General features: G+C 45.1%; 2 protein-coding genes across 6 annotated transcripts in view; one reads left to right on the forward strand and one right to left on the reverse strand.

The window, feature by feature from the left end:
* The first annotated feature begins 18997 nt into the window (after nucleotides 1-18997).
* On the forward strand, nucleotides 18998-49080 carry Kiaa0895 (KIAA0895 ortholog). Of its 4 annotated transcripts, none has more exons than XM_005397759.2 (7): nucleotides 18998-19274; nucleotides 28314-29008; nucleotides 38555-38698; nucleotides 39222-39354; nucleotides 40348-40653; nucleotides 43907-44004; nucleotides 46504-49080. In XM_005397759.2, the coding sequence occupies exons 1-7, from the start codon at nucleotides 19250-19252 to the stop codon at nucleotides 46660-46662; spliced, it is 1560 nt and encodes a 519-aa protein (XP_005397816.1). In that variant the 5' UTR covers nucleotides 18998-19249; the 3' UTR covers nucleotides 46663-49080. The 4 variants fall into 4 exon arrangements, with proteins under 4 accessions (XP_005397816.1, XP_013376696.1, XP_013376697.1 ...); XM_013521242.1 differs by having other exon boundaries at nucleotides 28713-29008; XM_005397762.2 differs by lacking the exon at nucleotides 18998-19274 and having other exon boundaries at nucleotides 28511-28626; nucleotides 28713-29008.
* Nucleotides 49081-56749: 7669 nt separating this feature from the next.
* Eepd1 (endonuclease/exonuclease/phosphatase family domain containing 1) overlaps nucleotides 56750-71278 on the reverse strand; it is a 102656-nt gene continuing 88127 nt past the window's right edge. Inside the window, exons 5-8 of one of the 2 annotated variants that reach the window (XM_013521285.1) lie at nucleotides 71021-71155; nucleotides 68275-68413; nucleotides 60127-60321; nucleotides 56750-57077 (exon numbers count right to left, since the gene is read on the reverse strand). In XM_013521285.1, the coding sequence (XP_013376739.1) occupies nucleotides 57013-57077; nucleotides 60127-60321; nucleotides 68275-68413; nucleotides 71021-71155 (534 nt within the window). In that variant the 3' untranslated portion in view covers nucleotides 56750-57012. Of the gene's footprint in view, nucleotides 57078-58194; nucleotides 58827-60126; nucleotides 60322-68274; nucleotides 68414-71020; nucleotides 71156-71278 lie in introns of those variants that run through there. The other variant, XM_005397768.2, reaches the window with a different exon arrangement.

The raw sequence follows: 71278 nt of genomic DNA on the forward strand, positions 1-71278 counted from the left end.
CTTCCGAATCATTTTCCATCTTGCTCCTTAGAGTTACTTTCTTCCTTAAATTTACCATGACCAGACATTATTTTAGTTGTGTATTTATGTTTATGATCTCCTCTTCTACTAAAGTATAAGCGAAGGCTGGGGCTCATCTTTGTGGTGGTACCCCAGGACCTTGACACAGGAATGCAATAGATACACGTTGAATGAATGAATGTAAAAATAATTATTATTCCTAATTTAGAGATGGGAAAATTAAGATGCGCACAACCATACACAGACATACACATAAAAAGTTAAGTAATTGGCCTAAGACATAAAACTAGATAAAAAATACTAAAGTTATTTTTTTAAAAGGCTATAACATTATATTAATTAACAAAACCAAGAGTCTTGAAACAGAGATAACTAGCCCTAGAAACCCGGTATTTCCTCCATGGAAAACAAAGGAAATAAGTGTGCCCTTTGTAGATGAAATTAATGGGCACATCAGAAAACAAAAGTTTGTTAGCACTGACTTCAGTAAGGACTCTAAGAAGTGCTGCGTCCAGTGTTGGCTAAGCTTTTAGAGACCGAGTGCCCAAACTGCAACCTGAAACTCAGTTATTTATTGCCAAATGCCAGCGCTGCAATTAAAACTGAATAACTGAGGTTTTAGTTTAGAAAAAGCAACTCATGCGTTAAAAGAAAAACGCAGTAACAGAGCATTCAAGGATACAAACAGACTGCTGAGGCTTGTGTGCCATAGATTTACCACCACTGCTATATATTTACGTTCACACACATTCGTTCTCATTTACTTGACAAAGTAATGTGATATCATAAATATTTATGTTTTTACAGGAAGAGAGAAGGCCAAGATCTAACCAGAAAGCAGTGGCCAGAAGAATTAGACGCAAGTGCTATACCTCAGGTTATCTGGCTGAAAGGCCACTTCTATACACTTATTATAATGGGAAATAAGAACTATCAAAAGTTGTTATTCACGTTACTGAAAAGGGCTATTTCATTTATTATGATTTATGTAGTTAATGGCTTTTAATGTCACATAATGTATGTCTTTCCAATTTAATCAGTGAAGTATTTCAGATTTTAAAGGAGCTGAAAAACATTTTATATTCTGAATATGTTGTTTTTGAAAAGCAGTGAACACTCAGGAGGCTGAGGCAGGAGGATCATTGTGAGTTCAAGACCAGCCTGGGCTACAAAGTGAGCTCAAGACCAGTCTGAACTGCATAGTGAGACCCTGTCTCAAAAAGACACACACACATACACACACACACACACACACACAAAAAAAAAAAAAAACATTGCAGCTATAGGCACATATCTTTTATTCAGTAGAATATTCCAAAATTGCAGATCAGTTTAATCCTCTTTTACATTTATCAGCAGTTGATGAGAATATCAAGCAAACTCATATTTAAAAGACCACAGTAAAAAAAAAGACCACAATACATCCTCTCATAAAGAATGATTCTTTCATGTACTTATCACACTATAACATCTGAGTTGATTACTTTTCCATACCTAAATTTCTGAAAGCTGTTTTCCAGGCAGGCACCATACTGCTGAGCTATATCCCCAGGCCTGAAAGCTGTTTTCATAAAATTTCATTTTTTGGTGATCCTATATTAAAGTACCTCTTAATATTGCACAGTAGCAGTTATCCAGTATTTCTTTTTGTCTTTTTGAGACAGGGTCTCACCATGCAGTTCAGGCTGGCCTTGAGCTCACTTTGTAGCCCAGGCTGGCCTCAAACCCGCAACAATTCTCCTGCCTCAGCCTCCCAGAGTGCTGGGACTGCAAGCGTGTGCCACCACACTTGGCTCTTATCCAGTATTTCTTAAATATCCAAGTCTTTTTAGTGAACATCAAAGACAGGACCAGGGATATAGCTCAGTGGCACAAGTGCCTGACTGGCAAGTGCAAGGTCCTGAGTTTTGATTCCCAGTACCAAAAAAAAAACAAAGATAAAATATTCTCCTTAAATTTGATACAAGAAAATGGACCAAGTTCATTTTATTTCATTAACATCTGTCATGAGCTTTGTTATTGTTATTGTTGTCTTATACTGAGGATTTAACTCTGAGGTACATCCCCAGCCCTTTTTAATTTTCATTTTTGTTTTATTTTGTTTTTTTTTTTTTTTTGGTACCAGGGATTTAACTTTCATATTTGAGGTAAGGTCATGCCAAGTTGCCTAGGCTGAGCTCAAATTTATTCTTCTCCTGCCTCAGCCTCCCTCATACTGGGATTATAAGTGTGCACCCCCTCATCTGGCTGAACCTTATGATTTTCTAGCACTTCAAAACTTTCTCCTCCCATACTACGCCCATGGTTCATCTCTTCTCCCATTAACCCTTCTAAATGTTGGCATTCACTTTCAAGCTCATCTTCCTGCTCCTCACGGGTGGGTACCATTCTTATTGTCTCCATCCATTTTATGCTTGAACAGAGTACTTGAGATTGGGCAACGTATAAAGAATGTATAGGTTTTATTTTTTACCATTCTAGAGGCTGAGAAGTCCAAAACCGAGGTACCACGTCTGGTGAGGGCTTCTCACTATGATTCCATATGCTGCCTCAAAGCCTTGTAAATGTGTGTCTTGGTTACTTTTTTCTCATTGCTGAGACAAAATACCCAAGGCCCAAAATGAAGGAAGGAAAGGTTTATTTAGCTCACAGTTTGTGGAGGTTTCGGTCCATACTCAGCTGGCTCCAAGGCGGAGTGGCACATGGCCGGGAGCAACAGTTCAGAGCGGCAGAAAACAGCAAAGCAACAAGAGCAGAAGGGAGGAGTGGCAGAGGAGAGCAAGCCTCTTTCTCTCCCTTACAAATAAAGAGGCTACCCCCACCCAAGGGGTGTGTAGCTCTCACATAATCTCCATGCCCTCCTCTTCCACAGGCTCAGGATGTATACAAAGTAAGCACCCTGGCTCCCTGCTGAGTCACTTAGCCAAACCTCTAGGCTCCCCAAGTTGACACAATGTATCAACCATAACAATGTGACACTAATACCCGTGTACAGCTGATCCCTTGTAACCCCACCCCTCCCTTTAGGCCCCACCTCCCAGTACTGTTGCACTGCGGATCATATTTCCCATGGGTGCTTCTGGAGGACACATGTAAACCACAGTGCGTGACTTCCTCAGCCCCATCCATACCTGGTACTTACAAGACACCCGAGTGCTGTTCGCTTGTGAGTTCTCAGGAACCACAGTCTCCCACACCCAGATCCCACCATTCCTCAAAGTCTTCCCACTGTACAGACTTCTGCCTCCTACCCACCCACCCTATCTGACTCCCACGCGAACCCAATGCTCCATCTTCAAGACTGCGCACCCTGAACCCGGCCTCCTGACTCTTATCTCAAGTCCTTGCCTGCTAACTCCAACCAAACCTCCAAGTCCTTCCTTCCCTCCACCCCTAATCTTTCGTCCACTTACTTTCCCAACTCTTGGTCACAGTAAAAATATGATAGCTCAGGCATGGTTGTCAGGCTGAAGTACCAAACCTCACGTCCCACCCTACTCTTTTCTATGAGGTCACATGTGAAATAGCTCAACTTACTGAATTCTGAAAAGGAAGCCAAGAGGAAATGGAGTTTAGAAATGTAAGAGCAATGAGAGAAGCTGCAGATCACCTAATCCAGCCATTTAAAATAGTAAGTGAAGAAACAAGACGAAGTCCAGACCAAGCATTCTGGAGCCCTTCGTAGGAGTGCTTGTCAGCTTTCCATTCCTGTAATACATACCTGAGGTAAATCAGGTTATAAAGAGAAAAGGTTTATGTTGGCTCAGGATTTTCAGGGTGTCAGTCCATGATTGGTTGGCCCTATTGTTTTTGGACTATGGTGACACATCTCGGTAGGAGTGTGTAGTGGAACAACACTGTTTTCCTAGGCCAAGAAGCAAAAAAGAATGAGGCAGGCACCAAGGCCCCACTTCCCCCTCAAGGGACTCCTCCAAAGAACAGAAGACCTCCCACTAGGCCCACCTGAGAGGTTCCACCACCTCCGGGAGCACCACAGGCTGAGGTCAAGCCTGTAACACACAGAGCTGGGGTGCACTTGTCCATCACACTGAGTCCTTTGCCCTGACACAGCCTGGCCTCCTGTCAGCCTCGTTCACTTCTTCCCACCAGCCCTCTGAAGAAGGCATTTCACTTTTTTTTTTTTGGTACCGGGAATTGAATTCAGGACCTTGTGCTTGCCAGGTAGGCACTTGTGCCACTGAGCTATATCCCCAGCAAGAAGGCATTTCAATACCATCCACTTGGCTGTTGTTCTCCATGCCAGTCTCCAACCTTTCTTTTTCTGTTGCCCAGCTTATTAAACAGTGCCAGAAAAAGACAAAATCGAGCCAATTCCATTTGAAATGCATCCCAACTCCCTGGACCTTTAATACTGATCAGAACCCTTTCCTCCTCAATCTGAATGCTTATCACACTTCCCATCCCACCCCTGTACTCTCTGCCAGGGACCCTATTCCCACTCTGCTGAGCGCCCAGTGCCGAGGAAAGTGCTCAGAGAGCAGAACTCATCTGCTACCTGTTCCTGGAACAAACCCTGCTCTCTGCCACCTCTGTCCCTTGCTTACCCCATCCCACGACCAGAATGCCCTGCCCAACACTTTGAACATCTGAACGTGAGTCCTGCTCAGTGTCAGTCTTGCAGCATTTCCTCTCTGGTCCATAGTGATGTCATTGTCCACCTTACAACTCACTTTGCACCATGTTATTTTGACATGACTTCCCACCTACAGAAGAGTTGCAAGAGGTCCATACACACCCTCACAGAGAAAAGGAAAAGTGAACCAAAGATTCCTGGATTCTAGGAATCACCCAGATTCCTGATATATTAACATTTTACTCTGTTGACCCCTCCTTCTGCCCTTTCATTTATGTGTATATATTTACATATCTGTGCATTTATACACATGTATATTTACATATACTCATACATACGCTGAAGTATTTAGGGGTAAATACTTCAGCTACTCTTAAAACAGTTCAGGAAATATATATATATAATCACACATCATTTAATGATGGGGACATGTTATGAAAAATGCACCATAATTCAATTTCATCACTGTGTAAATATCACAAAGTGTACTTAATGAACTGATATAGCTATGACATCATTAGGCAACATAATCTTATGGGACCACCATTGTATATCCAGTCAATTGTTGTAAGGACCATGACTACGTTCACAGATAGTTATATCATCCTGTATATTATTCTCTATATATGTGTGGATGGGTGGATAGAGGTAAATAGGTAGGTAGACAGACAAACAGACACAGTAGATAGACAAATATAATGAACTTTTCCAGCCTTTCTTTCTCCATCCCACAACTAAGTGTAGTGTCTGAAAACTCTACATTCCTTTTTTTTTTTTTTTTCTTGAAACGGAGTCTCGCGATGTAGTTCATCTTTGAACTGGCCTGGAACGCATGGCAATCTTCCTGCCTCAGCCTTCCAAGTGCTGGGCTTACAGACGAGTACCACCACACCTGTTTTTTTGTAAAAACTCTACATTCTATCTTTAGTACACTTGTCTGCCTACACACACCCGCTTGGTGATGCCGTTGGCTTCAAAATACCAGCTATATATTAATGGCTCTTGAATGTATTTCTCTTGTCTCATCTCTTCCCTGAGCTCTGAGCTCTTATATTCAATTGTCTGTTTGAAACCATGACTTGGATATCAGTAAGCATATTTGAAATAACATACCAAAATAAATTTCCCCACTAAAGCTGTTCTTCTTGAGTCTTCTCTATCTACCTATCTTGAGTCTTCTCAACTACCTATCCCATTGCTTAATTGAAATCCTAGAAGTCATGTTTATATCTTCTCTCCTGCTACTCACATACCCGCCTGATGGTCAGTTCTGCTTCCCAAGCCCTGGGTCTTCCACTTCTCTCCATCTCTGCATCTTCCATTGCACCCAAAGCTGTCATCACTCTCTCACTCAGTCCACCGGAAGAGACTCATGTGTCTCCCTGCTTGTACCCTCACCTTCCAATCCATTCATTGTTCTAGAGAAGACAGTGCAATCTTTGAAAACCATAAATCAGAGCAGGCGAGGTAGCTCACTGGCACATATGAGGTCCTGGGTTCAATTCAGCACTGCAGACACACCAACTCCATAAATTGTATGCCACTCCCATTCAAAATCCTCCCAGGGCTTCTGATTGTACTTAGAATAAGATCCAAACTCCTTTCCTAACCTCTTCCTATTTCTCAGAATTTTTTTTCTACCACTTTTCCAGCTTACTGAACTTCAACCATACTGACTGTATCAGTCTGTTTTCTGTTACTATAATAAGACATCTGAAGCAGGCTACTTTAACAAGAAAAGAGGTTTCCTTTTGTTTTGTTGGTTCCTTGAGACAGGGTCTTGCTATGCAGTTCAGACTGGCATTGAACTCATTATGTAGCCCAGAATGGCCTCAAACTCATGGTGATCCTCTTGCCTCAACCTCCCTGGTGCTGGCATTACAGGCAAGCGCCACTACACCCAGCTGAAAAGAGGTTTCTTTAGCTAACAGCTCAGAATGTTTGAGGGCACAGTGCTTACATCAGCCTCACTTTCCTGAGGTCCTCATGGTGGGTGGCTCTGCAGTGGCAGGAGCATATGTGGGAGGGGGATCACACCCCCAGGCAGGGAGCCAAAGAGGCTGGGTAACCACGAAGCTTCTTCTTTTTTAACAACCCTTTCTCTGGAACTGACTCAGAAGCCCCATGGGAACTGCCTGGAACTGCTACACAGGCACCAAGGACTCCACTGGGCCTGCCTCTCAGAAGCCCCATATCACTCCCAGCACTGCCACACCAAGGACCAAGCCTGCGATGCATGAACTCTTGGGGATCACAAGCCATATCCAAAGATGGCCCTGACCTTCATGTGTCTCCAGGATTACCCCAAGGTTCACTCTGGTGTCTCTGTGTTTCCCTTTGCCTAGAGTACTCATTCCTCAGAATTTCCTCCCTTTAAATCTCAGTCCAAAGTCTCTTCCTGACCTCTGTCACTCCAACTCACTATTTAGTATACAGTGACCCCTCACCTATCATGGGAGTTACATTCCAGAGACGACAGGGGAGAATTCACAAAATAGCGGTGTTATATTTATTTTATTATTTATATGCTTTTAAAGCTTTATAAACCCTTCCCACACTCCTATAAACTTTTCCTGCTCTCTTATTAACCTTTCCCACACTCTTATAAACACTTCATATACTTTAAACACTTACTACACTCTTAAACCTATGTAATTTTAACAACATGTAAAATTCTATATGAGTACTAGATGTGAAGTGGACAAGGAGAGATGCTGAATGTATGGGCACAGTGTGGGAGAGCAAACAGACCTATGCTATGGTCACTGAACTAATCAGCACCCAGGATACAGAACACAGTGCTGTGGTTGGTTGCCTTCCGTTCCATCAGCCAATAGTGTGCTGTGTACAATCTCACGTTGGCCAGCTTGCGCAAGTGGTAGTGTCATACTGCATTTCCATTGTGTACAGTACGGTATTCATCTGCTGAGCAAATACATACTGTATTTTATTTCAATGTAATATTCTTTTAATGTGTTTGAATTAACATTTTTATATTTTTATATTGTTTTAAATTTTTAGGCAAAAATAATTAAAATCATAAATATTATATAAATACTTACATACTGCAAAATCTCACGATATAATGAAAACTCCACCATACAGAATTAGATATATTTTTTTAAAAAACCCACAATACAGTGAAGCCACAATAAGTGAACCGCGATATAGCAAGGGACAACTGTATTTCACGGCACTTGCTAGTATTATATCATTTGTTAATTTGTTGTTTACTTATCCTGCTACAACATGAGCTCCACACAAAGTAGGACTCTGATTTATTCACCATAGTATACCTCTTGTATGTACTTAAGGACGATATATGTACAGTAGCTCATTTTTACATAATGGGTGTACACACTTCCAGTAAGCTCTTTGCAGGAATGTAGTGTGTCTTTTTGATCATCTTTTTGCCTTGTAGATAATAGGAACTTAATATCTTGATATCTTTCAAATAGCTTTGAATGGAGTAAATGAATATATGTCTTGGTTTGTTCAAAAACTATAATCGAGGGCAATTTTTTGGCTGGTTAAAAAATATCCGTCCTCCCTCTACTCATTCACAGTGAAACATCCTATCAAAAAAAAAATCACAGAGCAGACATAGTGGTGTACACTTGTAATCCCAGCACTCGAGGCTGAGGCAGGAGGATCACTTTGAGTTTGAGGGCAGCCTGGACTACACAGTGAGTTCAAGGCCAGTCTGAATTACACAGCAAGACCCTGTCTCAAAAAAAAAAAAGAAAAGAAAAAAGAAAAATTACAGTGTTTCCAAGGATCTTTGTGCTGTGCTACCTTTTTTCACTGCAGTAAAGAGGCAGAGGTGGTTTCACAAAGCATTCTTTCATTTGACTTTTGCGTGGCACTTTTCATTCTCCTGAATATACACACACTGAAAACATTCTATTTTCTTCATATAGACATCCTCAAAGCAAATTTCACTGAAAAAAATAATATATAAAGAAGTCAAGGAAAAAAATCAATCCTACCAACTATCCCCTGTATTCTTTTTTTTTTCTCTTTTCTTGTATGAGTCTAGGAAAATTACTTACAGTTCCCCCTGAGGTTTCTGTTAATGCTTGTTAGAATCTGAATGGCTGCAACCAAAGTTGCCCTGTCTTTTCATAATGGCAGGCTGCACATCCAATCTCCTCAATTCATATTTTTTCAACAACAGGAAGGTTATAATTTGCTTCCAATAAGACAAGAAGGAAAGTAAAAAATGTTTACTGGAAGCTTCTCCCCTCTTGCTTCTCCCTTCATTTAAACTCTCATCTGAAATTTAAAAGTAAATAATTATCGCTGGGCGTGGTGGTGCACGCCTGTAATCCCAGCACTCAGGAGGCTGAGGCAGGAGGATCCTTGAGAGTTGAGAACACCCTGAGCTACAAAGTGAGCTCAAGTCCAGCTAACTGTATAGCGAGACCCTGCTTCAAAAAGACCAAAACAAAAAAAAAGTAAATAAATATCATTTCAATGTTTTAATTCATTTTTAGTTACTAAAAAAACCCTTTCCTAAACCGGGTGTGGTGGCGCACACCTGTAATCCCAGCACTCGGGAGGCTGAGGCAGGAGGATCACTGTGAGTTTGAGGCCAGCCTAGGCTACAAAGTGAGCTCAAGCCAGCCTGAACTGCATAGCGAGACCCTGTCTCAAAAAAGACTAAATAAATAAATAAATAAAATTTTAAAAAACCCTTTCTTTAACAAATTAAAGACTTTTGCTCTGTTTCAAGCTTAATATGTACTTATTCTGCTGTCAACAAAATTCATTGCTGTTGTAGAATGTGCTCTGGGAAGCCCATGTGTTCCTGCAGTAGCAATACAATCATGCACCCTGTCTTCCTCTCCTCCTTCTTTCCCGGCCTTTACTACCCTCCATCCCCAAGCACAATAAATGATCAAATCTCTTCTGAATCTTTAAAATGGGTAAGTAAAAGAAAATAATGCTCTAATATTGCACAGATAGTTTAACCAACCTTTAAATTTTTGATTGATTGATTGATTTTGCATTGCTAATGATTGAGCCTAGAGCCTCATACATGCTAGGCAAGTGTTCTAACACTGAACTAAAGCCCCCAGCCCTAATCACCTTTTTATACCAAAGCTCCATCAACTAATTCACAAATAGTAAATAAACTAAACTTTTACCAGCACTACCATCTATTCCGCTACACAGAATGTAAAAGGACACACGGATTCATATGAATACCTAATTAAACAAAAAGTTACTGACAACATAAGAAAAATAAACTCTTTCCTCATAAGACAAATCCCACTAAACCCCCCCCCACACACACACATACATTCTGTATTTCTCTCAGGCATGAATTTCCCTATGGTTTTTAAATCTAGAATTAGCTGCAAATTATCATTACAGATATTCAGAAATGAAAATGATCCACAATATAATGCTGTTAGGGTACAAAAATATAATGACCATAAAGAGAAAGTGGGTTTATTTCAGTGGGAAAACTAAGACAGCATTATTGGTTATTGCTTGAAAATTTGAGTAAGACACTTAAGGGTAAGAGGTACCTTCACATTAAACATAAATTATTAAAGGCAGTTTTAATAAATTCTTTAGTTCTCCTTTGATGCATGCTAAAAGTCCAAGGGACTACAAGTCTTACAAGTTACTTTTCTCATTGCTGAGACGAAATACCCAACACCCAAAGTTCAAGGAAGAAAGGTTTTGTTCCATTAAAAAACAAAAACCTGATTGTGGGGAACTGCTCAGACTGAGTCAAAGCTTGGGGCACATAGGGACACTTCTAGACAGCACTGAGGACACGACCCCACGGTCAGCACAGGTGCACATGGGAGCCTAATGATATAACCATGACCTAGCAGCAGACAACTATGCATGCATCAAATCATATTTTGTAGAGGTTTCAGTCCATAATCGGCTGGCTCCAAGGCAGGGAAGTGTGGCACATATGCACCGCAAAGGAGAAACAGTTCATGGTGGGCAGAAGGTAGCAAAGCCACCAAGGGACCTCAACAGCATCTTTCTGCCCCTTATATTTTATCCAGGCTACTCACGGTGGGTAACGCTCACAACTTTAATCCTAATGTCCTTGAACATAGCATTGCACCATGATCAATTCTAGCATCACACACTCTAGTTCTAGCCACCTCTGAAAAAGCCTCACCTATAATCTCATGAGATTTCAGGGGAACGGCTAGACACAAGCCATGCAACACTATCCATCACAACATAGAGCCTGCCTGTCAGTTTTAATAAATTTTTGATTTTTTTAATCAGTGTTTTGAAAATGGAAGTGTGACTGATAACCAAATCAATCCTTTTGTCTGAATATTAATGGTTCGTGGGGAAACTGGTGTAAAAGAAAGTTTTTGAGAAAGATGGAACTGTTCGTTGTTCTCGTGGTATGTAAAAAACAATACTGCCTCAATCCCAGCCAACAGGACAGCTGCAGATGCAGAGTCCCACGGAAATGCTAAGGGGGTGGAGAGCAAGGCAGTAATTACGGCAGATGCTCCAGCTTGATGAACATGAGTAATTACAGGGCTGGGAATATCAAAGAAGCTGGTAACAGCACTAGTTTTCTAAGACATTAGAGAAACTCTTTGTGCTGAGGAATTTTTAGCTCGCATGCTTCAATGGTACATGCAGAGTATATTTTAAAACATTTTGATTGCATTGCAATGCATCCTTATATGATACATGTCACTAAAGATATTTAGAAATCAAAATTATCCTCAAGAAAATATTGCAAAGAAAGTCACTACATCCTTGTAAAGGGAGCAATCCAAGGGGAAGAGAGAACAATCATATATGCAACAAATGCTAGTGCACCCAACAATATAAAACAAATATTAAAGGACATGAAAAATCAAGTAAACACTAGTACAATTCTCTTGAGGGATCTCAATACTCCACTATCACAAACAGACCAAGTAGACAAAAAATCAACAATGAAATATTAGAACTGAACCTAACCTTTGAACAAATGGACTTAGTAGATGTCAACAGAGTATTCCACCCCACAACATAAGAATACACATTCTTTTCAGCTGCACACGGATGTTCTCCAAAATAGATTTAGCTCATAGAACATGCTTAAGTAAATGCAAAAGAATTGGAATTATCCCATACACATTATCAGATCATAGTGCAATAAAATTAGAAATCAATGGCAAAAGAAACCTCGAAAACTTCGTAGGGCTGGGAATATAGCTCAGCGGCACAAGTGCCTGCCTGGTAAGCACAAGGTCCTAAGTTGGATTCCCAGTCCAAAAAAAAAAAAAAAAAAAGACTACTCATGCTGGGTGTGGTGGTGCATGCCTATAATACAAGCACTTGAGAGGCTGAGGCAGGAGGATTGTTGCAAGTTCAAGACCAGCCTGGGCTACAAAGTAAGCTCAAGGATAGCCTGAACTGCATATCGAGACCCTGTTTCAAAAAGACAAAAAAAAAAAAACTTTAGCCAGGCGTGGCAGCACATGCCTATAATCCTAGCACTGGAAGGCTGAGGCAGGAGGATCGTTGCGAGTTTGAGATCAGCCTGGGCTACAAAGTGAGCTCAAGGCCAGCCTGAACTACAGAGTGAGACCCTGTCTCAAAAAAGACAAACAACAACAAAACCTTCATAAACACTTGGAAATTAAATAACACCCTCCTGAACAACCAATGGGTCACAATGGAATTAAAGAAATTAAACAGTTTCTACAATTCAACCATAATGCCAATACAATACCCTGGAAATTATGGGACACAATGAAAGCAGTCCTATGAGGGAAATTTATAGCAGTGAATTCCCATATCAAAAAAACAGAGTGAGCACAAATAAACAACTTAATGTTGAACCTCAAGCTTCTAGAAAAAGAAGAGCAAGTCAAGTCCAAAGCTCTTATGCGGGAGGAAATTATAAAGACCAGACCAGAAGTTAATGCAATGGAGACTAAGAAAACAATACAAAGAATCAATGAATCAAAGAGTTAGTTCTTTGAATGAGTAAATAAAATTGACAAACCATAGCCAAAAAAAGGGTAAAGAAAATCTTATCAAAAGAAAAAAAAAAAAAAAAAAGGAAAGAAAGACTCAAATCAGTGCAATTAGGAATGACAAGGATAAAAGTACAACAGATCCTGCAGAAACCGAGAAGATCATCAGTACCTATTTTAAGAACTTGTATCTAATATGATGGAAAATGCAGGAGATTCCTAGGTACATATGAATAACCAAAGCTGAATCAAGAATATATAAAAATCCTAAATAAACCAATATCAATCAATGAAATTGAAAATGTAACTAAAAACCTACCAATACATAAACATCCAGGCCCTGATGGATTCACTGCTGAATTCTACAAGAAATTTAGAGAAGACCTAATGGCAGTACTTCTCAAATCCTGTAATGAAATTGAAAGGAAAGCAATACTCCCAAATTCATTCCTGGAAGCAAGCATTTCCCTGATACCAAAACCAGAAAAGCACCCAACAACAAAAGGAACTACAGGCCAGTTTCCCTAATGAACACAGTTGCAAAGATCCTCAATAATATACTGGCAAACAGAATGCAGCAAATCATCAAGAAGATTGCACATTATAACCAAGTAGGATTCATCCCAGGGATGCAGGGATGGTTCAACATAAGCAAATCAATACATGTAATACATCATGTTAACAGAACCAAGGTGAAACATTGTATGGTCATCTCAATAGATGCAGAAAAGGCTTTTCACAAAGTCCAACACCCATTCATGATTTAAAAAAACTACAGAAAATTGGAATAGATGGTCTTTATCTCAATCTGATAAAAGCCAACGATGACAAACCAACAGCCAACATCATACTAAATGGACAAAAACTGAAAACTTTCACTCTAAAATCAAGAACAAGACAAGGATGTCCATTGTCACCACTCCTATTCGATATAGTTCTGGAAACATTAGCCAGGGCAATTAGACACAAGAGAGAAATAAAAGCAAAAAGGATAGGAAAGGAAAAAGTTAAATTATCACTGTTTGCAGATGACATGATACTCTACATAAAAGACCTCAAAAACTCCACCAAAAGATTTCCAGATTTAATAACCAAATTCAGTAGCATAACAGGATACAAAGTCAACATTTAAAAATCAAGAGCCTTCCTGTACAGGAATAACAAACTCACTGAAAGAGAAACTAGGGATATAACACCTTTCATAATAGCATCTAAAACAATGAAATACCTAGGAATCAATCTAATGAAGGAAATAAAAGACCTCTACTTTGAAAACTACAGTACTCTGAAAAAGGAGATTGAAGAGGATATCAGAAAATGGAAAGATATTGCTCTTGGATAGGAGAGCCAATATAGTGAAAATGGCCATACTTCCAAAATTTTTATACAGATTTAATGCAATCTCAATCAAAATTCCAATAGCATATCACATAGAATTAGGGAAGACAATCCTAATATTCATTTAGAATGACCTAGAATAGCAAAAACAGTTCTGGGCAACAAACACAAGGCAGGGGGTATCACATCCTAGACTTGAAATTATACTACAAAGCTAATGTGATAAAAACAGCATGGTATTGGCATACAAACAGACCTATAGATCGATAGAGCAGATTAGAAAATGCAGAAACAACTAAAGACATACTTAGCCACCTTATGTTTGACAAAAGTGCCAAAGATATTCATTTGGAAAAAAGATAGCCTGTCTAACAAATGGTGCTGGAAAAACTGGGTTTGCACATGCCAAAAATTAAAATTAAACCCATATCTTTCACCATGCACTAAACTAAAATTGAAATGGATCAAAGATCTACATATTAAAACAGAAACATTAAATCTGTTGGAAAATCTGAACATCACAGTGATACACTGTTATAAAATAACTTAAAAAATAAATACTGGTGGGATAAAGAAAGTAATACATATCTTTGTTACTTCAGAATATAATAAAAATAGGACCTGGGATGTAGCTCAAGGATAGAGGATTTACCAAGCATGTCTATGATCATGGGTTCAATCCCAGTGTGATTAAGCATGCTTTTGTAAAAGCATCCAGCGTAAACCTTACATAGGCACTGACCATATATGACTTGATAACAACTTTTAGGGGACTTTCTTTTTTGAGAACTAGTTAAACTTCAGTGGCTTTATGCTTTTTTTTGCTCTTTTTCTTCTAGACAAGGTCTCAGTATGTAGCCCAGGCTGGCCTCAAACTTGTGCAACTCTCCTGCCTCAGCCTCCTGAGGGGTGGGATTACAGACATGTGCCCCCATGCCCAGTTTAAACTACAAATTTGAGGGTAGTAGTTGCATCTATAGGAAGCTGAGAAAACAAGTTTCAGAATTTTAGATATAAAAGAAATAACAGTGTTGTTCATTTATAGCTTTTTGCCTTAGGTTAAATGTTCCAAGAATAATGGCTTATATAAATGCAAAGGATGCATTTTTCATTGCCATAGCAAGTTCTCTATCCCAAAACAGATTTGTTCTTCATCTAAAGGTCCATTTGGCATCATTCTTTTTTCCTGGAGTCACTGAAAATTTATACTGTCTATTTTCCACATATTCATTAACTCACAAATATTTACTGAGTGCCTGCTATATGCCTGGCACTATTCTCAATGCTGCAAACCCAGCAGTGAAGAACCAAAACTATTGCACTTACACACAAGGTCCTGATTTCAGCCCCCACCCAATATACACATAAACAGAAATCTTTGTAGTAAATTTCTTCTAGGAACAATATAGACAATAATCAAGATATGGGCTGGGGATTTAGCTTAGAGGCACAGCGCCTGCCTGGCAAGCGCAAGGTCATGAGTTTGATTCCTGATACCAGAAGAAAGACAAAACAAAACAAAAATAATCGAGATACATCAGCAAGATCCAGGTATGATGTCACAGGCCCATAATCCCAGCACTGTAGGAGGCTGAGGCAGGAGGATCACAAGTTCCAAATAACCTGGGCAATTTGAATGATTTAGTAAGCGTAAGGCTTGGTTTGGACATGACTCTCCCAGTACCAGACCTGTCTGTCAGCAGAGGCATTGTTCTCAGCTCAGCACTGGGATGCCCTTGGCAAACACAGGATGTTCTAGAGGAGATAAGATGGAACACAGACCCTTGCAAGTACCTGGACATCTGAAAGATACCTGAACATTCACACCCGACACCCCAAGGACTTTGCACACTGACGCACAAAACATCCAGAAAACTTTGACCACTGATGTTTACTAAGATCTTCCTGCTTTGTGTCCTGTGCCTTTTTTCAAGCTTTATAAAAAAGCCCACTCTCTTTGCTCCCTACAGACGGCCTTTTGACCCTCTGTCTGCCTGCACCTAGGCACAATAATTCCATGCCATATTCCACCTATACACAAGACCAGTGGTCTCAGCTGGTCTCTGCCTACTGCCATTCCTTACAGTGACACCCTCTCTCAAAATAAATTTTTTTTTTTTTTTTGGTTTTTCTCCGGTACCGGGAACCGAACTCACGACCTTGCGCTTGCCAGGCAGGCGCTTTTGCCGCTGAGCTAAATCCCCAGCCCCCTCAAAATAAATTTTTAAAAATTTATAAGGCCGGGGGTTTAACTCAATGTGAAGGCCCTGGGTTCATTCTCTAGCACATCAGCAAACAAACAAATAAAAATTAAAAATCAAATCAGTATAATATACAATAAGTGCTAACAATCATAAAGCACAGAAAGGGGATATGAAATTGAGAAAAGAATGAAATTTTAAGACCAGGGATATAGCTCAGTAGCACAGTGTCTGCCTGGCAAACATGAGGTCCTGAGTTTGATTTCTGGTACCAAAAAAAAAAAAAAAGAATGACATTTTAAGCAGAATGGCCACTCTATTTTTATTTTGTTCCCAGTTTTTTTTTTTTGTTTTTGTTTTTGTTTTGTTTTGCAGTACCAGGGATTAAACTCAGGACCTTGCACTGGCTAGGCAGGCGCTTATGCCACTGAGCTATATCCCCAGCCCAGACCGCTCTATTTTTAAATGGAGGGGAATTCTAAATCTCTCTCTCTCTTTTTTTTTTTTGGTCTTTTTGAGACAGAGTCTCACTATGCAGTTCAGGCTGGTCTAGAACTCACTCTGTAGCACAGGCTGCTCTTGAACTCACAACGATCCTCCTGCCTCAACCTCCCAAGTGCTGGAATTACAGGCGTGCCCCACCACGCCTGGTGGGAATTTTAAAGAGAGTGACATTTGCATTAAGTCCTGAAGGAAATGCAAAGCTAGTACTGTGGGTATCTGAAAAAGAACCTCCCAGGCAGGAAGAATCCCAAACTGCAAAGGCCTTGAGGTGAAACAGTGCCTGTCATATTTGAGAAACGTCAAGGAGGCCAATGTGTCCCTGGCGGGTGGAGAGGAGTACTGGAGTTGTGATCAAAGAAAGGACTGGAGGCTAGGTCATAAAGGACTCGGAGGCTTTTAAGGGTTTTAAGGCCAGGACTGATGTGATCCGACTTTTTAACCAGATCCTCGCCACTGGGTTTGGAGAATAGACTTACAGGATAGGGATGGGAATAGGGAGGTCATTTAGGATGTCCTCCCTGTAATCCAGCCAAGAGAAGGGAGTGGTTTGAGCCAAAGTGGTACCACTCAACTGGGTTCTGGATGGATCTACTTTGAGACAGTACTCAGAGCTCTTTTTTTTTCTGACAATGTGAGATTACCCACTATTTGTGATAGTTTAATTTCCATTCTCTCAGCTGGGCATGGTGACACATGCTTGTGATCCCTGAACTCAGGAGGCCGAAGTAGAAGGAACACCACAAGTTCAAGGCCAACCTGAACTAGATAGGGAGACCCTGTCTCAAAAAAAATTTTTTCCCCCATTATTTTCTAAGTGATGAAAAAGAGGGGCCGGGGATATAGCCAGCGGCAACAAGCACCTGCCTGGCAAGCGCAAGATCGCAAGTTCCATTCCCGGTACCAAAAATAAATAAATAAATAAAGCAGAAAAAAAAAAAAAAGAAAGAGAAAGAAAAGGAAACAATTTCTTACAAGTTCAATGTATCCTACTCCATTTTTTTTTTTTCTTTTTTGAGACAGGATCTCCCTATGCAGTTCAAGCTGGCCTTGAACTCACTTTGTAGCCCAGGCTGGCCTCCAACGGCCAAGGATCCTCCTGCCTCCGCCTCCCGAGTGCTGGGATTACAGGCGTGCACCACCATGCCCGGCATCAATGCATCCTACTCCAGACACTGAACTTTCTTTTGTTCTGGAGGTTGAAAACACACCCAAGGCAAAGAGAAAAAGTGGCTCTCAGAAGAGACAGTGCCAGCCCTGTCTTGTGAGCTCCTCTGTGACTGTATGCTTTGGCAGGCTTATTTCATTTCCCTAGATGTCCTCAAGTTCAGGCTCAGAACCTTGCTCGCATTGACCTTAAAACGTGTTTATTGTTGGGTATATTCTCTACATTTTCCACAGCCACTGTAAAAGATTCAATTTTCACTTTCCTTAAAGTGAAAATGAATGCAGTAGGCACCCATTGTTTATTTTCCATGGTTTGAGTTTTCTGTAGTAACTGCAATCTGAAAATATGAAGCAGAAATTTTGGGAAATATACAGTTGATAAATTTTGAATTGCATGGCCTCTGAGTAACAGGATGAAATCTTGAGGTATAACACTGTGTCCTGCCCTAGACACGAAACACCCCTTTGTACAGCATATCCACGCTGTACATAATCGCAGCTCTGGTTTTCTGAGCAAATATCTTGATATCACAACATTATGTTCAAGTAGCCCTTATTTCAGTCACGGAAGGCCCCAAAGGGCAAGAATAGCAATGTTGGCAATATTATAAAACAGTAAATTGTTGTAATTACTGTCTCCAATTATTAGTTTTTGCTGCCAATCTCTTACTGGGCTTAATTTGTAAGTTAAGACATATCCGTGTATGTGCAGGAAAAAACAGTACCATGGTTCAGGCAGCCCCCGTGGATAAGAAAGGTGCTGCAATCACTGAGAAGTAACATTTAGCCCCTCTCAACTGCGCAATCCCACGTTAACACCTATATTTCAGTATAGAGAACAGTATGCTGGCGTGCCGTTTACTAGTGAATGCTTTTACACTAGTGAATGCCTTACAGCTTAATCTCAAATTGCAGTTTTCCGGCACCATGAAAGTTAACTGAACGGCAGAGGAAACTGGGTTTGCAATGCACAGCCACGGCTGAGTACCACAGGGTCAGTACGTCGTGCAGCCCGCGAGCCGCCAGCAAACATTTTTGGGGGGAATCCCTCACACCGCGAGAACCAGGCTGGTCCACGCTGTGTACGCCGGGAGTTGTAGTTCCCGTCTCTTCCCGCGAGCCGGGCTTCGGACGCACGAGCGCCCCCAGCGGCGCGCAGGCTCGGTGATGCGTTGCGTGCGTGACGGGGGGGGGGGGAGACGTTCCCTAGCAACGAGGGCAGCGGCGACGTCACGCCGGCGGGTGCTGAGTTCGGCCGCTGCGGTGGAGCAAGCGAGTTGCATCTTCCAGCGCCTGCGGGTGGAGGGAGTGCCGCTCACAGCCCAGTCTCCGCACTTCTCCGTCTGCCTCTGTCGGGGAGAGCAGCTCCGCCCCCCGCCACCGAGGTTTGGGCAGGGGGCTGTCCCGCTGGCCCTCGAACCGACAGAGCCCACCTCCCCCCTGGCCCTGGCAGGACCATGCTGGAGTCCATCCGCGTGACGGGTGAGTGCGGGGAGGGCAGGCCGAGGTGGCTGGGGTGACGGAGGTGGCCGGGTGACCGGAGGTGACGGGGGTAGCCAGGGTCCCGGCAGGATGCGGTCCGTGCCCGGAAAGCGCGGGACGCCACGCGGGGACGGGAGAACCGGCCCCCTTCTGTCACTTAGGGTCCGCGAGCTCCGCAGCGGGGTCTGGGGAGCGGACGTCCCGCAGGGTGTTAGCGCCTGTTCCGAAGCACAGGCGTGTGGCTGGCCGTTATAATTTTCCAGAATATTCAGACAAAAGCAGAGCTAAGCAGAAGAACGCCCCTCTCCACTCGAGTGTCTGCACCGCGTGCATGCGTGTGTGCGCTCTTAATCTCAAACACGGAGGACGTTTTAAGTGGATACCAAGAAGCATAAGGCTGGTTAGACCCCAGCTCTGAAAGCCTGCTTGTCTTTTATTACTTTTATGTAATTATGCATAGACATTAAAAAGTAGACATTAAAAATTCTTACATACTAGTAAAATAATCGACTAAAATGTTTTCCCATCATCCGATTCCTAACTAGAACGTTTGAGCAGGACAGGTTTCATGATGAAGAACAAGTTAAAGGGAGATACTTCATCCCCAAAGGAGTGTAAAATAAGGCTAGACTTTTTAACTTGAAGGCATCACAGTACCTAATAAACCATGCTTTCTACATTGAAAAGTGAAATTTTTCCTCAGTGAAAATGTTTATAATCTTAAAAATACACCGTTATTTGATATTCAGTGTTATAAAATATAGCGCTGATTCTGTGCAGTTGTGATGTTGATGTGATTTATCTCATTTCGATGTTGACAGGAAGCAGAGACAGTTCTAGGAGCTAAGATCTGAAGCAACTGACTTGCCATTAGATTTTTTCTTAAAAAATAGGCTTTGATGTAGATGCCACTCTTTGATCTTAAAACAGAACAAAAGTTAGTTTAAAAATGCCTTTCTTCTTTATGTCATGGGGCACTATTAACATTGGACAAGATAATTTGTCATAGATCTTTGTTGGATAATTCGACTTCCCCCCTCTCACCAGGTTGATGACTAAAAATTCTTCAGGTATTGCTAAGTGACCCATAAGGGATAAAATTGCCCTCTGTATTTCCACTAAGTGCTACTACCTTGTAGTAAAATGTAGTGACGTTCTATCACAATGCAAGTTATTGCCATGTTACTGTCCCCGCGCAAAAAAAAAAAATCAGTTGCCCAAAGTATAACAGTCATTGTGGAGAGAATACAATTAAAATAACCTTCATATTAGAGTGTAAGTATTCTCACAACTAGTCTGTAAGACAAAATAGATTTCCTGGTATTTCAGTACATATAATTGGAAGTTTGAAGAGAGATATAATACTTTATGAAATAGTATATACCCCCTCCTATTGACTCAATCCCTTTCTCATAATTTAATGGCAGTATACTTATCAATCATACTCAGCGTTGTATGCCCTGAGTTAGATAATTTGGCAGTGAATTTCTATAGTATAATAAAATTTAAATTGCCATTTTTTTTGAGATCGCGTCTCACTGGGTATTAAATTGCCATTTGAGACGGTTCTAGCCTCAAATTTATAGTCCCTTTACAGGCACACTTGTAATTCCAACTGTCTGGAAGGCTTATGGCAGGAAGGTCACAAGTTTAAGGAGAGTCTGGGCAGTTTAGCAAGACCCTGTCTCAAAAATTTAAAAAAAAAAGTTAAAAAGATGTGGGAATGTGACTCAGTGGTAGGCAGCTGTTGGCCTAGCATGTTCAAGGCCCTGGGTTCAATGCCCAGCACTGGAAAAATAAACAGAAAGAAACCTGAGTAGGTTATGTTTAAATAGTCTGCCTGTTTCCTTTATATAGTATTTACGTAGTTAAAATAATACTAGAGCCTTGTCCCCAGCATTTCACTGAAATACCAGGAAACTCAGTTTGGTCAACCTGACACCTTACGGTACTGTTTTAGCTGAAAACAAACCGTCCTCTTCTCTTGCTATTCACTGGTATTTTGGACACTCAGTTCTGGTTAGCAGACATACTGGATGGATGGTGGTTAAGAGTGCTGCTTGAAAGTGTGCCTTTTCTCAGCTTTTAAATAGCTATTAAAAGCGAACAAACTAGTTTTTTTATTTCAGGACTGAAGCAATGACTTAAGTGCTTTTGAAATCACTTCCTGTATAATTTTACCTATTTTCACTTAGTCATGATCTAATGTGATCTAAAACCTCCTGGTGGGACTGCTGATTAGAGGCGTACTGATTTTTTTTAAGTTTTTTTGAGAAAGGATCTCATTATGTAGCCCAGGCTGGCCTCGAACTCGTGGCAGTCCTCCTGTCTTCCCCTCCCAAGTGGTGGGATGACAGGCATGTGCTACCACAACAGGCTAGAGGAGTAATGAAATAAAGATGTATGTGCTATATATGCTTCAGTGGAATCAAATCAGAAAAGGTTTCCTTGCCCTCTTAGAGTCTTTTAAGAAAGTTCATTATATCAAAGCCACTAAAATGTTGATGGTGCACTGTAGAATTGATGACTTCATTAACATTAAAAACACCTTGGAAATACAAATTTAATGATTCTACTTACTCATTTACATTGTTCCTTAGATGTATCTATAGGAGCTAAATATAAGTCAATGGATAGTAATAATGATAGTAATAATAATAGTGATAGTAATAATGACAGTTACAAAGACTGCTTATTTGGGGTCAGCATTGTTTTCAGCATTACTTCCAAAATCTTCACATAACCCCAGGAGGTACGTTCAAGCCTAGCCCGGGAAGTTTAATGATTTAGTAAGATCCTGTCTCAAAAAAAAAGAAAATCTGCATGGAGATTCCTCAAGAAACTAAAACTAGAAATTCCAATCAACCCAGCTGTACACCTTCTAGGTATCTTCCCAGAAGACTTACAGACATCATTTTATAGTGATACATGCATACTCATGTTTATAGCAGCACAGCTAAAATATAGAAGCGGCCCATACGTTCATCAGCAGATGAATGGATAAAGAAAATGTATTTGTACACAACGAAATCCAACCTTGCCATAAAAAAGAATAAATTTGAGTCATTTGTGAGAAAATAGATGCCCCTTGAGAACATACTGCTAAGTGAAATAAAGCAGACACAGAAAGTTAAATATTGAGTGGTTTCTCTTATCTGAGAAACCCAAAATGTAAATAATTTAAAGAGCTAAATAAAAAGAGATGGTAGGAACAGGAGGGGTAGGCTTTGTGGAGATGGGAAGTGGGTCTGGGGAAGTGGGGAGAGGGTAGAGTTGGGGAAAGGGTAAGTAAAAAGGATGGTGATAAGATACGTATGTGTATATGTACCAGCTCCCCAAGGTTAATATAACTATATGTATCACAGCCATACACCAAGAAGAAAAGGGTTTTTGTTGTTTTGTTTTGTTTTGTTTTGTTTTTTTTGTCTTTTTGAGACAGGGTCTCACTATGCAGTTCAGGCTGGCTTTGAGCTCACTTTGTAGCCCAGGCTGATCTTGAACTCCCAAAGATCCTCCTGCCTCAGCCTCCAGAGTGCTGGCATTACAGGCCTGCGCCCCCACGCCCAGCAAGAAAAGTTTTTTACCTTTAAAATAATTTTTAAACAAGGACTGGGGATGGAGCTTAGGCCCCTAGGTTCAGTTCCCACTGTGTGCAGGGGACAAAACAAAACAAAAAACCCTTCCCTTCAGCCTTACTAATTGTTTCATTTTCTCATACCCTCCTGGGATGATTTTTTTCCCTCAGTCTCTGGGAAACCAAATTCTGGATCCCCTCTCTCAAGTCCTCTGACCCCTCAGATGCCTCTCTGGCCAGCTTCTTGCAAGCAGGGCAGAGCAGGCCAAAGTAGACAGCTGACGCTGCTGAGAAACAGTTTGTGACTCTGCCGCGGGGAGGCCCGCCCAGAACACATGAGAGTGCAGCGTGACAGTCCCTTCTCGGGAGAGAGGGCCGTGTCAGGAGGTCTGAGCAGAAGACAGCAGACACTTCCTGACCAAGTGCTGTTAGAGCGGCCTGGGCGGAGAGGCTGCATTTGGGGAGAAGGCGGAGTGTGTGGGATGGAGGGGGCCGAGCTGGAGGGGAGCGGTTCAGGGGCAGCGTTGTGAGCGATGAGGAGTCGGCCGTGAGTGACCTCCCAGGCCATGGTCGGGGGTTCCGTCTTCCCCCCAGTGGAAAGCCTTGGGAAAGTTAGTTTCTCCCCGATTCTCTGGGACTTGAGATGGGGCACAGTGCTGGGTCTGATCACATCCGTCACCGTGAAGCATTTCCAGAACACCCTGTGTGTTTCTAACCAGAGACCACACGCAGCCGCTTCTGAGCCCAGAGCAGCTCGCACCTTCTAAGACTGTTGCGCATAGGGTAGCACTGAAGTGTTCGCAGCTGGCCTGGGAGACTTCTAAGATCAAGTACACTCAAGTCACAGGCTCCTGAATGGCATTAGCCGTGCCCCTCTCTTTTCCGTCGCTGTTGAGGAACTGCACCAGGTGCTGTTGAATTAGAGGTGTGAGCGCTAATAGATTACCTGACAACGGAGACAAATTGTACAAGAGCTGTTCTTAAAAATACTGGGTTTTTAAACGTGCAATATTTGAATTGTAGTGCTGAAGATGTAGCTCAGTAGTAGAGCTCTGGCTTGGCATGTGCAAAGCCCTAGGTTTGATCCACAACACGGGGAAAAAGAAATTAAAGAGTCATTTATATATAGGGAAGTGTTCAAGTTTCAGCTTTATGAATAACCATTGCCCAGAACAAAACACAGCTTTTAGCGCTCAGTATGCACCGTGGTACTACCAGTTTATGACTCCTCATCGGTGACTGCTTTTTTCACTTCTGCTACCATAAATGAGTTTTGTTATTCCTGAACTCCACCTCAATAGGAATATGTGAATGGAATATATAATCCTTTGATCAGCGTGCTTTCCTGAACGTTGTGGGAGCAATCTCAGTATTTTTCATTGCAGTGTAGTATTCTATTGTGTTACTATACCACAACTTATTCACCCTTTCTGCTCTTACTATTTTTTTTTTTTTGGCGGGTGGTTTCCGGTACTGGGAATCAAACTCACCACCTTGCACTTGCCAGGCAGGTGCTGTGCCACTGAGCTAAATCCCCAGCCACCCTTTCTACTCTTGACTGACATTTTAAGTGCTCAAGTATTATCAGGATAATACTTGATAAAGTGTTATCTCCTCCAGGTATTATTTTGTTTTGGATTGTTTTTTCTTCTGTGTATAAACAAGCAACTGATTTTTTTGCGGGGGGGGGGGGATCTTTTTGAAACAGGGCCTCACTATGCAGTTCAGGCTGGCCTTGAGCTCACTTTGTAGCCCAGGCTGGTCTCGAACTCACGACAGTCCTCCTGCCTCAGCCTCCTGAGTGCTGGGATAACAGGCCTACGCCACCACGCCCGGCTCTACCAAGCAACTGATTGTTTGGTGGTGTAAATTTACCCCAGATTCTCAGGTTTCATAAGTATTAGTGAACCTTATGTTATTGTAGGCTGGGCAGGTAGCTCAGTGGTAGAGCCTATTTGTTTATTGGGTTTTTTTGAGACAGGGTCTTTCTGTGTAGTTTAGATGGGCCTTGAGCTCACTCTGTAGCTCACCCTGGCCTTAAACTAGAACTCACAGCGCCTGCCTGCCTCAGCTTCCTGAGTTCTCGGGTTATAGGAGTGTGGGTACTATACCTGATGGTACAGAACCTATTCCCCAGGGCCAAAAGACATTACCGAACCTTGGTCATTTCATAGGTCGTGATGCATTGAGCAGTATTTTTCCACAAGGCTTTGTTTCTGGTGACCTGCCATTCAGCCAGGGACCTGGCAGTCACGTGAAGCCTCACCCATCCCCAGGTGTGAGAGCCTAGGCTGAGTGCGCAGTGTTCCCTTCTCCCCATTGTTTGCGCTGCGGAGTGAATGGCAGAGGCACGAAGGATTAGGCTGATGTTACACAGAGGTCACTGACTGGGCTGCCGGGGACGCCAGGCTCCTGCTCTCCTTTCCGCCTGTTCTAGAAGCCTGTGAAGCTTCCATTGTACTCACCCGCTTGTGAGGAGACTGAGTACTAATTTTTATTTAGTAAAACGAGCTCCCCTTTTTTTCCTCAGCATCGGTAACCAGGTTGGGGTGAGCAAATTGATTTTAATGAATGGTTTGCTGATGGCTAAAGTGTTAAATTACATGGTGTTAACCTTTCATGTGAGAGATTATGATTTTTAATTGCCTTACAACTTCAGGAGAGATACTTCCTCCAAAGAAAAAAAATTTTCAAGGAGGAGGAGTTAGGGAACGGGGTGTTCTTTAATAAATTATGTAGACAACTGGAAATCTCATTAGCCTTGTATTATGTTCTTATGTATGAAAGGTCATTTAAAAAAAATAAACAGTAGTACTTAAAAGTATGAAAACAATACTTTATACAACCGAAGTATGATTAAAACTGAGAAGTTAGTTTCTGTCCATCTCGTCTGAGCTCACGAAGGACCACATGCCCCACCTTCCTGAGCTTCACAGAAGAGCGGGCATTTGGCAGGCTTGGTGCTGGAAACTGCGCAGCAGCAGATGGCCTCGAGGAGGCTGCTGAGCCTCTCGGTAGATGGTCGGCCGGACAGCCACGGGGAGAACGCTTCTGTCACATGCCCGCTGCCTCCCTCTCTCCTGGGGGGGCTACAGTAGGGGGCTTGGCCTTTTTAAAAATAATATCCTGAAGTATATAGATTGTTTGTCCTGGGTCAAAATTATGATTTTGGAAGTCACTGACGCTTTATAACAAAACAAAAGAACACAGTGAGATCAGCTCTATGGTCATAAAGTTAAGTGTTGAGAATCAAAGAAACCATTTTTGTATTGACTTTTTTTTTTTAAATTACAACAGATGTGTCATAAGCCAGCAAAGTCAGAATTCTTCAGAGTGATTTTATTTATTGGTTTTAATTTGGTGCAACTTCTCCATTTTCTTAAAAGAAGCTCAAAATGAGAAAGAACCTGGTTACCTCCCTTTACCTTTCTGGGCGCTCTGGTCCTTACCCTACTTCTCTAGGCTTAAGATACTGCAGTGTTCTTATCTCGTCCCCTTGCTCTTTCCCAATTAGTGTCCATTTCAGCGTTGCCCTCATTATCATCTCCTTTCCTAAATGTGTCCTTTCAGGAAAACTGGCGTTGTTGTTGGGCATTGGGGCTGCAGCCTGTGTCGTGGTGTCCCTGAGCTTGCTTGCCTTGCCAGTCTTTGCTGTCAGTTGGCAACGCTGACACCTGAAACTCCTGCGAAACCGGGACCTACCAGCCTGTGGTGAAAATTGTATCTGTCCTGTCATTTTTGGCTGATTGAATCTTTAACATACTTTGAATGGCTTCTGGGTACCACCCACCTTTAGCATGACACTGCAGGCTAACTCCTGCCTCTAAACTTGTACATACAAACCTATAGACACCGAATTCAAACTTCATATACTGTCCTAGAAAATGTAAGTGAACAAATTCTTTTTTTTTTTTTTTGGTTTTTCTCCGGTACCGGGAACCGAACTCACAACTTTGCGCTTGCCAGGCAGGCGCTTTGCCTCTGAGCTAAATCCCCAGCCCCTAATGAACAAATTCTTTAAAGTACTGGATTGTTGGAGTTCTTTTGGCTACTTGTGACCTAGTCTTCTTTCTTCATCCTAAACTCTGTGACTTCTGGGATTTAAAAACTATTGACTTGTTGGGGTGAGTCTTTATGCGCAAGACTCCTGTGAAGGATCTTTTGTGTCATCCCTGCCCTCTGCCCACGGTTGCCAGTAACCCTCTCCTAATGTGACAACCTGAACATCTCGATGTTGCCAAATGTCTCCAAGGGCTGAATCACCCTCAGCTCAGAACCAGGGGCTCAGGGTTTTTGTTGTGTTTCCACTTCTGCAGAGCTATTCTCATAGGAATACAGAATGGCTCCAGAACTGTAGACCCGGTTTTACCCAGAATGGTTGGAGATTGGTGTGTTTAGGTCACTGATCAATTACTGTATTCAGTCAACATTTATTGACAAGACTGTTGAGCTAGAGTCTAGTTCACACAGCTAGATTTAAACTGGATTTCAATTAGAAGTGAGTCTGAAAGCCCTTTGAGCCTCACCAGAAAGCCCCTCAGCAGGTGCTCTTCAGTGGCTCCCTATAGATGACTGTTGGTGTCTTGTTTTTTTCACCTTGAATCATATGCTAAGTGGTATTATTCATGAAAACATCATGTCCTTGCCTTGGTTTTGGAGTCAGATTAGAAGCTGGTTGTAGGCAGGAATGGTGTATTTATATAGATGTTTATTAGAGCTGTGTACAAATTAGTACATTCTATATATTTGTGAATAAAAGAATACAAATCACAAAAAGCAGTGTGTGAACATCAGTGCATGGGTGCGCCTTACTTGTTTAAAGTGCTTTTGAGCCCTACAGACTATGCTGCCCTCACCTTAACTTGCTACTTAATATATATATGCCATGGTAATAGTAATTATAATTTGCTTTTCAGTCTTGCCAAGAAAAAACTTTAAATTATAGTTTAGAGCTAATAGAATCAGCCAGTTATTGATACTGAAGGACATTAGAACACGCTTGAACACACACATGTCAACTGTTTAATCTTGAAAGTGACTTTTGAGGTAAGCAGGCTGCCTTTCTTCATAGTCTCAAATTTCAAAATCATACTATTAAAGTACCTTGGATTTTACTTGCCTATTATAACACTACTAAGAATGTATTTTTTCTGAAATTAACATTCTTTAGCAGTGTTTTCAGATTATTTAGTGTCATACCTCACATCTGTATTAGACTTTGATCATGTACATGGTTGGAAGCTCAGGATCTTTACAGAGAATTTAACATACACACAGTGGGGAAGAGGTGACAATGCCTAGCGTTAGCCAAGCAATACACCCATTCCTATTTAAATATCTTTTCTAAAGATTATTGCCAATTTATAAAGTTTACAAGGCTTCAGAATATTTTTCGTATAAAAGCAGTTTGCTTCACCTGGTATCTTTGTTATTTCTTTTGTTTTGATTTTGTTTATTTAACGCAGAAAAGCTTCACTGGCCTGAGCAAGAACTTGCTAAGAAGTCTGTTCTAAATGCAGAAGACTCACTGATCCTTGACAGCAAGAGAAGCCTTTCGCATTTGCCCTCTGGAGTACTAAAGGACATTTTCACAACGGGAACCAGTAGTTACAATGTCCTGCTGCAGAGCAAGGAGGAAAGAAAGCACCATGCACAAAAACAGCCTTGCTCCACCCACTCCAAACGATGTAGAAAGCCCAGCAAATGCCCTAGCTCTTCTCGTAGCAGAGACGCTCGCAGGACGAAAGCCCCAGTGCCTGTGGCAAGCACTGGTACTTGGTATTGCCTGGAGAGGCGGCCCGCTGTTTTTGTCACGAGCTCAGTGTCAAGTCCTGTAAAGTTTACCGGTGATATCTCTGTTACAGGGAACGGCATAGTCCTGCCACCCAAACCCAAAAGCAAGATCAAGTGGCGCCATTTCTCCGCTCTGCCAAAGCCCAAGCAGCAGCCTCAGCTGTCTAGAAGCTTTGAAAAGGCGGATGACTTTTCTGGGAAGAGATTTTGCATATTGACTGCTATAAAGCCTACCAACTTAGAGAAAGAAAAACTGAGATTCTTCAAATCGGACTATACCTACAACCCCCAATTTGAATATGCCAACCCGGCCCTGCCGAGTGTGTTAGCCAAGCACAGCAATGCGTCTGACCGATTTCTGAAGCAGGTAAAATGCCAGTAGTGACATTCCATTTTTATGTAGCTAAAACAATTTTCTACCATTTGAAGCACAAAAAACCTTTTTTTAAAAAATTGTCCTGTAATTTGTCCTGTAATTTATACGTTGTAATTCACTCCTACCCAGCTCGGGTAGCTATGTAACAAGAAGTCTCCAGATGAGTGATCTTGTCTATATGTGAACAACTTTGCTCTCATGAGAATCTATAATCTGTTGCATAACTCTGTGTGACAGGAAGTAGCCCTATTTGGAAGCGAGCTTCATAATCAGGTTTTAAGCTTTCATTCAGGAGTTACGAACTCTTGGCCTGTGATAAGCCCACAGATGGTTGTTGGGAGGCTTACACTATGTGTTTGTTTCCAAGTCAGTTTTTTAATGTGTAGGTGGAGCATGCAATCTCCGGTTCTCTCAAGCTGGCTCATCCCCAACTTACCAGTCTGTAGCAGTTTGAGGAGCCAGACTTGATTCTTGGCCATGAACTTGTTAATGCTTTGCTAAAATGGTTAACCATCATCTAGTATTTAAGTGCTCCTTTAAAGAAGAAAATGGGCTTGGGCTGTAACCTGCGGTAGAGTACTTGCCTAGCGTGAGCAAGGCCGTGGGTTCAAGCCCTAGCACCATAATAACCAAAGATATCTTTGGTACTAACAAATAATCACATGAATAAAAATATTTTCTAAATTGTTCAATTCACATTTAGCACATAGTGTTAGGGTTACAAGCCAAAACCTTATAAAAGTATTTGAGGAGAAATTGGCTAATGTTTGTCTTCAGGACATAGTGTTGTGATATTTGCAGTGATATCTGCACTTAGTTAAATTAATTTTGGGCAGGTGTTTGAAATACATGATCCTCAACTTGGCTTTGTCAGTGATCAGAACATCTGCTTATAAGACAGGTAAGCAAAATTACATGGTTTTATTCTTCAAGTGATATCTGTCCTCTTCAAGTGATACCTGTCCTCATTTTTGCTGATGATATAGTATAGTTCTTTCGTTGTATGGCCAGATGTATTGGCTCTTATGGCCAGAATTATTTGCTATTCGGTTTGGCGTTTTTTTTTGTTTGTTCGTTTTTGATTTTTGAGACAAGGTCTCACTGTGTAGTTCAGGCTGGCCTTAAACTTGCTGCACAGCCCAGGTTGGCCTTGAAGTCACAGAGATCCTCCTGCCTTAGCCTCCTGAGTTACTGGGATTACAGGTGTGTGCCATCATCTCCGGCTTGGCTTCCTTCTTTTTTTTGATAGAAAAAAATTTCACTGGAAATATAATACCTTCACTAGTAGAGTGTTATGACCTAAAAGTTCCCTAAGGCTCTTACAATTGTACGGTACTAGACGGCAAATAGTGTTTTATTTTTGCAGACTTTACATCGCCAAAACAATGAAGGGGAAGAAAAAGCAAGGCTTCTTTAAATAAATTGCACCTCTCCTTAGATAACATGATTTTCTCTTTTGGCAAATCATGAACCTTTCATACATATCCTGAAGTTAAAAGGTTTTTAGTATGTTCCATAGTAGCTTTGTGTCCTAGGTTGGAGAAGTGGGATCATTTCTTAACCTAATAGCTAGAGAGGTTTTTTCCAGATCAGATGGAAACATGCCCATCAGATTGTTTGTCCTTAGAAGGGAGAATGACCTTGATGCCTCATTGCAAGGCTTTGTTGATTTGACTTTGAAAGCTCACTGACCCGGCTGACCCGCACATTCTCAGGTTATCTTAGCAGGGTCTTTCCTATTTCCTTTGTCAGTGGTGAAAGAACAGTCTGCAGTGCTCAGCCATCTGAAAACATCTCAGCTTTCCTTTCCCTCCTGCCCTGCCCTGCCCTGCCCTGCCCTGCCCTGCCCTGCCCCCTGCCCCCTGCCCTACCCCGCCCCACCCCTGTCTCTGCAGAATGCAGAGGGGAGACCCCAGGCCGGAAGAAGTGGACTGCACATAATGGAGCCTTGTCATTCATTGAAGGCAGACTCAGTGTCTAGACCTATTTATTTCCTGGCTTTTCTCTATCTAGAAATACTTGGGTTTGTCTCTTTTTATTGCGATTTGACCCTAGTCTGCAGTTCATATTAAAGAAAACTGGATTCCTGGCCAAAATATCTGTGCTGCCTCCAGTCTCCCTTGCTATCCAGTCTCTCCCTTGCTATCCACTCTGCTGTCAGTGACTTTCTAAGGTGCATATCTGATCCTGTCACTTTTCTTTCTGAGGGTCTGCAGGGGTCCTTGTCATTCCAGCTAAAGTCCAGCATCCTCAGCATGGCCTTCAGGGCCTTTCACAAAGGCGGCTCTGTGCTCCCATGGTGCCTTGTGTTACATTTACCCTGCGACCATTTTTAAGTTTCTTGTTTCTTCATCACTAGATTGGCCTCCTTGGTATTAGTGCATTTTATTTATTTCAACTACTGCACAATTTCTAGCACAGTTCCCGGCCTTGAGTGACTCTTCCCAAGCTGCATTTCACTTTCTTTGGTTTTTCTGTGCTTTTGACAATATTACCCCCATTTGCCTGGGATACCCTCTATCTCCTCTAATCCCCTACTTCTTTTTTAGATGGTCCTTTATCTTTTTTAGATGGTCTTACAATAGTTCATAACTCCCTCAGAATATTACTATGTTATGTCTATGTCTGTGTCTGCCAGTCTAATAGCAGGACAGAGGCTTAACAATATGGAAAAGTAAATGACTGGTAGAAGGTAACCATGAAGGGGAACGAGTGAGGAGCCAGGTCAGTGACTGGTCCTTTTTGCTGCTGTGCTAGAAATATGTTGAACTACTTCATAAACTGCAGATCTGTGATTGACGGTCAGATTTCTCAATTTATGGCCTACAGTTAAGTTCAGGCTGCGTGCATCTTTTGTTTGGCTGATGTGGTGTTTTCTGAACACCAAGTGGAAAGGTGCTGCTCCGTCGTCCCTCCCAGGTACATTAGATCTGGTAGCTCCGCACCGTGGTTACTGCCCCCAGCTGAAGGTGTGGAGTCTGTGCCACTGCGACTGCGTGCTATAGGTTGGTGGCTGCAGTACTTCACATGCAGGCTATGATCTGGTGTCACACTGCAAATCTTTATAAACCTGATGTGCTACCAAGGAGCAGTAGCCCCCACTGAAAGCCTCCTTGAGTATTTGGAATTTTGATCTTGGTTCTAAGACTCTTATGGTGCCAGAATAGCAGGTCCCTGTTAACTGCAGTAACCATTCTCCAGCTGTTCTCAGGAACACTAAAAAAGGGGGGCCGTGGGATGAGAAAACACGGGGTGTTATGTGCATGCCCGAGATTCACCGCACAGCAGCATCATAAAGGCGGGCCCAGAGTCTTGACTTTATTTAATCTAGTATTTTCCAAATTGACTTGTTCATGAAAACTGTGAAAAATTATATAACATACCCACTTTCATCCAAGGAACAGTTTGTAAAACACTGGCTTAAAGAAAAGGACTATTTCATCTTCTGGAGGGGGTTCAGATTCTAGAATTCGCTGAAAAGCAAAGGAGTGAGGTATTGAGATTTTATGTTAATTTGCAAGGCAGAAAAAAATTACCTTGAATAAAAAGTTATAGGACAAGACAGTCAATTTAAAATCTAAAAACTAAGCAGGGCGTGGTGGCACATGCCTGTAATCCCAGCACCCTGGAGGCTGATGCAGGAGGATTGCCCTGAGTTCAGGGCCAGCCTTGGCTACATAGTGAGCTCAAGTCCAGCCTGAACTACATAGTAAGACCCTGTCTCAAAAAAACAAAAATTAAAAAGTGAAATCCCACATCTAAAACTTAAAAAAAAAAAAAGGATTAAGACTAGCCTGGGCAACTTAGTGAGACTCTTCCCAAAATTTAAAATTAAATACAAAGGGCTAGACAGAGCACCCCAGGTTCAGTCCTCAGTAACACACACACACACACACACACACACACACACAGTTAAAACTTAGCATTCTCCTGCCAAATTTACATACTGTACAGACCTATAGGAAATCGATTATAGAGCACATTCTCAGTACCCCTGTCCACCCTCATCTCATCCGTGCTGTGAGGTAAGCAAGACATGGATGGTCATCTCCACTTTACTGGGAAATACGCTACACCTAAGAAAATTAAAGTGGCGTCCCCACCATGATGCCTTCGGCACTTGCTGGCACCCTGATGTAAAACCAGGGCCTCTGGTATCTCATCTTCTGCAGCACCACGCCTGTGTCCCTGTCCACATGGAGAAATGGTTTTTCATTGAGGGAAAAATGGATTTGGCAAGGGAGATCGTTGTTAGCATGTGGCTGTTCTCATGATGGATGGCTCGTGATCGATGGTTGGATTTCCAAATGGCTAAATACTAAACAAATCCAGCAAGTAAACCAAAAGCAGATCACTTAGCAAAATAGTGAGACTTTTCAGAAAGTGTGTTATATCACCCAAAAAAATGCTAAAAAGCTCTTTGTAGAGAAATTTTTTATTTTATGGATTAATGGTTTAAATGTTGTGTGTTGCTTGCTTATTCTTCCTTTTTTGCAATAGTTTTTGTTGTTTTGTTTTGTTTGAGTCAGTGTCTCGCTTCATGTAGTGCAGGCTGGCCTTGAACTCACTGTGGTAGCCTAGGCTGGCTTCAAACTCACAGTGATCCTCCTGCCTCAGCCTCTTGGGTCCTGGGATTACAGGCCACCACTATACCCAGCTCTACTGAGATGTCACTCACATGATGTATACTTTAGCCATTTAAAGTGTAAAATTGAAGAGCTGGGTGTGGTGGTGCATGCCTGTAATCCCAACACTCGGGAGGCTGAGACAGGAGGATCCTTGCGAGTTCGAGGCCAGCCTGGGCTACAAAGTGAGCTCAAGGTCAGCCTGAATTGCATAGGGAGGCCCTGTCTCAAAAAGACCAAAAAAAAAAAAAAAAAAAAAAAGTGTAAAATTGAGTGGTTTTTACTATATTTCATTATGCAACCATCACTGCAAATTCCAGAAATTTCATCACCCCCAAAATAAATCTAGTACCCTTAGCAATCATTCCTCATTTTCACCAACCTCCCTGCCCTGGGCAAGCACAGTTTGCTTTCTGTGTATGGATTGACTTTGTTCTGGGTACTTGTTATGAATGGGATCGTGGAATATTTAGTCTTAGTGGTCCTTTGTGACTGGTGTCTTTCATTTATCATAACGTTTGTAAAGATTCGTCCAGGTTGTACACTTATCAGTACTTTTATTGCTAAATAGTATTCCGTATATGGATTCCATACATGGATTTTATGTATGTTTATTCATTGGCTGATAGATACTTGGTTGTTTCTATTTTGGGGCTATAATGAATCATACTGTGAAACTTGTGTACAAGTTTTTATGTGGACTTTGTTTGCAGTTACCTTGGGTCTACATCTAGTGGTGGATTTGCTGGCACACATGGCATCCTTGTTTTAACCTTTTCAGGAACTGCTAGACCGTTTCCCAAAGTGACCGCACCACTTTATGTCTCCCCAGCAGTATGATGATTCCAGGTTTCTCTACAACCTCATCAACTCTGGTTTTGTTTTTTTAGTCATCGTGGTGGAGGAGAGGTGGGATCTCATTGGGTTGTGTGCATCTCCTGGTGGCTAATGATATGGAGCCTCTTTTTTCATGTGCTTTTTGGCCATTGTGTCTCTTCTTTGGAGAACTGTCTGTTCAGAGACTTCCCCTATTTTTAATTGGGTTATTTGTGTTTTTATCGTGGAGTTGCAAGATTTCTTCATTCATTCTAGGTACAAGTCCCGTATCAGATGTGAGATCTGCAAATGCTTTCTTCTATTCTGTGAGCTGTGTGTTAGTCGGCTTCTGTTGCTGTGAGGAATAACCCAAGATAACTGAAGAGAGGCTCCTTGTTGCCTTCAGCACATTCTGGATCCCACCCTTAGTTTATTGATGGTATCCTTGAGAGTACAAAAGGCTTTAACCTTGGTAAAGTCCATCTTTTGTTGTTTGTGTTTTTGGTGCTGGGTCTGAGATGAGCCCTGGGCCTTTCCCAAGGTTGTGAGAGTGTGTAAATCTGCCTCTCTAAGAGTGCCTGTCTTGGTTACTTTTCTCTAGTTGTTGAAACAAAATACCCAGCACCTAAATTAAAGAGGGAAGGGTTTGGGGCTGGGGATTTAGCTCAGCGGCAAAGCGCCTGCCTGGCAAGCGCAAGGTCGTGAGTTCGGTTTCCGGTACCGTAGAAAAACCAAAAAACAAACAAACAAACAAACAAAAAGACGGAAGTGTGTATGTAGCTCACAGTTTTTGGAGGTTTCAGACCATACTCAGCGGGCTCCCAGGCAGAGTGGCCCAGGGCAGGGGCAACAGTTCATAGCAGAAAACAGGAAGAACAAAATGTGTGGGGAGGGGAGCCGAGCCTCTTTTCTTCCCTTATATTGTAAACAGGTTACCCCCACCCAGGGGGCAGGTGTCGCACTCACATCATCTCCCTGCCCTCCTCCTGCACAGGCTCAGGATGAATACAAAGTAAGGACTCTGGCCCCCTGCTGAGTCACACAGTTAACCTTCTAAACTTCTCAGATTAACACAGTGAACAACGTCCTAGAGCAGGAAGGGGCTGTCCTTTTCACTCCAGGATGTAGAACTGCTGAGTTACTTGGCTGCTGAGTTACTTGGCCGCGTCTCTAGACTCAAGTTGACACAACGTATCTGATAAACTATAGCAGTGCTGTAGGGTTAGCACCTTCCTGACTCTTGAGTGCCTCTTCCCAAATTGCATTTCACTTGCTTTGGCTTCCATGTGCTGTTGATGATATGATATTACTCCTTTTTGCCTGGAGTGCCCTCTATCTCCTCTAAACTTCAACTTTTTCTAGAATCTTACCACAGTTTACTTCTAGCTCCATTAAAGTATTACTACGTTATGTCTGTTTACATGTCATCTGCCAACCTGATGGTAGGAGGAGGACTTAGTTTCTAAAATATAGAACAGTAACGGTGACTGGTAGAAGGTGACCATGAAGCTGAATGAATGAGCAGCTAGATAAATGAATGGTCCTCTTTTCTGGTGTGCAAGAAATTTAGTAAAGCCTTTATCCATCCCTTTTCTTCACTGCATATTCTTTAGCATCATACACTACGTTGTGCAGTGTGCTTTTTCTGATTGGCACAAATGATGGTATAATGACGTAAAGTTCGACCTGAAATTTATTGCCTTTAAGAGTGTTACTGATGTGTAGCTGTGCAAAAACTTCATTCTCTTAAGTAGTGCAAACATTGATTCTTGGAGCCCTCACCCTTTTTCGAAATAGCACAAATGTATGCATCCTACAAAGAATTTAAAAATGTATGAAGACTGCAAATAACACATCAGTGCAGCCCATCACCCCCTTCCCAGATGTAAACATCTGCCTTGGGGTATCCTTCTCAGTCTTGAAAGTACCTTTTAAAGTTACTTTTTCAAAATTGGGATCATAGTAAAAGAGAAGAAAACAGTCAGTGAGATGATGACAGGGAGAGCACCTCAGAGAAGAAAAATAAATGGTGACATGCTTAATTTTAGTGTCGAGAATTACAGTGATGTCCTGCGCACTGTCACTTCCATCATGGTTCTGTGGCACTCACGAGGAAGTGAGGGAAGTAATGTGCAGGTATGTGGCATTTTGATAGGAAAATTACATTCTCTCCCTGCAGAAAATCTCCATTAATTTTATCCTTTCCTGACTTACTCTTTTTTTTTTCTTTTTTTGAGACAGGGTCTTGCTATGGAGTTCAGAGGCCCTGAGCTCACTTTGTAGTTGAGGCTGGTCTCGAACTCGCAACAATCCTCTTGCCTTAGCCTCCCGAGTGCTGGGATTACAGGCGTGCGCCACCACACCCAGCTCACCTGACTTACTCTTTCATCCATCATAACAAACAATACCTCTGATTTTTCTTAGTTCTCTAGACTGTTGCATATCTGCCACATTAAATAGTAACCACATAACTACATTTTCCTACTGTGTAAGCATATGCTGAGAAAAGATAATTTTCTCTGGAATTACTTTGCATAGAAAAAGCCTGGAAGCAGAAATTACAGTGAAAAAATTTTAACCTTTTTCAGATCTGTCAGTCCAGTCCAGAAGCTGTCCCTCTACTTTCTTCTGCGATGCTTAAGGCCACATTACCCACATTCTTTTCACAGTTCGATAAGTAGATGACTAGTGACCTTTAGTCTGTGTGTGTGTGTGTGTGTGTGTGTGTGTGTGTGTCTGTGTGTGTGTATGTGAGAGAGAGAGAGAGAGAGAGAGAGAGAGAGAGAGAGAGAGAGACATACCTCTGCTATTCTGCTAAAATGGGCTTTTAATTATTGCTTTTCATTATCCCCACTGTCTTAGGAATGAATCAGACTCAAGGGCATTCACACCTCATTTACCATTCTCTGGGGTCCTCCTCACATTTCCCTGTGTGTGACTCAGCCAGGGATTGAGTGAGCAAGAAGATTCTGACCGTATAGCATGAGGACAGAATGGGGCCAAAATCCTGCATTTGGGACCAGCTCCCACCCTGCTGGCGCTGCCGGCCCACACTGACTAGCAAGGCTTTTAGTAATAGTTTGGAAACAGAAATCATAAAATTAAAGTCACTGCTTGTTCTGCTAACTTTATGACACATGCCTACCTTATTAGTAATGTACATTTTTCTTTCTTTTCTTTTTTGTTAAGTAATGTACATTTTTCTAATGAGAATATATGTTGAATGATCATGACTCCCAATTGTGAGTTTTCCTGTAATTTTGACGGCAGGCTTGTTATTTACAGTGATAGTATCTGTAAAAAAAAAATAGTAATGTACCACTGATGGGATAGGAGGTGCAGCTTCATTTTATGTCCATGCGCTATGCTTGACAAAGGTGGACGAAATATTCTCAGCAAAACCTGGAAGTGGAGCCTCCTTCACAAGTGAGGGGTGCGGAGGCCGAGTGGCCAGTGTGGAGATCAGCTGGGGGGTAAGGAGCCAGGGCGTAAGGTCAGGGGGCCCGCCCTAGAGCTTGTGCCTTCACCTCCCCCAAGTCAGATAACATGTATGGGAGTTGCCCAGGTGTTTTGCAATTCATATGAGATATACTTGAATGTTCCAATTTCTGTTCCAAAAGACCTTTGGAGGGCAGTTTTCTTCCTCCTTTTGTTTCTCTTTCTTGGGGCTTTTCCATGTTTATGATGACTCGTCGTTTGTTACCAGTCGCCTTTGGTCTTCTGCTCCTCCCGTGCGTGTGTGGAGAGCAGAGTTTCAACCTTTGTATTCCTTTCTTGTGAAAATGTATAAAGAATGAGAAGTAGTTCTCCGGTCTGAAAGAAAGGTAAGTGTTCTCATGGGTCCTGAGACTGTGTTGTCTGCCAGAGATTAGCCCAGGAAAACAATGGTTTTAGAGATGGTCACAGAAGACTAATTGATTGTTTTATATGTTCTTAAATTTTTGAAGATTTTTTAAAAACCCAGCTGCTAACTAGTGTTCCTCACTCGCTGGGTACTTTGGTAATCAGTGAGACTGGAACAAGTCAGAGCTGGCTTGCCACTCATCTCAGAGTCCTGTGAAGCCCTCTACTGTCTCCCTCTCTCCTGCTTTTGCAGTCCGTCCGTATCATGGAACTGACTCTACAGAAGTACGGCAGCTACGAGAAATTCGAGCAGGCCACGGGCGGCAGCCTGCTGTCAAGGCCGCGCATCTGGAGCCACGTGCGGAAGTACATGACGAAGGAGGGCTGCCTGGGAGAGGTGCGGGCGTTGCGCCGCGTGCCCGAGCCCCCTTGCCTCGAATGGTTGTGTTGTTCCCTTCTGCTTCTGTCCTCTTGTACCAGCCATCCGTGTACAAACATGGGGTTACGTGGAGTCCGGTCTGAACCTTGCTGAGGAGGAGTGTTGCCTGGTGGCCGCTCCTGTTAGCGGCCCCATTGTTAGTGGTCAGTCTCAGGGACTTGCCACCGGCCACCAGCAGGACTCTGCCCCTGCGCGTTCTTTTGCCCCTGTAGCCAGGGACTACTTGAGAGACCCTGACAGTTCAGTTTTAGGTTTTCCGAATCTCCTCTGCCCAGCGTCTTCCTTCTCATCAGCAAAGGTTCTTGAGTCCAGAGACAGATAAAGGTGGCCGGCTGCACTCTCCCATGGCCCTGGTCTCTGGCAGAGTCAGGGTAGCCGTAGATAAAAGGCAGTGTTCACCCCTGGGCGCGTGGTTTTCTGTGACAGCATTTCCCCACCTTTCCTTTGTTTTCTACACACGTACTTTCCTCTCACCCCTTAGATTGTGGTGCATCTCACCGAAGACCTGCTGTCCCGAGCCTCGATGACGGTGGTCAACGGGTGTCCCACTCTGACTATCAACGTGGCCACTGCGCGCGAGCACTGGCTGGAGGGGATGCTGCGGCATGAGATAGGTGGGCATCTCCAGCCCCTGGCCACTTGGAATGGCAGGAGTTAGCCCAGGGTGGTGCTCTTAGCAGGAAGCATGTGGTTGGTAAGCAGTATTAGGACTAAAGATAATATACTTGGCCAGGTGTAGTTGTACACGCCTGTAATCCCAGTACTTGGGAAGCTGAGGCAGGAGGATTGCTGTGAGTTGAAGGCCAGCCTGTACTACATAGTAAAACCTTGTCTCAAAAAGATGAAAGAAAAACAGAGGGAAGGAGGAAGAGAAGGAAGGAAGGAAGGAAAGAAAGGAAAAAGAGGCAGGGAGGGAGAGAGGGAAGGAAGGAAAGAAAGGAGAGGAAAGAGAGAGAGAGAGAAAGAAAATGTTACTTATTTCAGATTCAATTTGTCAGGACACCATCCATCCATAGCTGTATTGAGCTTGGAAAGTCATTTCACTCCTCTGGATTTCAGCTCCCCCACCTTCAGCTGAGGGGGTTGAAATAAGTGTCTCTAAGATTCTTTTCAAACATCAAGGCCAAGTCTCCTCTCAAACAATACGGTTATAAAGGCCCTCTGGGCTTTCTGAAAGGACTGCACTCCGTTAGCCCCAGAGGCTTTAGGGCAAGTCATTTTCTACTTTGGATTTGTAGGCCAACATCAATTTAGAATTGTTGGTGGAATCTTTTCTATATTAGTTTTCTATTCGTATAACAAAAAACTGGAGTAATCAACTTCAAAGGAGAAAAGGTTGGTTTTGGCTCACATTTTGGGAGGGTTCAGTCCAGGATAGGTTGGCACACTATAACAGAAGTAAGCTCAAGGCCAAAAAGCCAAAGAGAGTAGAAGAGAAAGAGGCTGGGATCCCATTATCCCCTTGGAGGGCACATCCCAGTAACCTGGAGACCTCCTCTAGGCTTCACCTTAGTTTCCTCCACCTCCCAGGGGCACTGAGCTGGGGACCAAACCCTTCTGCCTTGGGGTGGAGCAGTTCTCACCCACATCCCTCCTCTTCTCTGCAGGCACACATTACTTGCGAGGTATCAACAACCTGCAGCAGCCGTGGAACAGTTGGACCGGCCGCAGAAAACACGAGCTAAAGCCCAACAACCCCACAGAGGAGGGCCTGGCGAGCATCCACAGCGTTCTGTTCAGAAAGGACCCCTTCCTATGGAGGGCCGCCCTCCTCTACTACACCGTATACCAGGCCAGCCACATGTCGTTCTGTGAACTCTTCAGAGACATTGGCAGATTTGTCAAGGACCCCAATACCCGATGGGATTACTGCGTACGAGCCAAGAGGGGCTGGACTGACACCTCCCAGCCAGGTGGGTGTCCCTGACCATGGTTCCTGGGTCACTGGCTAGGTAGCATGGGATGCAGGTCAGAATCTAACTGTAAAGTCTGAGGATTCAGTCATATGTGACAAGGGAAACCTTTGTTTTCCAAACCACTCTTTCTGAGCATTATTTTTGTACAGCTCATTTTGAAAATGTACAGGCTATAACATTCATATACCCTTCCTTTATCAAGATTCACCAGTTGTTGATGTGTAACTCACATGCCATGCAGTTCACCCATTTAAAATATAAAGTGCTATGCTTTTTAAGATATGACAGAGTTGTGCAAACATTGCCACCAATTGCAGGCTATTCTTAGCACCCCATTAGCAGTCATCTTTCATTTCCTCCCCTCTCCACCTCTCAGCAGCCACTTTTTCACTCTTAGTCTCCGTAGATTCACTTGTAATAGAAAGTTTAAGAATTTTTGTCAGTAGCCTAAAGATGTCAGATACTGCACAAATTTTTTGTTTTGCTTTTAACAAAATACATAAAAGAAGTCTCTGGTAGTTGTCTCAGTTCCTTCTCTCATCACTGAGACACAGGACCTGACACCCACAGCTGTAAGGAGGAGAGGTTTCTTATGGCTCACCGTTTCAGCCCAGAGTCAGCTGGCTTCAAGGCAGGGCGGCATGGCCGGGGGGCCTGGCGGGGAGGTGTGCTCTTGACAGGCAGGAAGCAGAGAACAATCAAGGGAGGAGGGAGGGAGACAGGCCCTTCCAGGCCATAGCTCCTGTAGTACTTTCTCATTGCTGGGACATGGTACCTGACACACACAAGTTAAGGGAGGAAAGGTTTATTTTGGCTCACAGTTCTGGAGGTTCCAGTCCACAGTTGGCTGGTTCCAAGGAAGGGAGGCATGGCAGAGGAAGTGCAGTCCATGGTGTGACAGGCAGGAAGCAGAGCACAGCTCACGGAAGAAGGAAGGATATACATAACGCCTCCTGGCCACACCCATGGTTACCTGCTCCTTCCCCCAGGCTTCCCCTCAATGTTATACCCAGCTATAAACCCTTCAGTGGACTGATCCACTGTCACACACCCATGATCCAGTCATCTCCCAGTGGCTCCACCTATGAGCACAAGAGGCTTTGGGAGGGCATCTGGATAGAAGCCAGAATAGCCCCAGTGACCCACCACCTCCCACCAGGCTTCACCTGGTATCTCATTCAGGTACACGCTCATCAGTGAGCTAATCCACTGGGGGACATCAACATACAAATCATAATTCCAGTATGAAACTTCTTGAAAATAAAAGCATAAAAATTAGGAGCTGTTTATTTAAAAATCATTTTGATTTTGAGATGAGTTCACTATATCCAAAAATGCCACCTGAAAGTATTTCTAAACTACTTATTTAGAGCTCGGAAACGCTCGGGCTGTGGTGGTTTTGTCACCAGCGCGGCCCACGTTAGCACGTTGTAGCCGGGGTGTAGCTGTGTGGACGTGTGGCTGTCCGAAAGTGGGGATCGGGCAAGACAGGAGAGAGGCCCTCTGTCCCCTGGTTTCATGTGTGCACAGCTGCCTCCAGGGTGGGTTCCTCATAAAGGGTCTGTCATTTTCTATCTCCTTTTTCAATCTCTTTGTTTTGTTTTTTTGTGTGTTTTGCATTAGTGGAGACTGAATCCAGGGCCTTCATACTGAACTATATCCCTAGCTCTTTTTGAAACATGTTCTCGCTAAGGCACTAAGTTGCCCAGGCTGGGCTCGAACTTGCGACCCTCCTGCTTCAGCTTCCCGAAGTGCTGGGATTACAGGCATGTGCCACCATGCCCAGCTCTAGTCTGTTTTAGTGCCCAGGGCTTGCCTGTTGCCCTTTATACCCCATGAAAGCATGCGACTTTTAGACTAGTCTTTTGCTTGACACACATTTTTTTTTTATGGAAAATTTCTTTTTTTTTAAGAGTCGGAATATTTATTGGAGATAGGAATGAGGGGATGTTGAGAGACAGGAAGGTCCTGATTGGGTTGCCATATTTTGGAAAATTTCAAATGTGTGTAAAAACAAGAACAATGAATAGGCTGAGCCTTCATTCATACATTATGTGATCTTAGTAACCATCAGTGTTACTGACTGGCTCATCTGTTCTTCGTGTTCCTGTTTCCCTATAGCATTATAAGAACAGCTTTGCCATCCTGACCATGGATACTGCAGTACGTATCTCTTGCTGATGGGACCAGAATTTTTCACAGTGCCCATGTTAGTAGCTTACCTAACAAAACTAATGATACCTGGCTCCATGTATGACTGTGTGGTACCACTCTAGTCCATTTAGTGCAGAGTAAAAGATTTTAAAAACAATTTATGTCAAAATGAGAAAAAGATTTCCATCATCTTTTTAAAAAATAGACTCTGATCTCTTAAGCTATTCCTATTTTTCATGGATTCCTATTTTTCTATTCCTAACTCTACATATTCTTTAAAATCCAGTTCTAAATCTTACTTTCATAGAGAAGAGCGGTATCAAAATAACCTAGATTCTTTCTAAGCCATAGCCTCTTCTTTTGAGGGCAGAGGTCTGTTATTATTTAACAACAACAGCAACAACAAAAACCTAAAAGACCAGGAAAGGAAACTTTGTAAAGTCTGTCTGCACATGGCCTTTGCTGAGACCTTAACTGCTCCAGAACTCTCCCATCCCCCACACCCAGGGCCTTCGTGCACCCTGGGAGTCCCATCAGGTTGATCAGCAGGGGTGGTAGAATCATGAGAGTCGTGCATTGTAAACTGCCTGCCTTTCTTTATAATTAAGGAGAAGCGTTAAGAAGAAGGAGTGTGGGGAAGGGAAACCTCATCTGCATACTGTTCTGGCTTTGCCCAGACTTCACATGTTTTTGTTATTGTAAACAAACACCGGCAAACTGGATTTTTTTTCCTTGCAGTCTTGAGAATGGAACCCAGGGCCCTGTGCGCGCTAGGCAGGTGCTTCACCCCTGAGCAGCACCCCAGCCCCATGTTAGAATTTTTGTACTTCAGGTCTGTTCCTACAGTAGAGGGAATTGGACTGGTACCCAGTTTCTTCTTCTTATTATTATTATTTTTTTTTGTTTTTTTGAGACAGGGTCTTGCTGTGCAGTTCAGGCTGGCCTTGAGCTCACTTTGTAGCCCAGGCTGGCCTCGAACTTGCAACAGTCCTCCTGCCTCAGCCCTCAAGTGCTGGGATTACAGGCGTGCGCCACCATGCCCGGCCTCTTAGTAATTTTTTAAACATCAGAAAATAAACACTTGTGCTTCTTCCAGGGTGTTTCAGTAAAGACCAAGTCTACCTGGATGGCATCCTTCAAATCCTCCGATACCGAGAGTCCATAGACTTTCATCTGCTGACAGCGCTGGGGAAGGTGAGGAAGCCTCAGTGTGGGCGCGGTCTTCACTCCCCAGTTCAGTTCCGCTGTGCTGAGACTCGAGTTCGCACTCTTCCTTTTACGTGGTAACAAAAGGGGAAAACGTGGTTCTGTCAAAGGTTTCTTTGCGGTGAATAATGGGTTTAGAAAATCTGGGATTATGCATAATTTTATTTTTATATCTGCTTTTTCTAAGTAGCATCTCTTTCTAAAAGCATTTTAACACTTCCCCCTTAGTATCTCCCAGAACAAGGATATCCTCAGACATGACCATACAGTTTTTGAAAGAAATCTGTCATTGGTTCAGTCTTTTTTTTTTTGAGGCAGGGTCTTGCTATGCCATGCCAGTGTCCACAAACCTGTTTTCATTTCAAGTATGGGTGTAAACAGTAACTACAGAACTTTAATGATAATAAAAACATTTAAAGTAAGTAAGATATGGATATGCCACATTTCCCTAGAAACAAGACTGGCTCTTACAGTAATTTTTGCTGCAGAAGACACAGGAGAGCTTATCTTCAGAGGATGTCTTACTTTTTCATGAACAACAATCTGTATTTATTGATTTATTCAGGTGCAGAACTCTACATTTATTCAGATACAGTTATATCATCATCTTCTGGAACATTGTCACAACTCCAAACCTGAACTCCAGCCTGAAATTCTTTTTTTTTTTTTTGGCTTTTTTCCGGTACTGGGAATCAAACTTACGATCTTGCGCTTGCCAGGCAGGCGCTGTGCTGCTGAGCTAAATCCCCAGCCCCCAGCCTGAAATTCTTGTGACTCCATTTCCCACAGAACCATTGGCCCCAGTCTTATGTCCAGCAGTAGAGCTCTGCCTCCCTGAGTGCGTCTCGTCCACGTGGCCTGCTCGTAGAGCACTGACAACATAGGTGTCAGGGACTTTACCCCATGGATTCTTCACCCGAGGCACAACCTCCTGCAGGCTGGGCTTCACAGAGTTTCCAGTAAATCAAGTGTTAATTGTAGACTTACGAGACAAGAGTGGCAACAAAAACGATGACAGTTAAGATCGATGACCCATAAAAAGCAGTGACAAATAGCAGGCACCAAAACTCAGAAGATGTTTCTTTATTTCACATGAGTACATTAAGTATGTCCATTACAACACATGCCATATTGAATGATGAAGATTCACATTAGACATACCCACGTGCATTTGTTATCAAGTGTGCGTGTTATCAGTGCCTTGTGTCTGTACACCCGTCATTAGGTCATTCGGCAGTAAATCCCGAATTCATCTGTTTGCATAGGCATTTACCTGTTGTACAAAGGCACCTTCTGGGGTGTTTATAAATACTTAACTACTTATCATTTATTTTAAGTACTAATGCCAGTATTATTTATATTTAATTATCTATTACTATTATTATTTCATAATCCAGTACACCCGACATGTGTTGCAGCAGATGTACTAAATGCATCTGGATGGTGAGCTTAAGTGGGACTTATTTTCAGGAAGACAGGGTAATATAAACATGATTTCTTTTCAGAAAGCTTTCCAACTGAACCTGGAAGAGTGTTGACCAGGAGACCAGTAGTATTTAAAATCAACCATGTTATACTCTGGTTTCTCTTCAGAGTGTATAAATCTTTTGCCTTTTATTAAAATCAAGCATGTTTTGGAATTTAAAGATGAAAAAGATAATTTATAGAACTGAAAAGCTTTAACTAAACCTAGCAGAAATACCTGTGAAAAATAAGAATATAATGCAAATCACAAGTCATTGTTTCTCAAGTTAAATAAATAGAAATAGGAATCCAGTATATAATGGTGCTAATTTAACAATTATTCTATGTATTATCTTTATTTGATTTACTGGGAGTTTTATTTGAAGTCTCACACACACATAAAGTTAGTTGCCTACTTTTTAAACATTAATTTAGGCCCAAGATAGTGTGTTAAATTAAATAGTGATTGCAGTAGCCTTTTAATATGGTCATAACCCAGGAGGCAAATGTGTTTTTATTTAACATAATAAAAAAGCAAGCCACTGATTTTTGGTATTTTGCAGCTATTAAGGTAATTTGAGGCTCGGCTTGGTGGCGCATATCTATACTCCAGGACTCGGGAGGCAGCGGCACAGGAGGATGGCCATAAATTTGAGGCCAACCTAGCCCATGTAGTGAGTTCAAGGCCAGACTGAACTATATAGTGAGACTGTCTCAAAAAAACAAAACAGAAAAACAGTAACTTGAAAATGATCCATGTGATACCTTTTTCAAGACCCAGGGCAGAAATCCATCCTAAATGTAAATTGTAGTTAGTTTTAAATTGTCCCCTTTGCTGGGCTTGGTGGCGCACGCCTGTAATCCCAGCACTTGGGAGGCTGAGGCAGGAAGATCGTTGAGAGTTGAAGACCAGCCTGGGCTACAAAGTGAGCTCAAAGCCAGCCTGAACTGCATAGCAAGACCCTGTCTCAAAAAGACAAAAAATAAATAAATAAATAAATAAAGATGTTGTCCCCTTTCCAGGTCTCTTACGAAGACGTGGATCGCCTGAAAGACCTGGCTGTCACGGAGAACATGCGGGTCCCGCACTTCCTGCAGGACCACGAGCGGTACATGGAGCACCTGGAGAAGATCATGGAGGTGAACGAGCTCACGGACAGAGAGCTGCAGGCCCTCATCTAGGTGCAGCAGACCAGACAGGCCCACGGGAGTCACCGGCTAGGTGCGGCCATGACAGTGGGTCCATGAGAAGAGTGACTTTCCACTTGAGTTTTCTGAAGAATGGTCTTCAGTGTTCAGCTGAATTTTTAGGTTAAATGCAAACAGACTGTTTCCCCAAAATGTTTCTGTGGGCTGCGGAGGGAGGTTGTTCCTGCTTTCATCTCAGTCTCGGCGGAGCTGACTGAAAACGTGCCTGCTGAGGGTTTCCAAAGACTCCTGGTGTATCATGCAGTAAACGTCTCTGGGGCACTGAGCCTTCTGGGCTGGAGATGGTGAAGCCAGCCCTGCCCTGCACACTGCCAATGCGGCTGTGCGTTCTCCTTTGAAAACCCAGTCTTGGGATGCTCCAGAAAGCCAGCTATGGCTCAGATTTCTCGTACAAGTTAAGTAATGTTAAAGGAAGAGGAAAAGCAGTGTGAACAGTTGTCCTTAAATCCTTTATTTTATACGTTGTTATTTTACCTTCTCAGCTTCTAGAAACTAAACTGAAAAATTGTGTTTCACTACCGAACTACATCCCAGCCTCTGAGAATTGTCCCTTTTTGCCCAGTTATCTCTTAACTAGACTCTTTTTACTTACTGAAACCTGTTACACCCTTTTAAAACTTTGAGAAAGTTTGAAGGTTTTTCCTCTGTGTTATTTTATAGAAATGATAAGTATATGTGCACAAATCAAAATGGTTGGGGAGGGGGAACTTACTTGGAATATGTAGCAAGGAGGAGACGAATAACCTGACCTAGAACCTAGCTAGGGCAAACTTGCCCATGCTCTGAGAAGTAGCATCTCTAGGCGCTTCCACCTGATCCCCCGGCCCTGCAACACTGCCCTGATGTCCTTCACCCCGATCTGTGACTTCATCGACCAGTGACAGCATGCGTAAGTTCAGCAGTAGGGGTTGTGTTTGCTGTGTGTCTCCCGCCGTCAGCCTGCACACTTAGCTTTGGGACTGGTTCAGTGTATACTTGGCTGTGTATACTGGGAACCAAACAGTTCTCCCCACAACTTACTTTAATGATCAGAAAGAACACTTCAGTGGCACCCATTCAGGGTTGCCACTGCAGTCTCTACCCAAAGCCCTGAGCTTCTCTGTACCTCGTTCAGGCTAAACCGCGGTGCTCATCCTGGTAGCTTTATACTGCGAAAGCTGTTCCCTTTTGTGCTAGAAATGATTGTAGGAAATCTTGTGCAGGCTGGGTGCTGTGAACGTTCTCTTTCATATACCTTGAAGGGCTAGCCTCAAAGGAGGAGGATGCACTCCCAGGATAGAGGTGCCCAGCAGGTCCTCGGGAGTGTAGAAAGTACCACCTTGTGCCATCCTGACTGCATGGCCAGCATTTCTACCTTCGAGGAGGCAGTAGGGGCCGCAAACCTGCCGGTCACCTTGAGCAGGTGTCTGTATGGCAGTCCTGTACTTTCAGTTTGGTATAGTGTTTTCTTTGACTTAAAACTCATCAAAGGTGATTGTGAAAACCTTGTGTTGTAAGTATAGACAGAAATGGCAATATTGTACCTATGTCCTGTGACGTAAGCCCAGATGTTTGTAAGTCCAGCATATGCAGGCAATAACACTGCTAGTCTTACCTTATAGTGTAAATTAAAGAAAAATCACAGGAGCCTTAATTTCCTACTGGGATCATTTGCAGTGGTTCTAGCCCCTGAATTTAAAGTGGGTAGATATTATCTTTGTCTGATTTGGAAAAGGAACTGCTTTCTTGCCTTACTGCTTTGGTGTAAAGATACAAAAACATGAGGATTCTGTAGACAAAAAAAAATGACCTTAAATCACATTGATTGTCATTAAGATGTTTTACAAGTTAGCAGTGAACCAAAAGTAGCTTCAGATTAGCAGAAATACTGTAAAAGTGCTTTCAGCTTTAAAAATTGAGCTTGAAGATTAAATAAGTGTTTATTCTCTTTTCTGAAATAGAAGTAAGATCTGTTTTGTTCCCCAAAATAAAAGTTTTAATGAACACATAAAATCTTAATGACAGTACTTAGTTGAAGATCAAACTGATTTTAACTCTTAATAGTTGTTTGCCACAGGGTATGGAAAATTAGGATTTCTTCAGTTTTTCCCCCTATAATTCTAACATGTGGTTGGATCAAATAAATATTTTGGTAAACTGTTTTAAGTTTTAGCACCAGATGGATTTAAGGTAAAATTGTTTGAAAAACATAAATCCATTGTCTTTGTTTCTTTATATTTTCACTTTTGTAAAAGTGCTTAAAATTTCTATTGTGTATCTCTGGGCATTTTGTGTCGAGTTATAATAAAAAGAAGTAGCACCGAGGTTCCCAAGTGAAGTCTGTGGATGTATATTGTGTATATGTAAACTTCCGCTCTCTGAAAGCCAAATTATACTTATATTGTGACATTTCCTGTGTTTGATTGTGTGGTAATTACTGAAAAGGCCCTGGGGAACTGTGTCTCCTGGAGCTGTAGGCAGCTGAGTTAGTTAGAAAGATCATAGGCAGCCAGACAGGGCCAGGCCCTCGAAGGAGCCAGTGCAGAAGTTTAACTTTGCAACTGTGGGAGAGGCAGGCACTTCTGCTGTGGGCCAGACCTCAAGTCAGAAGGTTAAACGAATGCTCCCACATACTTCCCTAGGGATGGACGTCGGGGACTGATACTCTAAATAGGTATGAATCACCTTGAAAAAGCCAGGAAGAGTCACTAACTGAACGCCCTACAGGAAAGACCCCTGTTCTGTATTCAGCTACATGACTTGTTTCCCCGTTTGATCCAGATTTAATCCATTGTATCTGAACAGTTATACTTGTAATCTTTATCGGCTGACTTATAATCTTTATTTTGTTGTCCCACCTTTTGCCCACCTTGCGGTTTCCCATGTTTCCCACCCTGGACCCACCTCACCTCGTGGTTTTGCCCTATAAAATCCCTGGGAAAGGCATGGTCCTCGGCAACCCACTCAGGCCCCCTCCTGTCTCTCTTGGACAGAAGCTCTCTTTCCCTCAATAAATATATTCTGCTCTTAACCTCCGTTGTTCCTAAAATTCATTCTTCGATTTTAGAGAACACGAACTCGTCCCAGATACCTTTCAGGTTGGGAGTTTCTGTCCCCTAGATCACTAGCGGCCTTACTCATCGAGAAGTCTGCACTTGCAGCCCCCGTTAGTTCGGCGTACACCCCTTGGGTGCATGGGGAAGGAAGAGGGAGGGCGGCAGTGACACGTTCCCTTCTTAACCTTTGTGCAGGACCTGCTGAGGGGCAGGAGCTGCGCTGAGTGCCAGAGGTCTGCGGAAGAAGAGGACACAGGGAGGGAGGAGTGCAGCATAAATAGACAGTGTCCTGCGGCCCGAGGGCCTGCTGTGTGTTCCAAGCGGAGCAAGAGGCCCTTTGCAGAGTGGAGATTGCTCTCAGGTTTGCTGCTGCTCTTTGCAAGCTTATGCTTGGAGCCTGAGCAGCTCAGCCCAGGGAAGGGCAGGCCATGAACGCAGTTGCTGGAGGCCTCAGAAGCCAGGTGGGACCAGGGTGCAGCTCTGTGGTGAGCGCTGGCCTCACACGGGCAAGGCCCTGGGTTCCATCCCCAGCACGGAAGGACAAAAAGCCTCGGTTCCCAGAGGAACCAACACAAGTCTGTTGGGACTGAGGAGAGGACGGGTGCCCTCACCATCAGGCTGGTAAGTGGTCTTTGAATTCGGAAGCCTGTCAGCTGGCTGTGGGTCTCACCCACCTGTGTTCACTGTTGGCTCTGAAGCCAAAGGAATTATTGCCTGGAAACTGTGCCAGGAGGTGGGAGATTGTGGAGCCGAAGCCCTAAGAATAGGTGGGGTTTTATTGGACAGTGGTTCCAAGGCACTGTGGAGCTCTGTAGAACGCCCCCAAGGGGATGAGGTAAAGTGAAACGACCCTGCATTCATACAGATCAGTGATGGCAAACCTCTTAGAGCTTTCCGTGATAACAGCCAGTTGCAGCATGTGTGCCATGCTGTAGGTTCACCACCAGTGATGGACACCAAAGTTCCTAATAGCAGCAAAAAGTTCATTTAAGTGTAAACATCTCAAATTTAGATAAACTAGTATTTGGTTTTCTGGCCATATGAAAATACCTTTATCAGAACTGAGAGTATAGCTCATTGCCTAGCATGTGAAAATCCCAGGGTCCATTCAGTCCCCAGCACCACTAAAATAAAAAATATATATAAAATTTAAAACCCTATCAAATTTGGAGTATTTTCCTAATTACTGTTGAACCCTTTTTTTTTTTTTTTTTTTTTTTCGGTACCAGGAATTGAATTCACTACCTTGTGCTTGCCAGGCAGGCGCTGTGCTGCTGAGCTAAATCCCCAGCACCCCTAATTAATGTTAAATCTCTAGGAAAATTAAGTAGCTTGAATCCTCTAGGGAGCTGAAGGGATTTAAGAAGACAGTATTTCTGTCACTGGATGTTGGTGGTGGAAGATCCAGCTCCCTGTGACTTGTTTGGGTCGCTGGGTGTCCGTGATTCGACATTAACAAGCAGAGAACAGCTGAGAGCTGTCAATCTTGGAGGCCGGGCAGCATCCTCAGTGAATTTCCAGATGTTTCCACCAGAGGGACCCCTAGCTCTGTTCTTTCCTTTCTCTTTGTGCTCTGGCACTTTATCTGGCTGGACCCAGGTGTTGACTCTCACTGGCTGGGCCTTACAGCTCAATCCTAACCTGTACTCTGGATTTCAAGTGGGAAAGACTATGTAGTAGGAGGGGTTTGTACAGCACTATAAAGACCCGGAGAAGGAGTTACTGAACTTTCCTGCCCACCCACCCAAAATGCAGTTCCCCCGCTGTCTACTCTAAAACTCGCCCTGCCAAGTTTGTCATAAAATTCCTTGACATAGCAGGATGTAGTGGTACATGCTGGATCTCACCTGCTCAAGAGGCTGAAACGGGGTTGTAAGTTCAAAGCCAGCCTGGGGAGCAACTTGGTGCATGAGACCTTGTCTCAAAACTTTAAAAAAGCGGGCCAGGAGTTGTAGGGGCGTGGGCACCTCTTCCACTGCTCCTCACTGATACACAGCTATGTGCATTTGAAGCAATATATTGGGTACCGGCAGTGTGGAATTCAGATTCTGCTTCATCTTACTGACATTGCTACCTCTGACACTTCTCTGGAAAGCCAGTTTTTCCTTTTTAGAGAAATGAGAGAGAAGGAGATCATGTGAAATATTACCAGAGCCTCCGGCCAAAGATATTTCTGACCTTGGCAAGTCGCAGTGTCCCACACGCTGAGGTCCCTGTTTCTGGATTGTGGCATGGCGAGGGAACGCGCAGTTGCTGTCCTGCAGGCCACAGGCAGAGCCCGGCAGCGGCTTGCTGCCTCCTGCTACTCCAGAAACACTGGTAACAACGCAGCCGCTCCCTCCAGGCCCCTGCAGGCCCTCACAGGTAAATCACTGAGGTTTGAGAGGGACCAGCACCCCCACTCAGGGAGGCACACTTCCTATAACTGGCGGGAGAGCAAACCTCCGAGGAGCCCGGGGTTAGATGTGCTGCCAGGTGCTACGGTACATCTTCCCTTAAGAGCCTCAGGACCCAAACTCCTCTCTGGCAGCCCTGAGACCCCCAGGCGAAGCAAGTGTGAAAAGATCCGATTTCTATGTTGTCTGGTGACTGCCTCCTTAGACAAATTGATAATAAACAGCGTTCAGAAAAAGAAACACCCTAAAGCACTCCTACAGCTGCTATGATTCTAGCACTTAAGAGGCTAAGGCAGAAGGGTTGCAAGTTTGTGCCCAGCCCAGGCAACCTAGTGATTTAATGAGACCTTATCTCAAAAAAATTTATTTTAAAGGATGGGGATTTTAAATCAGTGAAAAGATCCTGGTTCAACTGTCATGTGTGTGTGTGTGTGTGTGTGTGTGTGTGTGTGTGTGTGTGTGTGCTGGGGTAGTGTCTCACTTTGTAGTCCAGGCTGGTCTTGACTCAAAGCAATCTTTCTGCCTCAGCCTCCCCAGTGCTGAGATAACAGATGTGCGCTACCACACGCAGCCATGGAAGCCCATGGAAAAAAACCCTGTGTAGTCTCAGGGAGCCCGGGTTACCCCCGCTCCTCCCACTGGGTCAGTTATGTGAGGGCTCCACTAGAGGACGTGGGCCCTGGCTATGCGGGTGCAGAGAGCAGGGCACTGAGCTGTCAGCCCTCCCAGGGACAGAGGGTGGGGCGGGGCGGGTTGGGATGTGGCGGGGTGAGCTCCGGTGCCGGCTGTGTCCCTGTGATGGGGGCCCCAGGAATGTACAGGCCTGACCTGGGACCAGGCGTGTGAGAACCCCCAGCCCTTTATCACTTCCAGAAAAACCCAGTTCCTCTCGGCAGGGCCCACTGGCTTCTCCCACCAAGTCCTTCCCAGCTGGCCCCTCCTTGGCCAATCCTGACGAAAAGGAAAGGAAAGGAAGAACAGGAGGGAGGGCAGTGGAGAAAGCATGCCTGCCCAGGGGTAGCAGAGCTGGCGCTGGGTGCAAGGACTCCAGAAGCAAGAAGCGAGGGAGGGCAGGTCGACCGCAGGAAGCCAAGTGCTCAGTGAGAGGAAGTCACTGTGGACCTGGACTCGGTCACCGTCACTCTGTGCAAAAGCTGTTCCACAGAGAGCCTCACTGTGTGAGTCCAATCTTGGGAGCTCTGGGAAGGGCAGCAGCAGGAGGCAGGAGAGCAGCCCTGGTTGCCAGGGGCAACGGGGAGGGAAGGATGATGGGGAGGCAGAGCAAATTGACTGATTTCACTGCTTTGCTGTATCCCACCGGAGCCCAAATCAGCTTTACTTTGCTAAGTGGCCGCTAGTAAAGTCATTCTTTTTTCCTTTGTCCAACATTGTACCTTCTAAAAGATACCCCCACCCCACCGCACACACACCCCTTTTGTGAGCCCAGGGCTACACCCCTAGCTCTTTTTTGAGATAGACCTCTCTAAATCACCAAGGCTGGGCTTGAACTTGGGATCTTCCTGCCTCAGCCTTAAATGGCTGAGATGCTCCTGTTCTGAACATGGGACTACCTGGTCGTCTTCACATAGCATCAAAGTGTGAGGCAAAAACATGATAATCTCGTTCTCTCATTAAAAGAAGACTGATACTCAACTTGCATGATGTGTTCATTCCAAAGATTACACAAGGGGGCCGCACCACAGGTGGAGGAGGCAAAAGGGGCATTTGTGAAAGTCATCTGTCATCACAGGAATCTTTCAGTTCAAGAGCAAACACCCCCTGAATGCAGATGGCTATTAAGTGGCCAGATGCCACCAAGCAGGTGGCCTTTCTGTTCATGAGCCCACTGTCCCCCTTCCCTCCTCATAAAAATGTTTTGCCTAACAAAACCTACAAGGCCATTAGCGTAAGAACATTCTCCCATTTTCCAGGTAAACCTGGTACATCCTAATAAAACCTGATCTCCCACCACCTCGCACCGCTGGTCCTGCTGATGTGTAGTGGGCAGAGCCAATGTTAAACGGTCACCCACAGAGGATTTGGGGGGCAGTGAGATACTCTGTATGATACTGTGCTGTGCTATATGTCACCCTACAGGCTGTGCTAACTTAGGATGGTTGCCTTACATCGGACGATGTCGCTAGCAGGTTTTGGATACAGGTATTCAATAACTTTACATGATAGAGTCAACAGTCTATCATCAATAGATTTTGCCTTGGATGATTCTGCCCAACTGTAGGCAACGTGTCAGTGTCCTGAACTCATTTAAGGCAAGTGGAACAAAGCAATGATGTTCTGTATGTGAGATGTATTTTTTGTTTGTTTGTTTGTTTGTTTTTCCAGTACTGGGAATTGAACTCACGACCTCACGCTTGCCAGGCAGGCACTGTGCCGCTTAGCTAAATCACCAGCCCCATATGTGAGATGTATTAAATGCATTTTTTTTTTTTTTTTTTGATCTTGGCAATTGAACTTAGGACCTTTACACTGAGCCTTTCCTCTGCCTTTTCTATTTTTTATTGTGAGATAGGGTCCCACTAAGTTGCTAAATTGCCCAGGCTGGGCTTGAACTTGCAGTCCTTGGCACACACCACACCTGGCTTAAATGCATCTTTTTACTTCCAGATCTTTTCAACTAACTGTGGGAGTTACAGTGCAACCCTGTTTTAAATCGAGGTGCAACTGTCCATTTGTCAAAACCCAGAGGATGCACAGCACCGAGGGAACCTTGCTGTAAGCCTCAGACATGAGTTAACAGTAATGTAGCAGCGCTGCTTCAGCAGTTGGGGCAAATGAGTCACGATACGGTGATATTAATGCTGGGGTGGCAGATGCAGGGATGGGGCTGCAGACTCTGTCCTCTCTGCCTAACTCTCCTGCAAACCTAAAAGTGCTCTTAAAAATACAGTTTATTAATTAACAGCAATATGAGAACCAAAAGCCAAAGCCAAGCAGGCCAGCTGGAATAAAATCAACCGCCTGTCCACGCACCTCCTGGTGGCCAGCACAGGTCACAAGCACAGTGCCCAGGGGCTGTGGCTGCCCCCCAGCCCCCAACCCCTACTTTTCTACTGTAAATTTTTACTTTAGCATAATAGTAGCTGTACCTCGGGGATACAGGAAGCAATCTTTGTGTTTACTCGCTTGGATGACAAACAGCAAGGTGTGTGCACATGTGCAAATGTGTCAAACCAGGATTTTTACCTACATACTCTGGCTAACAGGTTTTGCATGTGTTATCTGAGCATCACGTGGGGTAAAATACACCTACACCCTTCTCCCGCTATGTAAACACGTACTTTACCATAATGGAACGTGGGTTAATTTTTATTTTTCTGGTAGAAGTAGCCCAATTCAGTACAATAGCCATGAAAAACCAGATTTCCTTTTTTGGAGAGGTAAAAAATGAATCATTAGATCACTCATGCACAAAAGATGAAGACGATGACTTTGATGCTGGCTGTGTGAGCCAAGGTTCCCGTGACAGTGAAATGGAGTAAGAATTGACCAATACTAACACAGGGAATGCAGACCCCCTTGATTCAGATGACAAAGAAAACAGTAATGTGAGTTCATATTTGACTAGTAGAGATGGTCACACAAGCAAATGGAACAATCCAATGTTAGAACCATGTCCGAAAATACAATGAAGATCTTGGCAGGGGTGAAACCTATTGGATGGGACGCCAGCACTACCATTCAATGTTGGAAATTGTCTGTAACAGAAGAAATGCTACAAGATGCTGTGAAATACAAATACTGAAATACAAATTTTGATATTTTATTTTCCTGATATCTTATTCTCCTGCTAAGTGCACACTGTACAAAACTCCTCACAACAGAGGAAGACAAGAGAGGTGACAAGAACGGCCTGTCACACAAGAAAGGAGAGCTAAGCACACGTGCTTCAGTGTAAGTGAGACAAGTGCATGGAACATGCAGTTGTCATGTGTGAAGACTGCCTTGGGTGTGACAGTTGAAGCAAAGATTATTTTTGTTGTAGAGTTCTATTGATATCTTCATTGTAACTGATATAGGAATTTATTTCTGATGTTATCTTTTAGATTTTGTAAGCAAGCACATAGCTAATGATGTTTATTCTAAATGCACAATACAGATGAAGAATTTAATACTTTATTTATTGATATTTTATGTTCCTGTCAACTATACATTGCAGAATATAGTAAGAACCTGACAAAATAGCAAGACCAGCAAGATGTCAAGAATATGCTTCAAGAAGGTTAGGAAAGTAAAACTCAGTGTTGTCAGTGTAAGCGATGCGTATACACGGAACGTGCTGTTATTGTGTGAAGACTAGCTTAAGTGTGATAATTTTTTTTTTTTTTTTTCTGGTACCAGGAATTGAACTCATGACCTTGTGCTTGCCAGTCAGGAGCTGTGCCACTGAGCTAAATCCCCAGCCCCTTTAAGTGTGATAATTAAAAGTAAAGATTTTTTTTGTAGAGTTCTATTGGTGTTTTCATTCTAGTTCATACAGGAATTTATTTGTTGTTATTTTTTAGACTTTGTACACCAAAAAACACTCCATGTTGAAAATTTTGATGCTTTTTATAAACACTCAATAAATATTAAAAATTCAGTACTTTATTTTCTTGCTTTTTTTCCTGTTAAGTGCTCATTGTTTAATATAATAAAACTCATAAAATTAAAATTAATGCTTCATCAATAGAAATATTCTAAAGGATAAACATGGGTATTACACACCCATGATAATGTGCCTTTATGACAAAATTGGCGTTATGTCTCTTAATATTGAACATGAAGATGATACGTGAAAATGGGGATGAGGTCTGGTATCAGTCTGCTTTCTCACTGCTGGGACACAATGCCCAACACCCACAATATAAAGGAGGAGAGGCACTTCATTTGGCTTACAGTTCAGGAAACTCAGTCCATGGTCCACTGGCTGGAAGGCAGGAACATATGGTGGACGGGCCTGTCAGAGGAAAGCTGTCTAGTTCACGGCAGCCAGGAAACAGAGCAAGGGAGCATCACTAGTGAGGAAAGGGCCAAGGACTAGACATAGATGCTCAAGGTCACACCTCCATGTCCCACCAAACATACCCAGAAGGATTCTCCCCCAAACTCCCCAGTGGGCCCCATGCCAATCAAGCTGACTCTCCACCCTGACCAGAGTTCCCATCCAGTTCTTTACTGGATGGATGACTCTGAGGAGGTGTGACTCTTGGTCTCATGGGGTCAGGGTCATGATGAGTCTAAGGGAGAAGCCAACCCCAACCACACAGAAGGATCCTCCCGCCCTGAACACTCATGCTGAGCTTCCTGCGTACTGAGTCAGCACACAGCCATCCCTCATTATTCACAAAGGGAGGGTTGCAGGGATCCCCCTTGGGGAAACCAACATCCAAGCATGATCAAGTCCCTTATAGTGGATGGCATAATGTTTGCCTGTAGCACACATACATCCTACTTTATTATTATTATTTGAGACAGGGTCTCACTATGTTGCCCAGGCTGGTCTTGAACGCCTGGACTGAAGTAATCCTCCTGCCTCAGCCTCCTGAGTAGCTGGGACTATGGGTATCCACATCCAGGCCCAGAATCCCATAAATTTAAATCATCTCTAGATGACTTATGATAACTAACACAACACAAGGCTACGAAAACAGTGGTAATACTGTATTGTTTAGAGGATAACAACAAGGGAAGAACAGCCTATATGTTTAGTGCTTATGCAATTTAAAAAAATATATTTTTGATCTGAGGTTGGCTGAGTCTATGGATGTGGACGCCAACTGTAAATTCCTATGGATCTGGACAGCTGTGCACCACTCAGAACAACAGAGGGAGCTTCTGGGCTGGAATTTGACAGCAGGCAGAAAAACGTGATGCGAATCCCTGAGCTCTAGGAAGTGCCCAGAAGCAGAACTGCCGCTGCACACTCTAGCGAGGAAGTCAGGGCTGAGGGGACGGCACGGGGTGTGCAGAGATGCTGGGGGTGCTGCGGGACTGCAGCTGGGACGTGGAGGGCCTGTGGGAGAAAGGACCTGGGCAGCCTCCCACAGCCTCACGGAGAGGCCTCACACGCATGACAGGCAGGCAGGTTCATCTGTTTATTTTTTCAAAACAAAACTAAAAATCATCACTCAAAATCCTTGAGAAGAGTTAATCACAGTTAAAAGCATTCCGTAGTCTGCAGCCAGAGCAACATTGCATACTGGTGGGCCGGCAATGCCGGGAGCTGGTGGCCAGGAGCCCATCTCTCCTCCTCCTCTCTACTCAGCTGCTGTCCCTCTGTCGTGCCCCCGGTCACCAGCCTGGTGATGGCCAGGTTCCTTCTGCTGAGCTTGGTGTGGCACGTCCTCCCGGGTTTCTGATGTGACTGCCATGGCCCGCTCTGGAGAGGTCCTCAAGCGCCGCCATCCCCCCAGGGGTGGGGTGTGGACATCCCCGGAGGAGGTGCAAGGGGCTCCCACCCTGCTGTGCCCTCCCAGTCCACAGGGGAGAAATCCACTTGGCTGTCATCATCGCTCCTGCTTGATGTTGGCTTCGCTACGCTCCAGGGTGACCCCGCCGCTGTCCCGAGGCCCGTCCTTCTTGCCCCAGTCCTTCTCTATGTAGAACTCAGCCAGCACAGGGCAGTGCTCAGAAGCCACTCCACCCCAGGACCAGTTATCTGGGATCCATGGGTTCGTGAGTCCTTCTCTCACCACGGCCCAGTGACCTGGAGAGGAGCGGGACACCCAGAAGTCAGGGCAGAACAGCTGGGTGGCAGGCTGTGCGTCTGCCTAAGGAAACCGCTGTCTCCGGTACACACGCGATTTTGACCAATTAACTTTCCACACAAACAAGGGTTCACCCCTTAGGTGCTGAAGCTACCCAGAGGCCAGGCCTCCTACCCATCCCCACAGAGCAGCGAGCCAGCACTGTTTATGCACTGCTACTAGCTTGACCAGCAAACTAAGTATTTGAGCCAGGCGTGCTGGCGCACACCTAGAATCACAGCACTCTGGGAGGCTGGGGCAGGAGGATCACAAATTCAAGCCCAGCCTGGGAAAATTAACAAGGCCATGTATCAAAATAAAAAATAAAAAAAGGGCGAAGGATGTAGCTCAGTGTGAAGGCATGGGGTTCCATCCCTAGTACTGCAAAACCAAAAATACAAAGTACTTGACAGGGGGTCAGATGCCTCATGAAGATATCCCCAGCCAAGGTCTTCTTTTGCAAAGCAAAAGACATCAAGGTAGGAGGGGCAGGGTGGAGAATTCTTTCTACAGAAAGAGTTGAAAAGAGACATTTAGGTTTATGAAAAAGGAAAGGCATTTTGAAAAAGGTATAGACTTAGAAATACATAAAGTAGGAGGGCTATCTGACAGCAATTAGACGACAATTTCAGAAGCAATCACAGGCTGTTACAGGCACTGCTGGGGTCCTTGGTCCTGAGCGACATCAGGTCACGGTAAAACCTACAGGGTGTGGATGCTGGTTTGGCTGGGGACAGAAGGATCTCTTTCTTGCTCCTGTTGCCTCTGTCTCTTTTGGCCCCTGGGGCCCGGGGCGGGGGGGTGCTCCCTGCTCTGATGACTTCCCACCAGGTCCCCAGAGAGTCCCACAGGAAACCAGTGGCCAGAGGAAGAGGCTGGTGACACATCCTGAGTCCAGACTAAGGATGTCAGCCTGGCCGCTGCATGCAACCTCTCACGTGGGGATGTAGGCACTGCTCTTTTCTCAGTTTGATATTTTTTGTTGAAGTATAACATGGATCTGCAGGGACTCTATAAAACTCTGTCCTCCTCTTTCACCAAAGATCCTGTCTTGGGCTGGGAGTACAGTACTTGTCTAGCATGTGCGAGGCCTTGGGTTCCAACCCCAGTGCTGCAGTGTCTCTGATGAAGGCTAAGTGACTGAAACCACAGCCCGTAAACGCCCACAGAAGAGGTAGCATCTGTCAGGCAGGACTTGGGGCCCTGAATCCACTTCGGAACAGGAGGAAGCAGGGGGAGGGTGAGTTCTGCCTTCCTTACCTGTGAACACCTTCTTTAGGCTTTTGCTGATCCAGATGTTGTCCAGGGACTTGGAGCCTTGGGGGTTCCTGGTGCTGATGTTGGTGAAGGTGTGTGCAGGGACGAGGTGGTAGAATTTCTCTCTCCTCAGGATATCGTAGTCATTGCTATCTGGCCCTTGGCCAAAATCCCCTAATATGATGACATCTTTTTCTCCTACAAGTAAAAGGAAGAAAATCAGGAATTAAAGACCAGCAGGTAGAAAGTAAAAAACCCTGGTGCCTTGAAATGGGAAGGGAACCCTGATTTCCCTCCTCAGGCAGAGGAGCTCGGCATGGTCTCATCCCACGTCTCCCGCTCCTTGTGCTGCTCCCTTCCTAGTCTTCAAGGGCAGCGCTGGTGCAGTACAGAAGCCACCCGAGTTCGAGCTCGTGGGTCCAGTCTCACTGTGGAAAAAAAGCCAATGCATCCTGCTGGATAGGAAACACTAATGCTCCTCACCATTTCCAGAGCACCCAGGTGGGCCAGCAATTCAGAGAGGAGCAGAACATTCGCCCTCCAGGGGTGCGCAGGTGACTGGAGGAAAGACGGGGACAGGGCGCAGGGGCAGAACCGGAGCATGGCCAGAGATCCGCACAGCCCGGGGAAGGTGGCCGAGCAGGAGGTGGTGGCTGACTTGGGTCTCGGGATACACAGGGGCGCTCAGGGCAATGAGGACGAAGGGAACCCACGCTCACTTGGGCGGGAAGTTCCAAAATAGCCTCATTTCCAGGGTAACACCAGAGCAGCTGACACTTCCACAGACAGGGTATCAAGAAGCCAGGTGCCCAAGATGAAGCCGGGGGTGTGAGCAGAAGCTACTTGTGCTGGACTGCTCTATCTGCTGAGGGACCACTCGAAGCCCTGGGCCAGGGAAAGGCCGCTCTCTCCCTGGCACTCACGGGCAACCGCTGTGCCCACCACCTGTGGCGATGTTCGTGGCTCCCCACTCTCGGGCTGCTGCTCATTTCTAGGGCTGCTGCTAGAACTCACCGCTGTAATAAGGCTGAAGTAAGAATCTCACTCCAAAATCTGTGTCCGGCTTTCTGTCTTTAGTAGAGAGCCCGGTTAAAAAGCTTGGCCACTGCTGGTTCGGGAGAGCTCTGTCTGCCTGCTTTCCAGAGGCTGCCCCTACATCAGCCCTCAAAGGGGACGTGAGGGGCCTCTCTCCGCATCCCACCAACCTTAGATATTCTCACTAAAACAAGGGCACAGCTTCTTTCTATTGTAGGAAAACAAGCTGTGCCCCTTGTCTTCAAGTTATGTGCAATTCTGAGCTGGGGTAGCTCAATGGTGAGCGCTCACCTAGCATGTGTGGCTCCATCCCCACGTCCCCACGATGTACATACTGTATATATTTGTAATCCTGCTGCACAAAAGATTTCTCTCTTCTTCCTCCCTTATTACTTTACTCATCACTTATTTATACCAGTTTGGACCCCTACGCTTCGAGTGATAATACACAACTTGTTAGTGATTCTGTTAAAGCTCAGATTTTTCTGGCTTTGGTCTCTTGGGGGAGCTCTGGTCCTCACTTTGAGCATAGCTTCCTGGCTCTGGAGGGGAAGATGGTGCACTGTCAGTCTCCTGGAGAAGCTTGCTGCACTGCCTTCCCTGATGGGAACTCAGCCATCTTGATCATCGAAGGAGCTTGGGACCTCACTGTGGCTGAGGATGGCTGTGATACTTTTGCGGGGAGCTCTGGTTCTTTGTGCTTCGCTCCTAGCTCCAGTGCAGATCCCTCAGCCTGCTAGCACAGATCCTTCATCCTGCTGGCACAGACTTCCTAGATTCCACCATTGACCTCTGGGCCTTCCCAGTGCAGATCTGTGAAACAGGCCTGCATGAGACGTTGTTGTGGGCTCTGGGCCTCCAGTTGGATTCATGGGAGGCACTGTTATGGGCTCTAGGTATTCAGTTGGACTCATGCAGGACATTATCATGGGATCCAGGCTCTCAGCTGGATTCCTGGTCTATAGTGTGTGGACAGATTTCCTGTACCCTCTTGTATGTCATTCTTTGGGTGACTATTATAAATAATCTTATAAACTCTGTGTCCTGTATTATATTGTTTCCCCTTGCAAAATAATCCCCAAACCAACACAATTTCCAACTGTACAGGTGTCTGTCTCCTAGCCTGGGTGCCCATCAGACGGGAATCTGGTCTTCCTCACTGACGGTCTGTCACTCACCTGGGTTCTCAGTGGTTTACCAAGCAGTGTGCATCTCTTTGTCTTAAAGGACACCACATAACTATTACAGACAGCTAAGTTAGATAGAAATATTATAGGCAGCCAAACAGGGCTAGGCCCTCCAGGGAGCCAGTGCAGAAGATAAGAACACATTACAACTGTGGGTGGAGGCGCATCTGTTGAAGGCCAGGCCTCCAGATAAAGACGGAATGACTACACCTACATACCTCCCCGAGGGATAAACAATATACTGTAACTGATACTCTAAATAGGCCTCAGTCACCCGAGTGGGGCACCAGGACTGCCTGACCCATCTCTTCCAATAAGTTTCTTATTCTTTCCATGTACTTTTGCTATGTGACCTGCATCCCCATTGGATCAACATTACCTAAGCAGCTGTATTTATAATCTTATTGGTTGATCATAGTTTTGTCTCACATTGTACCCACCCCGAGATTTTGCTCTATAAAACTTCCTCTGAGAAGTGGGCTTGTTGGCAATCCATTTTCCAGGTCTCCTGGCTCTCTCAGGAGCTGTCTTTCCCTCAATAAAATTTCCTACTCTTAACCTCCGTTGTTCCTTAGAATTCATTCTTTGATGTCGGGGAACACGAATTTCGTGTATGGGACATCCAGCAGGTCGGGGGTGACACTATCTCCCTGTATCATCTGGAGAGCCTGTGTCATAACCATCCTGCCCTGCCACGTTCAAATCGACAGGATCACTGCTCAGGGTCTTGACTTCTTCCTTGAGTTTTTCTTTGGCCACAGCAAGTGCTCAAGACTCCCCAGCATCTGCTTCACAGAAGAGGAACCGGGTCCCCACGGAACCAGTACACAGGCAGCAAGCACCAGAGCGGTGGAGGAGGAGGTGGCAGCGGAGGGGAAGGGACCGGTGCCCGCGTCTGCGTTCCCTCCCCAACCTGCGTGCCCCTTCCCACTTTTTCCTCAGCCAGTTCTCATCGTTTTTTTACTGGGGCCATTTTCTTTTTTCCATTTGAAGTGGAACAACAGGGATGGTCGTGTTCTCTAAAGGCAGCGACACCTTTGTCTCCTTCCCCCGAATTCCTCATTTCACTTTATTAATCCAAAGGAATGAGGAGGTCAAAGAACTCCGAGAACCAGGGGATTTGGAAAGCAGTTCCTGGCCCGGGTCTAAGAGGAAACAGCCAGCCAGCGGGGTGACTTTGAGATGGAATCTGAGCTCCGCCCCCTTGCAGCACAACCCTCTGCTCCAGAAAACCAGGCACACAACCCCTTCCCCACAGTTCTGCTGGATGAGGTGCTGCCCTCAGCTCAGGCTTCCTTCCCTGAGCCTCTGGAGCCAGAGAAAGGAGGGCTCGCCCCAGGGACACCGCCCCACGTGAACTATTCGTGTCTAAGTAAGGAGGACAGAGTGAGGTGATCCCGGAGTGGAAAGGTTTCCTCTTTGAAGTATTCAAAGCATTTCCTCCACTGCCAGTTATCCTTATGGGGAAGCAGAGCAGTTAGAAAGTATTTTCCAAGAAAGGGAGAAGGAACTGTGCAAGAACAGCGGAGTCTGGTCAGGCTCCCCGGGTTCCCACGGCCCTGCCTGGCCCTTCTCCTCACGCGCAGCTTGGGAAGGGAGCTTTTAGGAAAGCAGTTCAGAAACGAAATCGTCAGTGTCCTCTGCAACAGTCATGCGTGGGAAGCTAAGGCAAGACGACCACAAGTTCAAACCCAGCCTCAACAACTTGCGCAAGACCCTGTCTCAAAATACAAAGTAAAGGGGCAGGGCGTGATGGTGCACACCTGTAATCCCAGCACTCAAGAGGCTGAGGCCGGAGGATTCCTGCGATTGGAGGCCAGGCTGGGCTACACAGTGAGTTCGAGGCTAGCCTGAACTACAGGGCGAGATTCTGTCTCAAAAAGTACCAAACTAAACCAAACCAAAACAAAGGGATGGGGATATAGCTCAGTGCAAAGGCTCTGAGGTCACCCGCGGTACCTCACAACAAACAAACAAACACAAACTGAGACATTTGGCCAGACGTTCTCCTCGGCCTGACTGCGCTTCAGTAACAGCGAGAGGGTAAGTGAAGCAAAGTGAAATGACAGGAGTGAGCAGCAGAGGGCAGGCGCGTGCTGCGGATGGCGCCTCCGGCAGTTTGGGACAAAGGTCTGGAGGAGACCCCTGCAGCTCTTGTGTGGCTTGCACGCTGGGTCCCATGCTGACTGAGACTGGGTGACCTGAGGACCCAGTGGGAGCATCCAACAGGAAGACCGTAGGGCAGCCATGTTGCTTGTGGTCACTGTGTGCCGGGCAGTGAGCTGACCACTTCCGGACAGCACATCCTGACTTCCACAGCCCGGGATAGGAGCCGAGGGTCTCCTCTGAAGGCCAGGAGCGCGGGCCAGTGTAGCTCAGTGTGCTGCCCTCGGTGACAGTCTGGGATGCATGGTGAAAAGATGGGCTGCTGGCACCAGGGGACAGGCGGTGGCTCGCGGTGACATTCCTGGAGCCTGGCGCACTCGCTGCACACGCACTAAACCAGGGCGCACGGGCTACATCTCGTGACTGTGAGAGGGCAGAGGGCTGCTGCAGCGCGGGACGCTTTCACAGGATACAGACGCCGGAAGACGGCTCTGAGAAGCGGGAGACAGGCGGGCGTCTGGGGCAGGCAGCCCCGCGGGACTGCAGGGCGCGGCAAGGTTCTCTTCCGGGATGGACTCGCTCAGACATCTCAAAACCACCTTCTGCCCTTTGGATCTGCATTACTGATGGCACAGAGAAAGCTTCCTGTTTTTTTAGTACCGATTATTACACGCGGGGCCTTGACATTCAGCTACATCCCCAGCCCGCCTTTTTATCACTGTTTTTGAGACAGGGCCTTGCTAAGCCTCCTGAGTGCTGGGATGACTGGTGTGCACCAGCATATCCGGCTACGCAGGTGGTCCTTGCTCTGAGCATCTGCAGATGCCTAGAAGCCCGGATTCTCCTCCTGGGTGCCACCTGCAGGGAGTGAGGTGGGGTGGGGTGAGCTCTGTCACTTGTTCCCTCAGTTCCCAGAAGTGAGGGGGAACCCTTCTCTGAGAGACCCCTTAGCCTTCTGCAGTATCAGTGCTGCCGACAGTGGTGGGTCCCTGCCAGGTGCTAGGGACTCTGCCTCCGGAGTTCACGGAGGGAGGCCTTGTCCTCAAGCCCTGCTCAGATCTGAAAGCAGAAAACCCCACTGAGGACGCAGCAGCCCACCGCCGCTCAGTGAAGGACATGGCTGCTGTTGGCACAGTGGGAAGCAGGCGTGGTCTCCTCTGCTGATCGATTCCGCCTGGCCGTGCCTGGGCAGGAGCTGGCACTTCCTGCACCCCAACCTGGGGTCACGGTTAACAATTAATTGGCTGTGAGTTTCAGGCAGAGGAAACAGAGCCCAGGTCATTGGCCCTATCTGGATGCCAGGCTGCGGTGAATAATCTCTTGGCAATTTAGCAAAGTAACCTGCAGAGGTTTCTGGTGAAAACCTGGCCATTCCCTGGGTAGCAGGGGAAGGAGGGTGAGGGGCTGGCTTAAGGCCCTGGAGGGACTGCGAGCTCTCCTTTCTGCATCCCAGGGAGGAAAGAATTCAGACTGTGAAAAGCAAAACGTTACCCATGTGAAAATCTATCACTGCTGCTTTTTTGTTTTGTTTTGTTTTGTTTTTCATGATGTTGGAGATGGAACCCAGGGGTGCTCTACCACTGGGCTACATGCTCAGCCCTTTTTATGTTTGAGACAGGGTCTCTGAGTTCAAATTCATGATCCTCTTGCCTCAGCCTCCTAGAGTAGCTGGGACTATAGGTGTGCACCACTGCATCTGGCTCAAGTCATCTATTATAACAGGTGACGGAGAGATTGTGGGTGAACACAGCCACTCCTGGATGGGGCATCTTAGGGACTAATTTATTTTTCAGTGAGAGGACTCTAACATTTATTTAGCAGCACTCTTCACAACAGCCTCAAGCAGGAGCAATCCAGGTGCCACGGATAAATGAGCAGGGGAAACAGCAAGATGTGGTCCACAAGGTCAGTGGAACACTCATTATGCAACCTCAGAAAGGACGGGAGTTCTGAGTGGGTGAACCATGAAGATACAAGGGCTACTCCAAACACACAGCATGTGTTTAAATTTTAAAATTTATTGTACTAAAAGATACCTTGCTGTGAATCCTCCTAAGGAACCTCCCCCACTACACTCACTTATCCCAGGGTTCTTGCCAGTTTCTGAAGCAGTTCTGGAGGTGCTCTTTCATGAGTGTCTTTATGAGGTGTGACAAAAACTATGCTGAACGTTGCCGCCCAGTGTCATCCAAAGGAAAGGCAGGCTCATAAAAACGTTACATTTCTCTGAGGGACAGTTGGCTAAAAATTTTTCCCAATTTGTGGGTTTTCTTTTTACCCTGTTGGTGTTTTTATATAATGGAATATTACTCAGCTATAAAGAAAGGTAAACTAGAGGCTTTTGTAAGTAAATGGTTGCAACTAGAGACCATACTCATAAGTGAACTAAATCAGACTCACATTTGTAAACATCGTATTACTTCCCTAGAATAAGAACCTGAAAGGTAAAATAGATAAATACTTATTTTTATTTGTGTTTGTTTTGAGACAGGGTCTTATTATGTAGTTTAGGTTGGCCTTGAACTATGTAACCCAGGTTGGCCTCAAACTCAAGCAGTCCTCCTGCCTTAGCCTCTTGAATGCTGGAGTTATAGGCATGCACCACGGCACCTGGCCCCAGCTTTATATTTTAAAGTTTAACTTTGAGCCAGGGTCTTGCTAAGTTGCTATACTGCCCAGGCCAGGCTTGAATTTGTAATCCTGCATCAGCCTCCTAGAGTGCTGGGATCACATGCGTGCACCTCCACGCCAACTCGTTTTATTTTGTATTCTTGCTGATAGCTTTTCTGTCTTGGGTGAGATTTAATCTCAGTGTAGTTTTGATTTGTATTTCCCTGACAGCTAAAAATGCTGAATTTTTTTTTTTTTTGTCTTTTTTGAGACAGGGTCTCATTATACAGTTCAGGCTGGTCTTGAACCCATTTTGTAGCCCAGGCTGGCCTTGAACTCGAGATGATCCTCCTGCCTCAGCCTTCTGTGTGCTGGGATTACAGGCGTGTGTCACCACGCCCGGCAGACATTTTAAAACATATTTATTGGCCATTTATACTTCTTCCTTTGAGAAGTGTCTATTCCACTCATTTGCCCATTGTTTGATTGGGTGTTTTGGAGGGATTAATTTTTATTTTGTTTGCTGTTGTAGAGACTGAACCCAGACCCCTCACACTAAACTACATCCACAGCCCTTCTTTATTTTTTAGTTTCAAACAGGGTCTCCCTCGGTTGCTAAGTTGCTCAGCTTGGGCTGGAACTTGTGGTTTTCCTGCCTCAGCCTCCAACCAGTGTTCTAATTCTCCTGGTGTTTTAGAAGTGGCTTGGATACCCTGAGCCCCCAGATATTGGTGCTGCTCTCCGTGTCCTCCCGACTGCGTAGCAGAGGGGGCTGGAAGTGGGCTAGTAGCTTGAGCTCCACAGCCAACCAGGGGGCTGAGATTAAGATCTGTGTCTCTGCAGGAAAACTCAGTTGGTTGCTAATAGGAACGCACCTTCCCCACCCACACCTGCCTTTCACAAGAGCACGTGAGCATCTAAAGGTAGCACCATGGAGTGGGACCGGGAGTTGTCGCAGGGAAGCCTCATCACTTATATTTTTCCCCTACCCCAATTCTTTCCATTCACAAGAGGCAGACAAGGCACGAAGCCAACACCAGGGAATCCACATGTAATGTCCAAAGAGACAGAGATGGACCATGCCGGGCCCTGTGAGAAGCAGGCGTGTTATTGTCCCCTGTCCCCATGGCTTGAATGGCTGGCCTTGCTGGCCCAAGGTGGCATGCAGGACCCCGAGCCGCCCGCCAGACCTCAGAGAAGGACCCTGCCCTACCTTTCAGGGTTCCCTGCAGGGTCTGCGTTAAGCTCGCCAGCCGGTGGCCGTCACTGGGATTCTTGCCGGGATTCTCTGTTGCCGGGAGGCTCAGGGCGGCCAGGTGAAGGTTCACGAGGGTCACTTCGTTACTTCCCACCTGGGCAGCAAGAGACAGAGCAACAGGGAGGGGCTCGCAGGCTGCCGCTTCTTGGATGCACCATGTACCGCTCAGAGACGGCTTTGTGGACACGGTGGACAATGGGGATGCAGCCAGCACTGCCCGGGAGACAGGGGAGGGCCTCAGCTTCAATCCCCGGAGCCCAGGCCTGCATGAATAGGACCCGTGCTATACCAGATTCCCCCAACCCCTGTAAAACTGGCCAGAGCTGCTGAGCATGGCAAGGTTTGATTTATTTTCTTCCCTATATGGTTGCTTAGAGAAAGAGGTGTCTCTAACAGCTGATGTTAGTGACACTCTGTCCCAATCCATGAACGTCCCACCCCTGCGGGTTCCTGTGCCTTGAAGCCCACCTTGTCCTGATTAACTCAATCACGGCTGGGCAGCAGGGGGCGCTCACAGGCCACACCCAGGCAGACACCTTATCTGCTAGCCCTGAGGCCCAGCTTGGCTGCTTGGGGTTTGGCTAGTCGCCTTTGGTTGTCAGGGAAATCAAAAGTAAACACCGCTAGAAAGGAAGGGTCGGGCCCCAGGAAGCAGAGGTGTCGGGCTTGTCTGGCAGACCTGGCCCCAGTTTGCCACCCCTGGGCCCACAGCTCTGCCACTGCTGCCCCGTCTGCCGGGGGAACCACCTTGAGGCTGGGCCGGAGCACGGGGCCAGATGCACTGCACCTGTCATCTCTTTTTTCCCTCTTCTTTTTGCAGCACTGGGGGTGGAACACCGGCCTTGCACATGCTAGGCAGGCACTGTGAAATAAGTCCCCCAACCACATCCTGTCTCTGTCCCAGACCATCTCCCTGACCCAGCATGTGACCTAGAGCAGAGGGCCAGGTGCCTGGCTAGGGGACTGCTTGAGAGGTCCTGGGCCACCTCGGGTGACACCACAGCACTTTCTCATCAAAAACACCTTCAAGAAAAACAAAAAAACCAGCTTCAAGAGCTGGGTGTGGTGGCGCACGCCTATAATCCTAGCACTCGGGAGGCCGAGGCAGGAGGATTGTTGTGAGTTCAAGACCAACCTGGGCTACAAAGTGAGCTCAAAGCCAGCCTGAACTGCACAGCAAGACCTTGTTTCAAAAAGACCAAAAAAAAAAAAAAAAAAAAAAAATTGATAAACAGCTTGCATATTTTCTCCCGTTGGCAGTACTGGGGATTGAACCCAGGGCCTAAACACGGAGGTGCATCCTCAGCCCTTTCTTTATTTTTTATTTTGAGACAGGGTCTCCCTAAATTGCTAAGTTGCCCAGGGCTGTACTCAAACCTGAAATCCTCCTGCTTCAGCTTCCCAGAGTGCTAGGATTCCGGATATGCACCACTACGCCCATCTTAAAAAGCCAGCCCGCTGTGTAGTGACACTGGCTAGTCTGGGAGCTGTTGTAGCTGTACTTGGCCAAAGTCACTTGACATAAAAAGGGGGCCAGTGTGGTGTCAGGAGGTTCTAAAGATGACCTGGGCACACCTCCCCAGCAGGTCCCTGAGTGTGAGTGTGCAGACGGCCTGGTGGAGACCACAGGCTGGGGCACAAGGCGTGTCAGCGGGTACCACAGTGGACACCCCAGTGAGCACACACACCCACCCCATCGCCTGGCAGCCATGGGTGAAGGGAGCTGTGGTTTGTGGTCCCCAACACAGGATCTGCCCTGTTTCCTGCCAGAGATAACCATCCTGGGCTCAGGGGTGACCCGCAGGCTTCGGAACTGCTGGGGCAGGGTGTACAGGTCAAGAAGGGGTCACTGTGCGAAGGGACACTCGGCCTGCCTGGGGCGTGCTGGCCAAGCACCAAAGGAGAGGGCTCCCTCGCCGGACTGCCACCCTTCACTGTGTGGGCTCCAGCGCTCTGCTCTCCTTAGCGCCCCAGGGTGTTCCGGGGCCAGAGGGACGCCTGATGGGAGGGTCTTGCTCAGCTGCTCTGAGACAGGGCTGCCTCAGCTCCCTGAGTCTGCCCCAGACCCCAACAGCCCCTCCAGGGGCCCTTGCTCCCTGGAATAAGGGAGAGGAACCTTGAGGCGGAGGGCTCTGCCAGCAGACTGCTGCCCCAACCCCACCATTCCCAGACATTTCGCTAACCAGTGCCAGGCAGGTGAGGGGCTGCTGAGGGAGCCTTTGAAAGACAGACCGTCCTGGGCTCTATCTCAGAAACTGTAATAGGGTCGAGGCATCCGTGACTCTAAGAAAACCTGGGTCATTCTGATATGTGTGGGGTGGCCAGAGTGATTTTCCTCTCTCCCACTTGCTCTCTCACTGGGGTTGGGGTCTTACTATATGGCCCAGACTGACCTCAAATTTGCAACCCTCCTGTCTCAGCCTCCTAACTGGCTGGGACTACAGACATGCAGCACTGCACTTGGCTTCTCCTCTCTCTTGCCCACATGTCACAGTTATTGGGGCTGGGAGTCCCTCCAGATCTCCTTTGTCCCTGCCCTGGACACGGTCACCTGCCCCAGCAGCTGCAGGAGTACGTATTGACCCAGTCTTTTGGGAATAAAGTCAAAGCAACAAGAGAAGCCTTCTCTCATTTGCAGTTCTACAAAGACTCTTCCTGTTGAGAGGGTGCAGGACGCACAGGTAACCTGTGGTGCAGGTACCTTGAACTTGGCAAGGTGCGGGATAGGCGCCAGGGGTCTCCCGTGTCCATTGCTGGGTGAGTTCTCCTGCCCAGGAGCATCTCGCAGCTCCACACCAGCTGCTGTGTCCCACAGGAATCCCGCGTATCCAGTGCCCTGCAGCAAGGAGACAGAGTGGGCGCTGGGTGCGAGTTGAGCAAGGTGCACCTAGCATGGGGGAGGAGGTGTGGGTTGCTCCTACTCCCTGAGATCATCCCCCAAAACGCCCCACACAGCCAG

The sequence above is a fragment of the Chinchilla lanigera genome, unplaced genomic scaffold (genome assembly GCF_000276665.1).
Source record: "Chinchilla lanigera isolate Chin_1 unplaced genomic scaffold, ChiLan1.0 scaffold00059, whole genome shotgun sequence".
Taxonomy (NCBI): Eukaryota; Metazoa; Chordata; class Mammalia; order Rodentia; family Chinchillidae; genus Chinchilla; species Chinchilla lanigera.

What these genes read in the sequence shown, in the direction of transcription:
- Kiaa0895 (XM_005397759.2), top strand. Translation starts at nt 19,250, where the DNA reads ATGCTGGAGTCCATCCGCGTGACGG. An exon ending in AGGAGGGCTGCCTGGGAGAG is followed by an intron (nt 38,699 to 39,221) that starts GTGCGGGCGTTG and finishes CTCACCCCTTAG; the next exon opens with ATTGTGGTGCATCTCACCGA. An exon ending in TGCTGACAGCGCTGGGGAAG is followed by an intron (nt 44,005 to 46,503) that starts GTGAGGAAGCCT and finishes TCCCCTTTCCAG; the next exon opens with GTCTCTTACGAAGACGTGGA.